This window comes from Cygnus olor, chromosome 11 (assembly GCF_009769625.2).
Source record: "Cygnus olor isolate bCygOlo1 chromosome 11, bCygOlo1.pri.v2, whole genome shotgun sequence".
Lineage (NCBI taxonomy): Eukaryota > Metazoa > Chordata > Aves > Anseriformes > Anatidae > Cygnus > Cygnus olor.
This window is the reverse complement of record NC_049179.1, coordinates 15849081-15921169: the sequence shown is the minus strand read 5'-3', so window position 1 is coordinate 15921169 and position 72089 is coordinate 15849081. Positions and strand designations below refer to the sequence as shown.

Here is a 72089-nt window from a genome sequence, read left to right as displayed (position 1 = left end):
ATTAATCAACCTTTGCATCACCCCTGAATGGTGAGTCAGTACTGTTTCCCTGACTTGAGTCTGAAAAACAGAGCTACAATAGGTGACTACTAAACACCACGTGGTGTTTCAGTGTTGGGAAGACAATAAAACAAAGACAGGAGAGCTACTGCAGCGCTCCTGTCCAATAAATGCACATTAGAGATGTGCACGCTGGGGGACAGATTAGCCACAGCATTAAAGCAAACATATCCTGGTGCAGCTGAGGATTTTGGTGTAACACAGGGAGGAAGCGAGCGTGACTGATGCCCGTTGTTTCTTAACATCTAACCTTGTTCCTCAAAGGCACCAAGAAGGTACATTGCTGAGCCATCCTGAGAGATTTGCAAGCCCTGACTGCAGCAATCAGTCATGGTTCTGCCATGCAAAACCCTAAAACTCCTCTAAAGCATCAAACCAATATGGAGAGAACCACCTTGGGGATGGGAAAAGGATGAAGAAAAAAGAAAAAAGCAAAGCCAACCGCTAGCTTATCCATTCCCTTTACCACTCAAAATCCACCTGGGCTCAACAAAACTTTTTTTTCCAGTTTACTTTATAGACTGAAGTGACCTCCAAACTTCCCACTTCTCCCTGGATCAAGAGAGGATTTTTTGCTAATATTGAGATAACATCTCATGTACTAAATCAAGGCTCAGGCACCAAACACACTCAGCCAAGGGTTCAGGAGAGAGCTTGCAAGGTTAACAGCTGACAGCAGGCTGGAATGGCATGAAAAGTTAATTGCTATTTGCAAAGCACATTTGGGTCTCTTCAGATAAAAGGTTTTCTGTCTCCATTAAGAAACTTAGAAGCAAAGTACAACTGGTGAGTATTCGGTGTCCAGAGTGTCAAAATGCTTGAAACAACCTGTTCCTAAATGCTGTCAGATCAGAAATATTTTAGAAATAATAAGGCAACTGAGACTGTATCATGGCTAGCTGAGGGCAAAAATGAGACCAAGAAATCCTGCATGCTGATCCTTGATCAGAAAGCTTCGGTATAGTCCATAAAGTCTCTTTAGGCTTTACCCACGCAAAAGCTCTCCAAATAAGAAGGCGTGCACTTATCTAACTAGCACTGGGGTTTCCTTCCTTATTCATCAGTATAAAGGGCAATGCCAGGGAAAGCAAACAGCACAAGGGTGGGAAAAAAGTTCTGCAATTCTGACAGTTTCCTAAATCCCACTGCTTATCTCCTTTGTAGATTTACTATTACTAGTTAAGCAGAGAGGTGAATGTGGCTGATGATTTTATTCATTTAATTATTCAAAGGAGACCAGTAAATTATTTTAAAAGCATTTAGGGCCCCAGTCATTTTATCTCAGTGAGGGATTAATACTGAAGAGCCAGGTAGTATATTCAACACCTGCAAAGGTAGAACTTTTGTTTTCCCTTTGTACTTTGATTGCACTCCAAGACATCCTCCCATGCCCACTTCATGTAGGACATGTGGGACTTGCCATAAATTCAGCAACTCATATTTGCCACTTCTAGAGCTAAGGAGAAACAGCTCCAGAGGAAAGCACAAGAAATGGGCAATTACCTAAGAAAAGCTTCTAATTAACATCCCTCAGTTAGGTATTAGTTAGTGGCTGGTTTAACATACCTTTAGACAGTCTTGTCAACTCCCCACGTGCAGGGTTTTTGAACTCTGCTAAGCTTTGCTAAAGCTCTCGGGCAGCAAGTTCCTTGAACTGATTCACTATTGTGAAGGATAAGGTTTAGGACATGCACGTGCTGGGATTGCCCACCCCAAAACACATCCTACGAGATTCCTGATGAGATCGTGTCTGGCATTTTGAAAGACAAAATTAAGGCAGAAAACAGAGACGATCAAAGGTGATATCAGTTAATACTAGCAACAGAGCAAGAGAGCCCAGCTCTCCCCAGCCACAGTCACTGGAACATGCTACAACAAGAGGAGGAATCTTGTGCTACAAATTTCAAGCAGAGTGATGACACCAGAAACAAAATGCAAAGAAAATCAGATACCAGCCCTATTTAAACCTTTTAGGAAACCTAAATCTTTTAGGAAGGGATTTTTCATTTTATTTTAAAGTGAGCAGTTGTAAGTGCAAAAGGAAAAGGAAGTGAAACTTCTGCATCCACTTATTTAATCAGACCACAAAATCATCCAGAACGTTAATATAGATGTTCATATAGGGATAGTTTAACCATACCTAGACAAATGCAAAATTCTGGAGTGAAGTCCCCAGAATTTTGGCTTAGTATTCATTCACCTTGAAATACAATTTATTATACTGCTTTCTGGAGGAAACCTTGACAATTAGAACTGCTGTTCTTCAGCTACGGAACACACACACCTTTTTTAATATAAACATTATATAATGTAGTCATGAGAACTGAGAGGAATTGCAGCCCCCGCTTCTCCTGTACGCACAGTCAGGGATTCACCATCTCCAAACAGATGGAGCCTTGTGGCCCCCACATCCATATCCATATGGTTGCTCCAGGGTGACTTCCAGCTTATATGGTGGCTGGATGTGTCCTGCTTGGGCAGCAGGAACCAGGAATGTTAAGTAAAGCCATCTCTGTGTCTGACCTCCCTGTTAAATCTGCTGTCAGTTCAGCTGTGTTGCAAAGGGATAGTTTCAGAGAGCAGCAGAGAAACCAGCCTGGAGTCTGGACGGTGGAGGTGAACAGAGACGAGAGGAAGAGGAGAAATGAAAATTGTATGAAAGCCAAACCACCTCTTCCCAGGGCAGAACTGCTCCACAGCTAGGATTACACAGGAACGGGGAACACTGTTCAATCTAGACCAGAGTCAGTAATAAAATGGAAACCCCTTTAGCTGCAAAAGGTTATCATCTGTTCTGTTTGTGCATTCCAAGGAGAAGCAGCCACAGATCAAGACAATCTCCTTCCTCGCTTGTGCTTTCAGTCTGTTCATTTTCCCAGTGTCAGCAAGTTCTGTATTGTTTGTAAGCCAAAAAGCAACAGCAGTTTGATCTTGGTTCACCCAATATGTGCTTGCACTAGGACACGGGGCCTCCACACACTAATTCATCCCATCAAAGAGCAGAACCTGAATCTGAAACAGTCCTGTCACCACACCTCAAGAGGTTTGGGATTGTTAACAAGCATGAAAGGCATTAAAAAATAAATAAAAATGAAAAGGTACAAGCTGGTTTGGGGACCAGATAGTTATGGTAAAAACCACTGCTTTATAACATTTCTGCAAGTCTTTTCCTTGAATCAGAGCTTGGGAGAAAAGCTCTATTTATCGGTGCATGAGGGAAGCCAGATAAAATTAAATGCACACCCAGGGATGGGATTGTGAAAAGTCTGTATTCTCCCTAATATAATGAAAAGATGAGAAGTGTGACATGTTTGCAGATTATTTATTAACAGTAGGACAGAAGCTATTTTAGGCGCATGTCTTTAGACACCATTAACAGTAATTTACTCTCCAGAGTGCCCTTTCAGGAAACAGTAGGAACTAAGTAAACCCCATATATCATTCAGAGGCAGGAACAATTCTCATTGTTTCTTTCCTAAATCTATTTCCTTTCTCAGAACTTTGCCACCATATGGTCAACAAGGAAGCTGTGTAACAGGATCTGATAAGATTGAATTATATATTTTAGCAAGCTTCAGGAGCTGGGCCAAGGCATTTAAATACATCAGTTACTGAATTAGGACAAACCATTTGCCATCTTGTCAAATGGGAAAATGAAAAGGAAAGACTTCACATCTGATCTAATGTATGCAGGGCCTCACAGACATGACAGCAACAAAGGGGCAGAAGACAGGCATCCAGTTGTTCTCCATGCTTGTTTTTAAACAAATGATTCTTCTTGGTTATCCTTTAAAAATTATTTTATTACTAATTTTATGTTAATCTTTAGAAATCATTGTATTTTTTATTTTTATTAGGCTAACGCGATGTAATATACAAACAGGACTAAGAGAAGACAGATGCTTTACCGTAGTCCATTACTGCACATTTTCCCTTTCTACTGCCCAAACAGCTGTATTCTGTCTACACATCTTGCTTTAGATTAAAGAAAAATCAAAACAAGAAAGAACAAAAATAAAGTCTCCCCCCACACCCCCAAACATGGGTGTGCATGGCTGTGAGGAGGCACACATGTTCTGAGTGCCACAGATTTTGATCTGGAAGCAAAATGGCTTCCGTCTCCAATCAGGCAGACAACTTGGATGGTGAACGTGAAGCCCAGAGAAAAGCAGACTACTAGAACCTGCTAGAAAATGTTATGTTCAGCAGGGCTAATAATGAGCAAAGACAGAATTCACATTCTGGCCTCCTGTTCAGAGAGGACTCACTTGATTTCTCAAAATAGGACCTTAGTAGGATTTTGGTGGACTTCCTGGCCTCTAGGGGTGAATTTCACCCAAGGAAAATGGACACTAGTTCCTACATACAACAGGATATGAAATAGTTTCTTTCATTTCTTTCTATCCCAGATTCATATTCACACCATCCCTACTTCGACCGGAGCCATTTGTGTATTTTCCCAATATTATGGGCTAAAGACACATGAAAACACATAGCAGAAATTCAAGGTCATCTTAAAGCAGTAGAAAAGCATACAAGAATCCCATCCAACTGCTCCTTTGTATCACCTACAACTTAGCTGCAAAGCAGTTTCAGGAGATTAAGAAAACGCTACAGACACTGCTGAAGTTTTGTAATGGGGAACACTCCCACCCCTCACTGCAGCACTCCAAAAGCCACTGCAAGTTTTCTTGGAGTCAGCAGGAAAATCACTGGAGAGGCATGAAACCCCTAAACACCCAGGAGAGCATAGCAGTAAATTACAGGATAACTAGATTATGTCAAACTGATGGCATTTGCCCAGGAATAGCAGCCCACACTGTTAGAAATTAAAACTGAAACCCTGTAAGCTACCTAACCGCTGCTAATTGGTCTTGTCCTCACTTTGTCTCTGCTGGTCTCCCAAACTGTGTTTTCCCATTTCCATTTATCTGATGTTGATCTTTCCAGCCTCTTGTATCTTTTTTGCATAACCTGCAAAGCCAAACCATTTTGTTCCTGCTCTCAGCTCATTGGAAGAAGCTAAATTATAACGGAAAATAACAGCTTTTCTAGCTGCAGCACTGCATATCTGCACAAACAATCTCCCATAAAACCAGAACCTGCAAGGGTGGTGCAGAAGCTGCTGGAACTTCTTGCAGCTCCAGGTCCAGGGCTGCTTTACACTTGCAGCCCATTTATTTTCCCCTGAAGAAGGACTTGTTTGGATACCCCACGTAACAGGAAAACAGTGGCAAAGCCAACATGTAAGAAACATCCTGCGCAGCTAGCCTTCAGCGAGCTGCTCCTGTAAGCAAACCCCAGTAACTTTACAAGGCGCTGCACATCTTGAAGACGTTCTCCTAATGTTGATGAACTTTATATAAGCAACAAGTATTCATTTAGACAAGGGCTGTCCAGGAGCCACACTCCTACTACCAATAAACTCAGGAGGTTAATTTACTTTTGCGGTGATTTTTAAGAAATTCAACTTCCTTTATTTAAAGTAAAAGGGAGAAAATAAATAAAACCGCAGTCCAGATGGAAACAAAGTCTGTTCCTTCTTCATTAGCCAAGCCACAGACAAGTTATAATTCACGTCTCCCTTGAGTCTCATCATTATCTTCATTTGGGAAGCAAGCATAAGGGTTAGGGAGTAATGGTGGGATGGAGGGTGCAGCTGGCCAACAAATTATGTGCTTAATTTTTTGTGTGTCTTAAATTGAATCTGAAATAAATGAAAAACTTCTTGTGGTCCAAGTCATGGGATTCCTTAATCAACAGGGTAGAGCTGGGCTTGCGAAACTGAAGTCCCTGGGGAAATGGCTTCACTACTGAAGGAAACAAGTGACTCAGAGCCCCATCCGCAGGCACAGATCTTTTCTTAAACACTTTCATTGAAAGCAGTGACTGCCTATGCCCAGGAGCAGTAGCCCAGCCCACTGGTCTCAAAATCTCTTCTTATGCCATTCCAATAGCACATGTTGGGGTCATCAGCCATAGGCTTCTAGATGACATTTGTGAAGCCTTGCATTTCTTCCTGGTCATATTAATGACTCTAGTCCACACATTTCTGGTAGAGAAAGCACCAGAGCTTAAAGATAGATTTATATTCTGCTCTTATGAATTGAGCTGCGCTCTAAAGTGCGATCAAAGGATGGGTCCCTTTAACAATTGAGCCAACCTTCTTAACAATTAGAACTGTTAAGGGTAGAATTGCATCTGATTTGCCTGATGAGTCTCATTTTTAATGCAATTAGGCAGCCAAGGTTTGACAGACTAGACTATCAGAGAGCCAAAGAGCCAAAGGGAATTTGCATATATTATAAGATAATTGGAATGGCAGGGTAAGGTAAGAACCAACCTGACCTAAGCCTTCACTCAAATAGAATTGTGTGAATAATTGATTTTCCACATTCCTGGCTGAACAGAAGAGGTAAAAATAAAAATAATCAGCAAGAATAGGTTTTCTTTTACTAATCTGTAGGGAAAAAAAAAAGTATACAGACAATTCTAAATAAAAGGTCCATTTGAAACATCACACTTAAGCATTTCATTTAGACTCTACAAAAGCAAAGCATTTGCAGACAAAATAAGCCCACAAAATGAACATTATTAAGAGGGAAAATTCTGTGCTGAAAAATTTTACACATCTTTATTTTCAAGGAAAAAATAAAATCTTAAATGCTGTCAGTTTTTCATCAGCAGAAAAAGAACATCTGTTAAGACTACTGTTTTTCAGCATGTAGCAGTTTTAATGACACTCCTGTCAAGGAAGCATTATCAAGTGCAAGATTTCTAATTAATTCCAGAGAATTAGGAAACAGTTGGAAATGCATCCTGTATATCCAACAGCAGATATTAAAACCTCTATCTCCCACATTAGATGAAAAAATCTACCAGCTCTTGGCCACGCCTCCTGTGGAACTCCCTCTTTCATTCAGAAATTTTGGAATTTGGAAATTCCTTCTGGACGGATAAACGTTGCAATTTTCAAACGTTACTAGTTCCAGGGAATAAAATTAGTTTCCTCCTTGCATTCATGAACATCTTTCTGCTTTTCAAACTACAGCTTTCCTACTTAGATCTACAACACAGGTCACAAAAATATAAGCGTAGATTCTGGCAATATTCCAACTCTAGTGAGAGCAAAAAAAAACTACCAGAAGGGTTGTTTTTGCCTTTTTCCCCCCTTCCTACAGAAAACCTGTCCTTCACCTTTTTCAGAGACAATGTCATCCAAATGTACAGAAAAGAAGCACCTGATCTTATGTGCAACACTTTGCTGGACTTGAGATTTTATATTTCACCTGCTCACTATTCCAGGACATAAATAGTAGGTAAACCCAGCTTTGCCAGGCCATTTCTACCTTAACCCTTGACTGACTGTTGAAGCTAAGCTGAAGCATATTTTATTTTGCCTGTGCAATTTAACTCTTCACAGAGGTCAGAGTGGCTCGTACTATTAAATAATGCAGGCTAGACAATGCTGACTTAATAAAACTCACATGTCATTTTGTGTTGGAATTTATTTTCTTACTTGAGGGCCACTTTAGCTTGCAAATCAAGTGTCTTGCGTTGGTTCTTTCAAAAGGATGCTGCCATTGCCTGGGCTTCCTTCAGAAACGGAGATTGATGGGACCAGGCTTGAGTTGGGTCAGTGTCTAATGGCCTCCTCTCAGTGGCCTGAATTATTCATAAATGCTAGAGCACCTCATGTTTTTTTATTAATGTGTACAATTGATACTACAGCTATGACATAACCTCTAAGTACTACTTTCTTGCATTTTGCAAACTGTTTCTCTTTTCCTACATCTTTCCCATCCCAATTCCAAGATCGTAACTTACCTTGACGGTAGATACGGCCTTTCTTAACATTAAGTCATCCCTAGGACAAGGAGAACCATCTAACTCATGTCACTTGGACTACATTAACATTTATGTCTTCCCATTTTCTAACATATTTCATCCCAGGCTTCTTAAATAATGTCTCGCATGCATCTACCTGAACTATAATCTTGCTAAGATCACCAGAATCTTTAAATAGCAGTTATGCAAACAAGGTGAAGAAGCCTTCCTCAGAGCAAAGATCCGTAGGGTAGAGCTCCTCGTCTTTCTGCCCAGCTTTGCTACAGACTTCAGCACTGTAAGTTTGGAAGAACTCTGAATTTCTGCATAAATGGGCTTCTGGGCTACAGTACATCCCATCAGAGCCACTCTGCAGTCAGTGAGAGTCGGGTCTGCTACATCTGATGCTTAAACGCCATGTCCTGTTCCACCCAGGTCTTTCTCACTGCTGTACTAACTGCAAACCTCATTTAAAAAATAATAATAATAAAGAAAGGCAGGGAGAATGGTAATGACTAAAACAAAATCAATATTTAAAGCTATTAATTATATCAATGACATTCTTTAATTGGAAAAGGCAAATTACAGTACACAGAAGGAGGATTTATGATGCGTTTTGATGATTCACACTGAACTCTTAGTTGATGGATTAATTAGGTATATAACTGCAGCCACTTAAATAGGTTTCTGCAGGGCCGATTCTTCTCAGCTACAGCCTAAATTACCTAAGAAAATTTGACCAATTAAAAGGAATATACAATATACTATGCTCCAATAACAATGAAATACACACTTGAGGGCTTTGCAGCTGTAAGACCATTAGCAATCTCTGAGCATTATAGAAGACTAACAATTTAACAAAACCCAGAAGGTTTGGATCAGGGCTTTGTTCACTAGCCACTAGTACTGATATGGAAAATACTGTTTTGGTCACTGCAGCCATCTTAGAAATTAATGAGCTAAAAGCTAACCTAATGAAAAGGAACTAGGATTTTAGTGTTAGACAACCTTGTAATTATACATACTAGCTATAAATTGTTTTTATTTTACAAATCGGATCCAGGCTTTTAAATTAAAAAAGAAAAAAACACAGTGGGTAATTCTTTTCTAAAATTACAATTTATCTTCAGAGACAAAGTTCAACTTCTTAATAAAGTGCCCAGCTCAGTTAATAAAGTAGTAGTAAGATGCTTTTGGACAAAAACAGAGAAAGAAAAGAATAGAATACTGAGATTAGACCTAAAATTAGTGCTTTTTCCCAACCTCTCCATCCTGTATGATCATTGAATGAAAACTTTTCCTTAACTCTAGCCACTAATATACTTCAGTTTTTCCCTAGCAGAACTACAGGAAAAAATATCTTCATATCCATTTACTTAACTGCCTCCATCATATATCTTTTGGCATATATTTGGATGCAAAGCTGGAAACACAAGTTGTATCTTAAAGATATTTCTCCCTTCCCCACTGTGTTAAGACAACCATCCTGAGCTGAGCTGTGATGTCCTAATCCCTCTCTCTGAGAGAGGAACATTTCAGTTTCCTTTCAGGCTGTATCTACATAACATTCACAAATCCAAAAAGATGATCAACTGCCCAGGGCTGGGGCTGCCCCAGGGCCTGTCAACGGAAAAGCCAGGAACATTTGTAAGCAGAGCCTCTGGTTCCAAAGTCCTTTGGAAAGATGCAGAGTGGCTCAGTCAGCAGGAAAACATGGACAAAGATTGGGGTATAGTTAGAAAGAGTAAAATAATCATTCAGAGAGGATGCTGAGAGCAGGCAGATTAAACTTTTCTGTGGGCTGAAGTAGAACACCACTTTGAATGGCTGCAAACAAACCTCAAGCCCATTTTTATCTCTGCCAAGAGAAATCCTTTGAAATGTCTTCACCTACCCACCAGCCAGGTAAGCAAGGAGACTCCTTCACAAGCCCCAGGTTGAAGAACTTCATTAGCAATTCATATTTCAGCATTTCTAAGTTTCTGTTTACCATCCCCAGAGTTCACTCTCGATGCACTACGTTAGCCCCATGAATTCATGAATAGATACAAAAGACTTATGGCCGTCATTAGGATGCATTTCCCTCCACACAGACACTTCTTAAATGTCACTAATCTGTCTCTCACAGGTTTGCTGCACAGAGCATCTAATTTCCTTTGGAAGTTTGGGAGCACAAAGTCCAATCAGAAATAGCATATTAAGTGTACCGGCTTAAATTTCATGACATCCAAACATTTCTAGCGTCATTTATATTCCATTCCATCCTTGCAACCTTCTGGACTAACAAGGAAGAAGCCTGCCCTAACCAAGAGGGATAGAAAATACTGATTTCATTGACATGTTCCTTTTCTTCCATTGCCTTCAAATACTGAAGAGAGGGAGAGGACAGAAGAAAGCTTTTTTTAAAAAAATAATGTATTAGTAAATTTATTTTACAGGTTGACCTATCTGGTATTTTAGTTGTGGAGTTACCTTCTTATTTTTATGTTAAATTTTCTTTAGCAATTTCACCTAAATTCAATTTTCTGCTTAGGGTTTTATATGTGATGGGCTCAAGATATCAACAAGCTAAGTACATTAAAGTTGATTTAAAACATAAAGTGATGGATATATATTTTTGGAATTAGAAATGGTGGAATAAATTTAGAAAAAGTAGATCTATAAGGAAAAGATAAAAGCATGAAAGAGATATTCACAGAGTGAACACGAATAGTTTGCATAATTTAGCAAAGATGCCAAAGGAGGAAAAGACACAAAATAAAATGAAAATGCAGAAAGATAGATGGTTAGGTCACAGAACACCCTGAGGGAAAGCAAAGCATTAAAAAATAAATAAATAAATAAATAAATGTCAGTGTGAAAAGAATAAGACAGAAAGAAAAAAAAATCTTGAGGAAGATCAGAAGAAATTCTCATAGATTAACAGGAAGGGTTCTCCCACCAGGCAAGGATGAGCTCATCATTATATTAAAGGCTAAAAAAGAATATTCAGAAAGGCTCTGAAATTACCAGACATGCCATAATAGTTAATGCAATGAAATCTGGGAAATAGCAGGGGAAGATCATCACAAACGTGCAAAGGCGAGGGCAGATCAGGCTCTGCTCAACAGAGACCGCGTGGGGTGGAGGAGCAATGGGCTGAGGCTGGGAACAGCCATAAAAACCTGAACTGTGTCCTTGGAGATCAAGCTGTGCACTGCAAACAGGTTTTTTTTGGTGCTCGAGGGGAATGGGAAAGGTGTGGATGTAAAATTGAGGCTTTTGTTTTCTCTGCGATACAGGGTGGGGGGAAAGGAAGTCATCTTAAAGTTTATTGTCAGAACCGAAAGATCGCATGCAACTGTCTCCAGCTAGAGGACAGTGAGGTACAGGAGCTTTTATTTCTTCTCATCAGGCTCTTTTATGAATTGCAGACCACTGCTTGTATGCTTTCAGCACACAGCCAGCATCTCGGTGCAAGAGGAAATCTGCACCACGCTGCACTCTCCCTTCGCTGGACAGGGATTTCCATGTCATCTATTATTCACATCACAGCTTGCTGCAGCTATTCCAGGAAGATCTCAAAAGAAACAAACATCCTACCGTCATGAAAAGGAAGGCAATATGATTTCCCCATATGAGGGGCCAGAGAGAGCCTCCTCCTTGTGCACAAACCCTGTGTCTATCAGCAGCATAATCCAAGGGCCCATGATACTCATATAAGTGACCCAGACTACAATAAGCATTTTAAAAGCTCAGTATGGCATCAGGCAGGAAGAATCACATAATTTCAAAGTATTAATCAAGTAGGAAAAGAGACAAGAAAGTTTCTTTCCTTTTAGACAGGCGTTTAGGTACGAGAAGACTCCTGTAGACATCTCTCCATAGAGATGACACATTAGCAATAAAACCACTGCCAGCCTTGTTCGGAAGGAAAAGCAAGTGCTGATGGCACTCATCAATCGGTGCTGACAGCAGTTTGCTTTAATTGATGTGGCGATGCAGTGATGTGATCATGGCTGCCCCCTCACCTCCCACTGCTGGTTGCTTCTGACCCTTTCTCCCCACTTATGGCATATATCACGTGAACTTAAAAAAAAAAAAAAAAGAAAACACACAGGCTGCATTTGTGTTTTGGATACACTTGAAAGCTCCCAAGGAATCCAGGCTCTGTGCTGCGAGGCAGAGGCAAATTTAAAGAAGAAAAAAAAAATGCACACACTTGTGGCTTACTTAGCTATGTGCTTTGTAAACTGCTAACAGGGCTATGTTCAGGTTCAGTAATTTGCCTGGCTTGAAAAAGTAAATGGAGCAGGGGCAGAAACTAAATCCAGGCGAGTCCTTGAGTTCTAATTTCATTTTACCTTCCAAAGGTGATTTCACACTTCGCTCTCCCTAGCACTGCCTGCACTCACCTTTCTCTGCGTTCCCATTCTGCACTTGGATCGACTCCATTTCTACTGAAGCAAAATTCCCTTTGGCTTTGACTTGAAGCAGGCATGAGCCTCTGCTTCTGACTTCAGAAAGAGAAGGATTGCTTTAAATGCTGCTTTTGCATTTAAAAAGGCAAACGTACAAGTACAGGGAGAAGAGACAAGAGCATCACAGCACCACTGTTCAAAAGTAGTGCTGTCCCTGGGTTAGGGCTCAGAAGCCCTACACTGATCACACTTTAAATAGAAAAGAGGTGAAAGAGCACTGGGGGGAGGGAAGGAAAGAAAAAAAAAAAAGGCAGCACAGGGAAATAACAGCTCACAACAGCTCAACTCCAGTGCAGGGCTTCCCACACCTGAGCTGCCACCAGCTGGGAAGCTCAGCCCTGGGCCATGCAGCTTCCCAGGTGCGAGCTAAATATGATGCCTTAATTGCCACTGCCAGAATCTCCCTCCTGCCATTGATTTGCAAGGCACGATTGACTGGTTCAGCAAAATAGCACCAACCTGCCACAGCTCCCGCATGCTCCGCTTCAGATTTAAGGAAGTAAATACTAAGCAGGTTCCTGGGGCTCTCCCCTTTTCTCTAATAAAACTTTTATGAAGGCAGAAATTGCCTGAGCTCTCATCCGTGGGATCCAGGCGGAGTGACACGGGGGTGTCAGCAGGATGGGGAGAGCAAAGTCCTCCCAGAGTCAGCCATAGCCTGGCCTGAAGGTGGAAGCAAGCTTTGCCCCAGGCACCAAAAATGAGCCCCTTTCTGAAAAGTGGGATGGGGGCTCCTGAGACGTACTGTGAGGTTCCTGCAGGTTCCATTACAGAAATAAAAATAAAAATCCAAGGCATCTACAAAACCTGATAGAGGACAGAATACTTAGTCCCCCACAAAATAAATGCTTCCCCACACACACAATATTTTCATTATCTCAGCAATCACTCACAGTACAGGATCTGATATTTGAAATCATGAACACGACACAAGTTCACTGACGCATTCACACAATTACTACTCATTCAATCTGGACGGCTATAGCGGAGACTTCTGATTAAGCCAGCCTGCCCTGCAATTTCCATGGACTTTCTTCCGTGCTTTGAATATCATAGGGCAAATATCCCAAACTCAGCACTGCCACTTTTCTCAGTCCAGTTCCTTTGCTCCATGTGCAGCAGCCTCAACAATCCCAATTAGCCCATTACTGGAAGCGGCTTCATTTCATTCCCTATAAACTGCACGTTTATTAACATCCACCAGATTAACTAGGTAAATCACATCTCTGGTCAGTCCATAACCTACTGTATGCTTTCATTGTCTTTCTCCATGCATCTCGTGGCACACATGCATTCAGTTTAATTAACAGGGAAGAATTGCAGGTTTCAGTTTTTCACTTTTCTTGCCTGTTTCACCCCCTTCCAACCTCCCAAGAAAGTGACTTAAGGAAGAGGTAAAAGGAAAGCCTTCCCTTTGAATACCACCAAATAGTTTGTAGACCACACTATGCAAATTTCCACAGAATTAGGATAGAAAGAAAATAATCAATACTTATATGGCAGGCACCACACAGCTAATAATGAATCACCCCTATTTCATATACTTCACACGCAGCTACTTCAGACCCAAGGCTTTACAGCGGAGTTCCCAATGCCTTCTGCTCCCTGAAAATTTAATACGGATCTGTGCTCAACAATGCAGAAAACACACAGAGCTGAAAAAGCTTAATGCTGAAATCCCAGACAAATGGGGATGTGATGCTTCGAGAGAAAGAGAAACTTGTGTCTTGTGTTTTTCTCGGCTCTTTACTAGTTTTCCCCCCTCCCTACACCCATGTTCTGGGTGCAGTGGCATCCTGCAGCCTCTGCACTTTGAACCAGAGCAGTTCAAGACAAGGACAGAGGAAACATCTCCTGACAGTACCCTGAAGCATCTCTAATGAGAAGAGCAGCATTAGCATGGGTAGGCTGTGCTGAGCAGGACACGGGGCATTTGCTGATGTCCTTGAACAGCTGATCTCGGCTGTGCTCAATCAAAAGGCTCCACAGGATTGTTACGTGGTGCTTTAATGACATTTATTATGACAGCTGAGCAAAAGCTATATTTTTATGAAGTAATTACTCATTGCCAGAGGAGTCAGCTTATTGAGCCCATCCGCAATTAAGTTCAGATGCATGTGACAAATGCTGTAGTTTCTTATCCCCAGCCTCTTCCCAGCTGGGCCCTTGCTACCACCAAAGCTGTGCTTCAGCTGAAAGCCCAGAAAGCTTCAACAGGATGATAATCTCTTTAAAAGTACAAAGCAAACACATTATGAAATAACTAAATGAACTGAAAATTATCTTCCTGGCCACACGTATTTGGTGCTTTAACCAGTCATAACTTTACTGCAGCAAATCCTGTACTTATTGTTTTATTGTGACCCAGAGAAAAATTAGGCTTGAGTTTTACAACTGGAGATGTTCCCTCTTCACTATGTACGAGGTAGCTGTTCAGTTGGCCTTTTCACTTCCCTTCTCTGTATTATGTCAGGTCAAACCCCATGGCTGGCCTCCCACCACTGTCCCTAAAAATGACACCTGCGTTTGATTCCAAGGTCTTCACAGGCCAGTTGTTTCATTTAGCACTAGTTTGAAAGAACACAATGCCCTCAGGTGGACCAGCTCCTATCACCAGCCATGGCACCAGGGCCATCTATGCCATTTCTATTTCAAAGAAAAAGCTTGCAGGATTATTTTCCCTATCAGCTTTTCCTTCTACCAGGTAAATCGTGTAGCCTATCAAAGCCATTTCTGTGATCTCTCTTAACAAAGCATTTGAAGGCGATATCAAAGAATTGCTGCTGGTGTTACACATATTACAGTAAGCCCCTGATAGCAGATGTTAATGCATTTTATGATTGGGAATGTTGTCTCAAGATAAAAACAGGCAGTCTGCAGGAATCAGCAAAAACCCACTTAATTTCACACATGTATAGCCACTGACGTGTGTGCAATGAGATTAGGCGATGCCCTTGTCGGCAAACTTATCATAACTTTCTCCAAATAGCAAATCCCTAATTAGTTTATACTGTGGCTTTGCAGAGGGTAAGCATGGCTGGGGAAGAGCAAACAGTAGCTGATTTCACAGGAACATGCTTGCTTAGCACGGGCTTAGCCATTATAAGAAAATAAATACTGCGTAAAAAAGCACTCGGATGGAAAGCCTTGTATGTTCTGTTTCAGCAAAGTTTGCAGATTTATCCAGAAACTTCTCAAAGCCACAGCATCTTAATGAACTGGGGACAGACTACAACGACATAGGGGCCTTCCCTTAATCTAGATGCTATTCTGTTCATAAATCTGTTGAATTTACCGCTTGTTGCTCAGTTTACAACTCCAGTGGCGTGTTTCCTCAAGCAAGCTCACATTGCTCACAGATGGAAGAAGAACAGAAGGATAGGTACAGCATCCTACATCTGAGGAAGCTATGTCAAGGGGCAAAGGAATAGTGCAGAAAAGAAAGGCTGAACCTATTTCTGGAGACAGTAAAGTGTCCAAATTAAAGGGAAAAAAGCATCTCCTGGTGCCTTCCAGACGCCAACAAACGTGGGGAGTGAACTGGAAGATGGATGGATACTTATGATGCAAGCTTTGATTGTGTTTTCCTCAAAGAAAACTCCGTGGAGAGAAGAGATGAAGGGGACAGGGCTCTTCTGAGCCAGCGAGGTCAGGGAGCTCTGCTGGCCATCGTGGGACTGAGGGATCAGAGCAGGGCCAAGACCCCCAGTAACTAGGAGGCAAACGAGGAGAGAGGGGAGATCGTACGTTTGTTTATACCGGTTAAGTTCTACATAATGCTCACACCACTAGCTGTATTAGGAGTAAAATATGTTTTGCCTTCGATGCAGAAAGAAAGGGATGAAACTTCAGTTATGCATATTCATTTAAATAGTGAATATCATCATGAGTAATTTGCCACACATTCAAGTGTGGCAAATTTGTCCTTCAACATCAAAAAAAAAAATCAGTTCAAAAAAGCCAGTCACCTTCATTCCTCCACTTTCAGTAGCTTTGGTTAATATACATCAGATAAGTAGCTTATAAATTCCTTATCGATTCCCTGGATTTTCATCTTGAATCTCATTCCCTTTTGTCTTCCCCTGTTTAAAGGCACACAGGGCACTATTAATATCAGACAGAAAAGGGAATGCATGACCTGTAGCTGGGCTGTTTACAGTTTTACACAGAGTAGCTCCCCTCAAGGAGAAGGTACATCAGGAGGGTTTGAAAAATAAAAATAAAAATCTAATGTTAAGTGTCCCCTTCCAACTCTTTTTTTCTTTTTTTTTTCTCCATAATATGCTTGAAGAGGTTGAGAAAGTGTACTAGTAATACAGTACCCAGGATGAAGAATTAGGCCTAGATGGCAGCAAGCAGCAGTTTTTGTAAAGAATGATAAATTTTGAAAGCATACTCCTATGGATGTAGCCAGAAACAAACCGAAGGTTACTATACACAAACAGTGGGAAGGTACAGGATAATGCTGCCACAAACTCAATGGATAAATCCCAGAGTTATCCACCCAGGAGTTTATAGTAAATTTGGTTATCAAAAAAAAAAAAAATCGTTTTTTCATTTATTTTTTTGGTTGTTAAAAAAGTGCACTATATCTTTGCATAAAGGCTTTCTATCTCTTTTAGAACCAAACACTATTTGGGCCAAAACTGCTGCTCAAGATCATGAGCAAAGCCTTCAGCTGATTCCAATGAGAAGTTTGTTTAAAAACCAGTCAGACTGGGATTCACAACATGTTTTTAGTAGTTCTGGAGATTACTTATGTGACAGTTTTAGCATAGGGTTTGAGAGGACTTTACATCTGTCATTTTCATCCTCTAAAAAATAACATTTTTTAAGAACAATAACATGTTCCTGCACACCCACAGAATTTAAAAGACAGCAAGGCTAGTGAAAGAAAAAAAGTGGCATTCACGCTTACACTTTTGATCACATTTTAAGTACTATGGTAATAAACAGAGTTCAACTGCAAGATACTGACTAGGATAATCTTAACATATTGTCTATACACACATCTCTCAAGTAATGAATCTCTGGAGTAATTTAACTTTTTTATTATTACTATTGCAAGCTATACTGCTAAGCACCATGGGAAAAAATTATGTAAATCAGAAGCAAATGTGCCAGTTAAAAGCTGCTAGGCTGAACTAATGAGTGTGATACAGCAACTGTACAGCTAAGTCTTGAGTTTTTCAAAGAGCTAATTAAGACTACCTAATTATCCCAATGAGTAAGAGTATTACCCCCTTGGATGGCTAGGGGTAATTAAGTTAAGGCAATTTTCAAAAGAAATATAAGCTTTGAATGGGGCATTTCAAGATATATTGAAGATTGTTTTGCCATTCAGGTTTCAAGAGAGGTTAAAAAAAAAAAAAAAAAAAGCAACTAGTGACAGAAAAAGTCCCAAAGCATTTCTTTGAAAATACCTGAGGCACAAAGAAGATGCTCCAGCTGGGGGAATTTCAGGAGAAAAAGGACACACAGAGAGATGGTGATGGAGGTTTCATAAATACCACCTCAACAGATATCCAAACACTGCAACTGAAGCGTTCAAAACAGTCATGAAGGAGCAGGAAATGCCACGGGGTGTTTGAATAAAGGTGTAGTCTAAAGGAACATCTCTACTGCAGGAATTAAGGTCTGCGTTTTTATGGACCTCACTTAAAGCAACCAGGTCCCACCTCTATCATGGGCAGGGAGGGAATCATCACAAATTCACACTCAAAGCATATTATCATAGGTTAAACACTCATAATTATAATCCAGAGCCCATTCTCTCTCCTATGAAATGTGCAGAGGGATTTTAATGTCCTTTAGGAGGAGTAAAAGATTTGAAATATGTGGAGAATATCCTAAAATAACAAGTTCTTACAAAACCTGTAAAACCCACAAAAAGACTCACCCTAGCACTGTAGCACAGAGCTGAGCAGGGAATCCAGCATGCCAGGCTGCCACTGCCACCAAGAAATCATCCTTCCTCACTGCCTTACAAACTCCTCTTCCTCACTCAGAGGAAGCTCTTTTATTTCATTCCTCACCCTGCTGCTAGCCCAGTCCGTTACCATTTGTATGGCAGAGAGTAACTCAAGCCAAAAAGTCTCATCAAGCCATATGAGGCCCTTAAGAGCGGGTGCTTCCTTCCCTAAAGCAGAGAACTTCAAAGATGAGCATGGCAGAGGTAAATGGCAGCTCCTCCCCTTGACCCCAGAAATAACCTCTCAGTCTGTAACACTTGCCCCTGCCCTGATCCCAGCTCTCCTGAGCCATCCGGCTGATTCGCCAGGTGCTTTGAGCTGCTCTAAGGGGAGGTTTTGCTTAGCCTTGGACACCACTTTGAATGCTTCAGAGAACCTTTTCCATGCAGCTTGCTTGCTAGCTTCCTCCATGCCCGACCCAAGGGCTGGTGTAAGAGGTTGCCATGTTGCCATAACACAGATTGCGCTTTTTCTACGGGTGATTAGATCAATGCTGGGGCCAGTAACTAATTATTAGGTATTTTAGGCTTATTTAGCATAGGGCAAAGCTATAGTAGGGCAATTCTCACAGGAGGAAAAGGGTTAAACTAGAAGATAGAGCTTTAGAGACACTCTGAATAAAACATAAAATAAAATTAAAATAACCACACACACGGACCCTTCCCCTGATTTTAGGAAAAGCCACAGTTTGGGGGGGAGCCCAGCACAGCTGCTGATGGCAGCATGAACACTTGGACCTCCCCAACCAACTTCTATTTGATCTGCTTACAGGCCGTACACATTCCATCCCAGGACCTTCTCGTTTTGGCGTGTTACCCCACACCTCTGTTGAAATCTGTCAGCAAGGGAAGTTCCACGCCACCGATCCAGCTCTGTTGCAAGCACCAGGTGCACACCCGTCCTTCGTGCCGAAACCCAGAGCTGGCTGGGGCACGCCAGCTCTGTACCCCAGTGCTAGGGCAGAGATTGTCACAGCAACCAACAGCATGAAAATCCTAGGTCCTGCCATGGAAAGGAAAAATGCACACGTGCTTGCTGTGTAAGCTGGCTGAAGATCCACAGCCAGCAATTGCTTTTATTTTCGCATGCTGCAGCAGACTCCAGAAGGTCTGTTTTTAGGGCAAGCCCAGGATATTAAAAATAAAAGAATCAGCTGGCCAGAAGGAATGAAATCCAATGATATCCCCTTCTTATCACTCGCCTTTATCCACAACAAACAAATGAGTCTGTCTGAGAGGAAAGAAACTCAATCAGCAGCCCCGCACCAACAAGCATGGCTTGCATATTTTATTCTTCCAGTCATCTTATCAGCAAAGCCTGGGTGTCCAGCCAGTGCAATGCTCATAATTGTTTTCATCCCCTTGAAAACAAGCTAGAAGCAGAATTAAATTGATTTGTGAGCCATGTTTACCCTCTTTCTCTCCACCAAGCAGACAACCAATTAATGACATTAAAGATTAATTAACGTGGAGGCCTGCACGCTACCTGCCGGGCTGATGATTACATTTGGTGTTGTACGTTCTTTGTTCCAAAGGGCAAGTACCTGCAGTGTCACCTCAAGCTCCTGCTGTGAACATCTACAGTGCAGCAGAACCACGGAACACAGTTAAAAAAAGAGAAAAAGCAGAGTTACAGGATTTTTACAGCTATTTGTTAGCGCCTCATTTGCAGGGAACAGTGCAGGATGCTCCATTTGGCCTAAAATGGAGTGGAAACGTAGCCAGAAGAGTTGGGTATGTTTGTGTAAGTTGGAAGGAGGGAGAAAGTATATATTAGGCATTTCTCACGCACACATACCCCACACCTGCTCTTGACAGCTTGTTCCATGTTTTGTATCAAATGTATAAATAACATATATACATTTTACATATAAACGGAGCAACGCACGTCCTGCCAACTCTCCCTTCTCTCTATTTAGACACAGACACAAAAGCACAGAGCTGCAGATCCATGTGCACACAGACATATAGGCACCTACTTAGCATTTAAATCCTTCCCATCCTACAAAACCTTCTTCTCCCCTGAGGTAATAAGTCTGTTAATTATATTTTTTGCCCTGGTTTTTCTTTTTTTTTATACTAACCTCTTTTTGTCTTTTTTTTTTTTTCCTTTTCCAATGCTCACAGAGAGCTTTCTTCTTATTGCCACTTTTTGCAATTGAGAGATGTTAAGGACATCTTGCTCAATTTCTTGTAAAGTATCAAAGGGACTGCAAACAAAATAGGATCATGTCTCGTGCTCCAGATTTTGTATGCTGGCCTTATTCATTCTAATAGGTTGCAATGGGAATCTTCTTTCTCGCTTCCTCTCTGCTGTAACCCAGTCCACACTTGCCCAGAACTGTTCCCCTGTGCAAAGTAATCTCAAAATACTTCTTTTTAAGAGGGTGACCAGTCTTTGGCTCGCAGTTGGGCCCACTGCAGCTGTTTGGCAGAGCCACCACAGAGACGGTGCAGAGTGGGGAGCAGAAGCAATTAGGAAACAACAAGGAGGGGCACAGGAATTTGGGACAGGATATGAAAGAGCTGAGCAGCACAGCCAAGGGCCTGGTGACTCACTGCGAGTCAGCAGCAGGTGATTTGGAGGCTGGGAACCAAGGAAGCCAGCTCAATCCGCTGCTGCAGATGATCCTATTGCAGGGACTCACCATCCCCACAGCACAACTCATCCTACACAGCTCTGACTCTGGCCCCACATCTTCATTCCTGCTTTCTCTTTCCCCCCCCCTCTTGCTCCTCTTTTGCTTCCCCCTGAAGCCTGCCTTACCCCAGATTCTGCCCGGAGATGTGCCACCCTTACAATTTCAGGCTCCCCTGCTGCAGGGCACATCCCATTTGCTTCCCCTCTCTCCTTCAGCAAAGCCTTGAGACTGCAGCAAACCCCAAAGCATGCTTTGTATGCCCCAAAAGTGAGGGTGAGGAATTAGCAATATATTGCTCGTCTGGAGCAGAAGCAGCTCTGGGAGGTGCTCATTCAGAGGGTTATGACCCACATACCCAGAGAAGCACCCCCATCCCAAAAACCCTCCAGTTCCTTCCCTTGTGCTTCCCTCGCTCCCACGGGACACGGGCACTGGCACAGCTGCATGCCATCACCACCACCTCCCCCTGCCTTGGTTCCCTGGCTGTAACACAGAGGAGCCATGCAAGCTTCCTATCCTCTCCTTGCATTCGTGAGACAGAGAATGATTGCTATTAATTATCACCAACTTTGTGTTCGTTTCTGAGGCCTCTCTCAGTTTTGATAAGAATCTCCCGCTGCAGAGCTGAATAGTGAGGGTCACCCGGGCCAGAGGAACCTTTATTGCTTTCTCTCTCTTCTCCAGGAAGATAATAACAGCCAGGATTCTAGTTTAAGCTTATTAAAGTGCCCAGTTATCTGTTTCAGCATGGATAATTTAATCAGATGAGTTAAATATTTATGAGGCTGCATTTTATTGTCGACAAAAGATAAAAATGTGCTTTAAGTGCTATTCAGAATAAGAATTATAATGATGATTAAAAAAGCCATTGGTAATGACATTCGATATTATTATTGTTAGCTCCTAGGATTACCGAACCATCACAGAGGGCTGCAAATAGGAGACCAGAAACTGGAATTGAACTGTGCTTTCTACCTCTGTCCGTGCAGATCTGGTGAAGATCCAAGGCTCAGCAGATCATCTAAGCTGCATCCAGCCCAAAATTATCTCATACGCACACAGAGGATGGAGTCAGACCAACAGAGGGAGATTCATTTCAGTCCCTCTTACCATCTTTTAAAGACAAAAAAAAAAAAAAAAAAGAGCATGTGGCTCTGTAAATAAAAAAAGAGCTGCACACAGGTAACCAGCACGCTTGCGGTTTGCAAGTCCCTGGTGCTGAAGTGCAAATCTGAAAGGAGGATTCAGCCGCGCTTGTGACACCCCATGCACCTTGCAAAGTGGCCAGCCAGCAAAAGGCCAGTTATGCATACTTCTGAACAAGGAATCGGTTCATTTTCCCCCTGGATCAGCACGAAGGTATATTTAGCACAAGGTTCTCTGTTACAGATGAAGCCTGTGCCTTTCCTAACACGAACAGCTTTGCTCCTGGAGGTGTGGGGACTTGGGATTTTCTGCCAGAAGAGGCCTTGATTCAGCAAGGTGTTTACATACACGGCTAACATTTAGCACATGGAGTATAATCCTGGATTTAAAGTTGGGACAGTGCTAAAATACATTATTTATCCAAGGTCAGAAATTCTAAACTCAACATTCTTCTTAGAGCAGAGAAAAAAAAAGTATGTATGTGTGGGAGGGGAAACCCTGCTTTATACTTCACCAGATTTTAATTTTTCCTAATCTTTATGAGCATTAAAGCTCAAACAAAGGCATATAAACCATGCATGCAGCAACAGTAAGGCTGTAAGACTTACTGTAAGTAATAGAGCATATCAATTACATTTGTTCTGCCTCAGGTAACTTAAACATTTTAAAAATATATTAATTTCCCTTCCACATGCTCAACTTCTACTGCGTCAGTATTTTATTTATGAGTGCCAGCTATATAGGTAGGCAGCAAAATACATATTTTATTTATTATATACAAATAGGCAGCAAATCTAAATTAACTGGTGGCAAAGCTTTCACTTTAGGAATTTTTGATATTTGAGCTCTTATTAATGTTACATTGATGCCATTTATCTTCTTAGCAGATACTTCATGTGTTTGGAAGTGAGACATAAGAGGAAAATGGATATTAATACTGCTACCATTATTTCTACCCTCCCTACGAAAACTGACAGCTACTGCTTCCACTGGAATAGAAAAGGCAATAAAAACATTTGAAAAAATCCTCATGTTTACCCTCTTTTCATTGTTTTTTCATGAGAAGGAACAATACATATTTTCAAAAATTTTTGGTCAGTCTTCCAGCTGTTTTTTTGGCTTTGGTTAGGATTTGGGAGGGTGGGGATGTCTGGCGTTAATTTGACAAAAGACTTTCACTAAACACTTAGCACAAAAGGCATTACACCTTCTCGATCTCCACTCTCCCCTCTCCAAAACAACCCAGATACCTCATCCCGCCTGTCACACACAGCACCAGGTGTCCCATGAATAATTACACAGCGTGTCTCAGGCTGAGCCTGGAGGAACTTTTAATTCTTCAGAGGTGGAAAGGAAAATTCTGCTGTCTTAGTGATCAGGTGAGGAATCCACTTTCAAGAAGGAAAAATATATATATATATCATTTTTAAAGATTTAAAAGCTTCGACTCATTTTCTAATCAATCATCTTCATTAACAAGTGTCTTTAAAATGCTGCCACCACAGAAAAAATTTCAATCTGTCAAGGGCTTTCTTTCCTTCCTCTCTCCTGCACCCAATTAGGGCTTCTCCTGCGGTTATTCCACTATCTGCAGCAGGCTGAGCCTTTCTCAGAGATATCCTTCCCTGCAGAGAACTGCCATTTACCTGCAGCTCTAAGTCGCTAACCCACAACAGCTCCTGTTGAGAGCTAGGAAAGCCCTTCTGGAGGCAGAACCAGGGAAAACACAGCTCATCGACCCCATTCTGCTCTCGCGTTTTACGGGGATAAAGTGGTATAAAAAATATTGTCCGAAGAGCTTACTTGAAATGAACCAAACTGCACGTGACTGATTGATCCAACCACCAATAAATAAAGAATGAGTTAATGAATTGTATGCAGCAGGAATCAAGTCCCAACAAGTACTTTCAAAAGTATGTGCTAAGGCAAATCAGAGGAGCATTTTCAGTGTAAATTCATTTAAAGCTGTGTTCTGAGACTCCTGCTTTGCTTGCTTATTTGCACTGTGGTTCCCGATCCCTTCGCAGATGCCACTGATGTGCTGGAAAAACAAGATAACTGGTAAAGCATTTCTGAGTAGTGAAAACTCACGGAAGTTTGTGAAACTCTGTTCCACCAGCTGTCACATCTCCCTCTCAGTCAGATTATTTGGTCAAAGCGTTGAATTAATTAAGAAGAATTCATCATCATTTCCATTTCAATATTCTCAATGAGTCTCCCAAACCTGGCAAAACAACAATATTTGCTCCAAAGCCTCATGAGCATTCCCTTGAGCCCAACAAGGCTCATGCATCCTTTCCTCCAGCTCCTTACCAAACTTTAGCCCCAGCCTGATTGTTTGGGATCACCATCTCCATTTCACAAATAAGGAAAGATATGCTGAGGGACAAATCATTATTATTTTTTTCTAGCTATTCCCAAGACCAATGCAAAGCCAGCCCTTCCCAGCTACATCAGAGTCACTGTCCATCCCAAGTCAGGACACCTCATGTGTTCTCCTTGCACAACCAGTATGATTTCCCCCACTAAGTGAGGCTCTGCATGAAGTGATGCTGATGCAATGCCACTGGAAGATCTGACCTAATATTTCCTCTACCATCACTGAGATGCTTGCTTCTGGGTACGGAAAGGAAAAGGAGAAGGCAAAGCTAAGGTTGACAGGTTGTCTCTGTGACTGCTTTGTAGGCAAGTTCCAAAACTATATATAATGTGCGTGTGTTATAAGCAACAAATGAACCCTTCTTCTCCTAGCTATCATCATTTATGATGTACAGAGCACTGAGACCGCTGCCCTTACGCATAATGCAGATGAGGCATAAATAGGAAAGAGCTGGTTTTGTCATCTTTGTTAACAATCTCCCTCTTCCCCGCCCTCCCCCCCCCCCAAGACAAGATGTCAGTTAAATAATTTATTAGAAAATATCACTGTAGTGCAATATGGTATGTACTGTCCTTTGGGGGTAGAAAATCAAATATTCACTTGTCACTGGAAGGGCTGATTTAATTGGTACATACAGCATTTCACCTTATTGCTTTAAAATAACTATGTAGGCTCAGATTTCCATTGTAAGAAGAGGTAGGTTTTAATTCAGATAACTGGGAACAAGCACTGGCCTGGCACACGACAGTTCACATGTTCCAGAGCCCAACCACCCCAAATACAGGCACTACAAACACTCACACAGTCAATGAAGCACCAGGAGCAGCTCTCATGACCACCAGCACCTGTTTTTTGGGATCCCTCCCAAAATCAGTGGTTCCAACCAGCTGGCAAATGTAAAGCACCGAGAAATTCCTCCTTGGCCAGGGAAAGGGCAGCAGCAGGCCACACTCCTGAAACCCGAGCTGTGGGTTAAATCCAAGGAGAAATTTTGAGACCTAGCAGGACCTCCCACAAGCACCATTTGCTCTAGCCCGGCAGGGAATTTTGGTCTTGGTGGGCAGAAGGGTGGCTTTTTTATTTTTGAGGGGTTATTTATTAATTTCCCAGAGGGTTATATCATCCAGCAATACATACAGAAGGCAGAGAAATGCGACCTAAAGCAAAGATTGTGGTTTAAGAAGCGACTGGACTCTCCCCATAACTCAGCGGTACCCAGTCATAGGAAGAAACAAGAGGCAACAGGTTCAGCATTTATTCCTGCAAAGGTTTCCTTACCCCCCTTGCCCAGGGGAAAGAGTGTTGGATGGAGGAAACTGCAGAAAGGATTTTTATGAGCAGGTGTCTCCCTACCATATGGATGGGACTGAAATGGAAAACGTCGTTCCCTTATCCAGCCCTTGTACAGGCACACAGTAACTTGGGGCTTCACCTGCACTCGTTGGGATGGAGGGAGTGCAGGAGCCAGAGCTCTGATTTGGCTTCCGAAATTCAGGGATTTGTTTCCTTACAGCCAGGCAGCAGGAGAACTGCTAGCCAAAGTGATGTCTGTAACTCTCTTGCAAACGAGCATTTCAGTAATTGAAACTAATTTGCAAGCTTCTGTCAAAATCAGTAAGTTGTTATGATTGTGAAAACACAAGTATTAAAAAAAGAAAAGACAAGTAGAAACTTTTTTTCAGGTGGAAGTGACATTCATTTTGTACTTTGTGCTTAAAAAACATGAAGACCCCAAATATTTCATTTCCCATTTGCAAAATTTTAACATTTAGTTAAAAACATTGTAAGGAGTTTTGACTTGAGGGAGAAAAACAAAAACAAATGCATCCCCTAGCAACCCACAATTAAACGTGCTGCCAGTTTGCAATTTAGCCAGCGACCTTGAAAATCATAACTCTGGTCTAGGGTCTGTCCGTCTGTCTCTCCTCTAAGTGACAGCCAATGAATGTGATATGCATCCTGGCAGAGAGTTAGAACTGCGTCCTTCTGATACTATGACTTTTACAGGCATTTGTTATGCAAACTCCCATTCTTAGGCTTCTCTGGGTTGTAATTTTTCTGACAATGTTGTTCCAACCTCATTCTGTAACAAAACTCCAGTATCTCACCATTGCAGTGTGTTTGAGAGGGAAACACAGCTGCATTTTTTTTTTAGCAGTCACTTTCCAGGCCACATCTGTCCTGCTAATGAATAGTGACATCAAACACACATAAATTAAACTGTAGGCTGAGGATAATTAAATCGAGCAGGTTGAAAAAAAATAAACTATATCAACTAAATCCCAATTTGCAAACTATTATGCGCAGTCTTCGAGGTTTCTGCAGAACAATGGATACGGGGAGGATTATAGCAAGGTTTAAATTTCGTAGGGATGATTTGATATTCTATCTGTGCTCTGAGCAAGTCATGTTGCATCAGATCAAATCCTGATTTCATTCTATTGTGTAAAAAAAATCTATTGTTGCCACTCTTTCCTCTACTTCTTCATTATGGGGATGTAATTTATCGAAGTGCCCCGGAGAGTTTGCAAAACAGAATGTCTGTAGCATTATATATTTCCAATAGCCTCTTTGTTGCAGAGCACTAGTGGTTAATAGGAAGATAATGAAAATATGGAAATTAAATTAGGTTGGTGCCGGGACTGAAAGAATACTTTCTTTAACTTGCAATACTGCAAGGTTATGAGCAAAATAATAAATTAAAAAAAATAAGAGAAATATGATTGTTACATTCTTGAAGGGAAGCTAGTAGGGTGGGGATTTCTCCATTTTCCTGGGCTTGGAAAGAAATCAAGTGTTTTTCATGTCACTTTCTGGTGGTAGGGATCTAGATTTTGGAGAGCATGTGAAAAAAGGTTTAGTTAAACTGTATGATGGGAAAAGGAGAGATATTTATCAGTGACACCCAGGGAAGGAAACCAAAGTTGGAGTGATTAAGAAAAAAATGTGTGGACAATTCTAAAATCCCAGCAAGATTTATTACTGCTATAAAATAAAATTTCTAAATTAGGGCAAAGTCCTTTTTGGCTTTTTCAGACTGTCTAATTATCCCAGGGAATTCAAATCTCACCATCAGTGCAAGAAACTAAGAGAGCAGGATTGAGAAGAAACTTTGCAACAGCATATGGAGCCTTATTTCTGGGTATGAGCAGCAGTGAAGGAGAGGGCAGATGCCATGTGAGGAACCAGGTCACCAGCGATCCCTACTGCTCAAGTCCATCACTAACCACTGAAAATAGAAGACAGCATGAGTCAAGGCAATTTGGATACTGCATTGACGCCTTGTGATGCAGATTAAAACAAGCAAATGAAAAAAAAAGGAGAAAAAGCACACACCACTGTGGGTATCTGCAGTTGCTGTCACTGGCTACCTGCAGACACCTTGCAGACCATGTCTGGAATAGCATTGCCCAGTGCTGTATTTATAGTAATCACACATAGTCATAAATTTAATATGGCCAGATATTATAAATACGCCAAGGTTTCTAAAGCTGGAACAGAGACTGTTCAAACAACCGCCTTGCAAACAGTTCTTTCCGTAGAGTTTCAAAAAAATAAGAAATGTACAATATTACACTTGACAGCTCTTTCTTTCAGTACAATTTCTCTGTCTTGTCTTCCCTGCACTCCTCCAAGAGCTAAACCAAACATGAATAATCAAGAAATCTCTAAATTATGCCAATAGGATAAAAGAAACATGAAGATTATAAACCATCGTGCTTCAGAAGGAAAGCCAACAACTGCTGGCCAAGTGTTCAACAGGGCAAGGAGCGGAGCAATTTGTTTCAGAGCTTCAAAGAGGACTTGAGCTTGTCTGAAAAAGCTGGCCCTCAGGTGAGAAACCCCCTCTTAAGGGTGCTTGATATCTTCTACTGGTGTACCTGGTACTTCCCAGGGCCACAGCAGGATGAAGATGGATCAGATGACCAGATCCACTTGACTGGCAGCATGGTTCTGCCTGGGAACACAGTGCAAAGCCAGGACAGAGCAGCATGTAGCAGAGCTGACTGCTCTCATAATAGGACACACACCAGCCCCCAGCCAGCAGGGATCTGTCACCACCTTCAGGCACTGTCTCAGCCAGCACTCGGTGGAGCGAGAAGCCGAAAAGTGAAATCAAAGCAATTTGCAATTAGTTACTTTGCTAAACTTGACCAGGATTACAGAGCCTGTTACTTCCTGAGATAAGCCACAGAAACAGCAGGACCTGCTGTGGTGAGAATCACTTTGTGGAAAGAGCACAAATAGCTATGAAAAAGTTGCAGCAGTCTTTTTTTTTTTTTTCCTAGAGTTTTAAGCCCCCCCCCCCCCCCGCATTTCTGACAATCTTCTTCAGAATAGTTTCAATATGAAACGAGCATTGGCAGGAGCTCCTCTGTACTTTTTCATTCTCTTCATGTGGAAGAGCTGCTTGTACAAACTTCATTTCATGTTGGAGGAACAATTCTGGTGTTTTTTGTTTTGTGGAATAGAGAAAACTTGGCTCCATCAAACCCAATTGCAAAACTGTTGTTGCCTAAATAGGTCCAAGATCTATCCCAAAAGTCAAAAAGAAAAAAAATTATGGCAGGAAACCTCAGGGCAGAAATCTAGTATCTGAGAATATCCCATACCAGGAGAAGACTGATGCAGGGATATTAACATTAATGCTACCATCGCAATCATTACAGTGGGAGAGCAACTCTCTGATATACTTAAATTAAGCAAAGATATGTAACTGTTTAGCATATTTGTGACTGCAGTACAATATATTTCATCACTGTGGTTGCAAAATAATCTTTATTTTTTTCCATGGGAGATTACTCAAACCGCAATAATGTGTTTTCCCAAATTAAATAGATAACTTTACAGACTGCTGGGTAATAAAATACGAATAAACACAGAAGACATACCTTATTAAAAAAATTAGCTTGTCATTTTTCAGACTCTTCCTTTGATTTGCAAGTTAATAAAAACCACAGCCAGTTGCCATAGGGAGGATAATTAATTAGCCATCTATAAAATTAATGTTGGAGGTGGGAGGAGGCTTTCACTTGAAATATTCATTGCGCATAGCAGAAACATATTCCAGCACTATAGTTAGAAGTCTGCCACATGCTCTGATGTCCTTAAAAAACAGTAATGGTTTGTTGGTTTTGTTCCTGAAGGACAGCTCTGGTGGTGATAAAACCTGGTCAAGGGAATGACTCAATCTACCAACCCTCTGGTTGAACGAAGTCGCCTGTCTTCCTCCAGAGGGACGCAAAGAATTGCACTGCTGGAGTCAGACAAAGAGCTGTGCGAGCTGAGTTTCCTTTCCTCCAGACCCTTTTAAAGGGAGCTAGAGCCAGCCCCAAGCCCCCCTGCAGAAACCATAGAGCACACTGAAAACCATCGGAGCTCCCTCCTGCCACTCATGTGGGTGCGCCTGTCCCCAGAGCCTGCAAGTTCAGCTGCACCCGCTGAGCCCCCAGGAGCTGACTCCAAGCATGATCAGGCAAGCACAAGACTCCAGGAGATGCATCTGGGCATGAATTCAAGCAAATATCTCAGGCATGTCCCAAGGAGCAGCTTGAGAGAGGTCAGTGAGAGAATTCAGTCCCCAGCCCGATATTAAGTTTCCTAACCAGGCAAACCAAGAAGCCAGAAAAAAATTAATAAAGGGAGATAGCTATGTCCCCAAGAGCTGTGTGAATATTTTAAAGTTAAATATCTATTCCAAAGTCAATTAAGGCAATTTTAACTCTGCATGAAAGGTTCCACCCAGAAGGTTTGAATAATCCCCTAATTAAGAACTTCAATTAATTCATAGCATTTTGCATCCTTTTGCAGAGGCATCACCAGTCTTTAAATTTGTACTGATGCTGCTAGTGAGAAACCAGGTAGTTGTGAGATAGTTGTTGTAACTGAACGCATACCCATCTACTAAAATGAAAAAGACACATAACTAACCCTGTTTCCCACAGGACAACAGAAATCTGCTAAATAAGTACCTAATTTGTGAAGTCTCATTTGGACCAGATTTATTCTGAGTTAAAAGGATGAATGCAGACCTTCCAAGTTATTTGGCTATTACTGCTGCTAATTTGCATCACACTTACGCAACGTACAGAGACCAACCTGGCCCCAAAGAGGTTGCCACCCAAAGACAAGAGGTGACAGGAATGTTCAGGCAGGAAAAATGACAGGGAAACCTGATCAAAATGATCACACCATTACACAAAGCCTCCGTACACCTAATTACTGTCATTAGGCAACAGGGCAGGATATGGACTTCAAGGATGATAACAGCAGGCTGGTGGTGGGTTTCCTCCAAGGGAGAAGAGCTGCCTGGGAGAAAGGAACAAATGTGCGATTGAAAGTGTAATAAGCAGATGACGAAGGCCAGTGTTATGAGCCAACTGGAGGCAGGAGCTTTGATCTCACTTGATACAGACCATAAGATGAGTCAAGTGGGGAGGAGTCTGTAAAAAGTCCTGGAAAGAAAAAAAAATGATTTGATGAAATTGAGAAGTCACAGTTTTTTCAGTTCCTATAAGCAAGCCACATGGCATCTGTCAAAGCCAAGGGAAAATGATGTTGCAGAAATTAAGTAAAAACTAGCACCTGGACATGAGTTATTTATACCGGGAGATAGAGAAGGCCATTGTCTCAAACATTATGCTTATACAACAAGACCTAGACAAATGTGGATACAAGGCTTGCAGAGCTACTAGAGTTTAAACATTGCCTGGATGAGAGACATCTGTGATAAGCAAAAGCATGATGTTGTTTCAAAGTGAAGGCAGTTGGGATTCTAAATTAAGAACAATTCAACAATCTTGAGCTGATGTCTAGACGTTCACAAGAAGCTGTCAGGGCCCTTATTATTATTTGGCAGGAAGGAGGTCTGCAGAAGGTATTAGAATGAGCTGTCACGCAAAGAAGATAGCATCATTCTGTCCACTTTTTCACTTACGCAATTGCATTTTCCTGCTATAGAATTGGCCATGCCCGGGCAGCATCAGCCAGAGATATTCTTCTCATCACATTTTAAGTTGTCAGGGCTCCACAGTGACATATATTCCAGTGGGAACAGCATCATTGTGCCTCACAGCAAGAGCACCTGCAATCGTCTATGAAGTGCCTTAAAGAAAACATACAAAGCTCTGCTCTCCTAATTATTATCTTTCTGGAGAAGACATTTACTTTGGTAAGAGTATTGTTAACTAACTTCTTCATTAATGGGGGAACACTACACTGGATAATATGACTTTCTTTTCCTGGAGCCTAATAATTTCACATTATTTTAAGATATTAATAAATGAGGTTGCCATTCCAAGAAACAGACCACAGTTCATTACCATATGCAAGTCTTCATTTATCACAAAATTTTTCATTCACTATCCCTTCCCACTAAAATTGTTATAAATAAGAAGCTGAAGTAAAGGTCCAGATCCCTAACATCAGCTAACTATCAGTGATTCTTTTTTGTTAAAATATTTTTAGCTAAGGGTAAATTTATTTTAACACACACAAATAATTTCTTGGTCTTCTTTTCTTGATCTTCACTGGAATTTTCTTAACTTACAGGTTTCTGCAGTTGGAAGCAAAACATAGGGGTTGAGATTTGCTAACCAGCAGAGATGGTAGCAGCCCACAACAGCTTTCACACAAGCCATCCTCTTACAGGAGGACTCCCCATCTCACTGACCTGCCCAAGCAGCTTCTGAATAACAGAAAGCAGGGGAGAGAAACCATGTGTGTCCTGTTATTGATCCCATGGTTGACAGCATCAAAACTAGAGCACCTGTTGCTGTGAGGAAATGTACTGTGATATTCTCCATTTTTGCCTCTTAGAGGACCTCCATTTATTTCCTAAAAATCCTTCAAGGGGTTACCTCTTCCCTGACTGTTAACGTGGCAATTACAAAATACTCAGTCCTGTAGGAAATGTTTCAGGATGACAGTTTCACAGGCAAAAATCTGCTTTTCCTACCCTTAGGATCCATATAATCTAGACAACAAGGATACTAAAATGACTAGGATTTTGAAGTTTAAGCACCTGATTTGCAAGCACAATTAGGTATTTACATTCCAGAATATCGCTGCAATTTGAGCCTGCAGGCAGAGATCATTGCAGAAAGAAAAGCCTTGTGAAGGCAGATAACAGGACCCCAAAATTTGTTCCACTATCTGGCAGCACTGTCACAATTTTCTGCCCATTGCTTTATGCTCAGATTACCCTTCACTTCTGCCACCCCAAAAATCCATGCTCATCTGCTTTTCTCAATGTTGTTTTGACCTGATAGTTGTTCAGGCCAGCTCAGGAAGAAATTCATCCTTAACACACAGAACTCCCCACTGCTTGCAGCTAAGTCTGTCCTGTGCAATAACTCTCCCCAGTGATGCGATTGGAGCTGTCCTGCCTGCAGGGGCCAGGTGCAATATGGACCTGCTCCCCTGAGAAACAAAAAGGGTAAAAACAATTGAGTTCATGGTCAAATTGGTCTGTCAGGAGGCAAGAGTTTCAGCAACCTGACATTCCCCTTGGCATCTTCACTTTCCATAGTGCAAACCTGTTCTGTATTCCTGCACAAGAACCTTCAAGGAAGTAACACCAGTGCATCCCCATTTCAAGTAAGCAGAATTTAAAAAAAATGAATAAATAAAATTAAACCACAACACCATGGACAGCATCATAAACCAGATTACTCAGATGCATCTGCTGTTTCTCTCACCACTATAAAGGACTCTTCAAAGACACAGTGAAGGTTCATTAGCAGACACTGCATGATTGGGGAAAAAAACAGAAGCATACAGATCATCAGCTTATAATATATCTACATTGGGGGCAAATAGAGGTCTTCAGATATCTGCCTCAACTACTCAACACAGAATTTACTTAGAGGAAAAAAAATAAGACTCATATTCTCCAGCAAGTAAATGTTCTGTTATATTGGATTATAGGGTGCTGTCCTTGCTCAGTTACCCCTCTCTCATCGCATTAGTCTTCAGCACAGCAGCAGCACGTTTACATGCTTTCTTGGCAGTAACACAGTGAGACAGGCCCATATTGAACACTAGTTAGGGAAGACATGAAGAAATGGGAACATTACGTTGTGTTTTCTAGATAAATTAAGATTTCACTACCGGATCTTCTAAAAGCCAGAGCACCACTTACTCCATTCATTCTGCTCTACAGCGTGGTTAATGGATATAGATAGCTGAACTGGTGCCTGAGTAGCAAACCACAGTCCCCCTCAGATTGGATAAACGCTCAGCATTGCAGAGCTGGAGCAATTAATTTGTCACTGATAGGCAAGCGGTGTTAGAGAGTAGTGCTGCTTCTCCACCTTCACCTTCTGCTGAACTTGAACGGCTTGCTTTCGTGACTGGAGAAACTTGGAGTGAACTGTGGCTCTGACTTCTAACAAATCCTCACATGCATATGCCAAAAAAAAAAAAGAAAAGATGCCTTCTGTCAGTTATGCTCTTCACTAGGTATAAAGAAAAAAACAGCCATCACCAGCTAGCTCTAGCTACAAGTTCCTTTTAGTGGTTGAGTTCTTAATTCAAATGAAATGATGCTTGCTCTATTCCCTTGCTTTCTCTGTCTCAACCGTCAGGACTGCAGGGTCTGCCAGAACAGGGCCATATGAAATATTTATTAACTCGTCTTCAGGAGAATATGATGAAAGATATGAGAGAAGTTGGAGCCAGAAGTTCCTCGAGCTACCTAATTGAGAGAAGACCTGACATTTACCTATCAGAAATCAAGCCAGGTAGGCAACAACCCAAAGCTGTCAGATTTATAACAGCAGATGTTGTAAAAGGGAACGAGACCAGCTGAGGACAATAATGATTTGGTTGGGGTGTACCTGCAAGCTAAGTCCATAATTCAACATTTAACCTGGCCAAGCAGCAGCTCAAAACTATTCCTTTTGTAATGCCCAGAAATGTAAATGCAGTTAAATCTAAAAAAAATGCACCTGTGTATCTTGTTTCATGCTTGTCAGATGCAGTTCATCCTTTAAATTCAAGAATACAGTCCCTCTTTTTATAATCTTTTCTAAAAGAAGGAAACAAAAATTTGCAGAATAAGATCTGTAGAGAGGTACAAGTTTGTCTTGTATGGGTGAGACATTACTGAGTTCCTATAAATCCTGTTTTCATCTTTGATATTTCTGAACAACTGTTATTTAAAAACACCAAAGAGTAAGTTTTGAACCTTTTGCTTCCCTGTCATTAAAACAAAACGAAGATTGAAAGTCCCACTAAGTTATTCCTCCACTCTTCAGTCAGATTTTAAGTTCTGTAATTGGACAAATGACTAAACGATATATGTGTTTCAGCTTTGCACTCTGGGCCAATATTTCATCCAGTTTAAGTAGAAGCTAATGAAGTTCTATATAGTCAGAAATGCATAATACACATGTATATGTTAAAATAGATTATGGAGATAAACAAGATCTCTTCACAAGCATTGTTCTCCACCTCCCTCCCTCCCCCCCCCCCCATACACACACAAAGCACCATAACACACAAAGAAAAATTGCAGGAAGTATCTTGGATAAGCAGATTTAAAAAACGAGAATCCCCAAAGGCCCTCAAGATTTGCAAAAGTCTCTAGATTTTCAGTGAAAAAATAAAAGCCAGTTTCATTGCATGAAGGGCACTGACAAGCTTGATTTCCTCCTTCATGAGTGTGATAAAACCCAGAGATATAAACTTCCAGTTCGGCTAATGGATGTCAATGTGCAGAGACAACCAGAGTTGTGTTTTCATGTAAAATTCATAATATAAATCCTTGAAGCCTTCTAATTAAGAACTGTATATATCTGCCTACTAATAAGTCAAATTACTTATCTCCCTCCTCACAGAGAAAAATAAATGTTGACTAAACACAACAGCTCTTAGCAATCAAATGCAAATACTCTTCTCAATATAAAGATTGTTTCTGATAGGAAGTTGTATACAAATCAGGCTCTTCCATGCTAGCATATTTCTACTCCAATTCAACGCGAAGAGTTATGCTCGTGTCAACTGTGGCATGGTATACTCAAACTAATTACACAGCCAGTAACTTGACCACTGGGTCTGAAGTCATCCTTACTTTGAGGTCTACATCCACAAGTACAAGTCAGATAGTCTCAGAGCTTTAGTTCAGATCCAAGTTATCACACAATGAAGAGCTAACATCATCCAAAAAGATGCATCAAGTCAGGTTTAAGTAACAACGAATATGACAGATACACCTCTGCAGCAGCTGAAGGGTGGAGACAAAAAAAAGGACTAAAACCAACGGAATTAATCCCCACTGAAAAGTCGGGAGACTGAGGAGTTTTAAAATGAAAGTTCTATTTGTGTAACTCCTGCTAATTGCTCTAACGAGAGTTAAACAAGTTGCTGGCCAAACTCTGACAATCCAGAACAGATGTTATATTCCACTAACAAGACTTAAGCGGAGGCTACAAACCAGCCATTCTTATAGCAAACACATCTTGTGTATTCATGAGTAGCCAACTTAAACCCTGAAGCTAAATCCACTTGTTTTCATGGAGTTAAATCAAAGGACTCACCTCCAGCTCGCTTACCACCTAGATGGCATGACTTCAGGCAAAATTTAAAAATGTGAAAAGAAAAATACACCTTCCAAAGAGGAAATAGAAACACCATCCTGGTCCAGGAAAACAGACTCCAAGAGATAGATACCTTGAATGCAAACACACCAAGTCATTGCTTCTCCTTGAGTTTTCTGCTTAGCTTTATAGGACATACTCAGCTCTTAAATACAAAGAAGTTAATTCAGGTGAAGAACACGCTCATTGCCTTGATGCACAAGAACCAACTCAAGATTTTGCTTTAGGTTCTCTGACAGGTTCTTTACTCAATATCCATTTATACTACAAACCAGCATTGCTCATGAGCATCTACCAGAGCCAGTTAGAGTGCCAGGCCTTACTTTCCACATAGCTCAGTTCTTCAAATTTCTAGTGCTTTTGGCGGGGATTTTAACAAGCTTGTTATCTAGGCTTTTTTAAAAATCATTATGCATTTTTAAGACGTGTGCTGTGTAAGATTCCCTTCTACCATTAGTATGAATTAGAAAATAAAAATGAAAACAGATCTACATTACAGAGGTTTGAGCTAAAGCTCAGGGAATCAGGAAGCTAGATTTTCAGAGCAATTGGGGAAGCAGAAAATGGAGAGGGCATTACTTAAGTCTCTCTGGGGACTTTGACCTTCCACTATAAAGAAGTTACAAATATTTGACAGACATTTATGAAGAATTTCAAGATAATACAGATGAAAATTACAGCACAGGTGCTATGTTATTATTTCTCATAAGTAGAACAAAGGACTTCAAGTAATAATTCCTAGGATCTAAACACAGATGCTAATGACCTTGGGCAAACCACTAATATTTCTTGGCTTCCACAGATCCACCTAACATGATCTAGAATTTAAAGAGAGGTACAAAGGAGAACAAGTAACAAACAGATCAGTAAAATCTTCCTTAAGGTAGACAAGACATAAGAAGAACTAAATGGTTTGAGACCATGAAACATCTGTTTAAAATGTGAGATGATTCAAAAAGCAGATGCATAGGCTAGATATAATTCCTGCCTGATACATAGTGTTTCATCACTGGAAAATTCCACAAGGAAAGAAAAGCCAGCACACATGAAGGAATGGGTACACCCTAGTTTGCTTCAGAATGCTAATGTGAAATAGTTCAGAGATACATTAATAGAAACAAGTTTACATCAAGACATCTCAACGTATGATCTCACTAGCTAAAAAAGCACATTGCAATAGCAAGAGGAATAGAGAACAGAGAAAGAACAACTGCAGATTCTGTCATGAGGATGCTCAGAAATACTAATAAGGCTCAACTAAATCACCTACAACCCTTGTTTGCTCAAGAGCATTTCCTCAGCACACTAGAGAAACATAGACCAGACGGGGAATCAAATCAAGAGAAATTTGATTACATCTACAACAAAGAGAGATAAATGACCTGTAAGACAGTGTCCAGCCACAAGTTAGTCTATAAGACACAACAAAGGAGACATTTTGCAGTAGAAAAGAGGCAAGTGGAGGGCTTCAAGATAGCTGGAGATAGGATCATGAAACCATCAGCAACTGTGTGCAGCTGCAGGATTATGAAACCATCAGCAATTGCGCATAGCTGCAGGGGGAGGCTCTTTGTTTGTTAAATTACCTATGGTACCCATTATCTTTGGGATGAATCTGGCTAGAGGCCTAGGGAATTTAGAAGATGCCATCTCTGCTTTCATCAGCTAAACGAAGAGGTCCTGTCTGTTTTCCAGTAGCTTGTATATAAACCAATATATAACTATACCATGGACAAGTTCCTCTCAAGACTTGGATCAACCCCTAAAGCATTTCTGGAAAGGAAAGACAAAAATGCAAAAAACCATAGATAGAGCCAATAAAACTATGCCATCACAACATTTACTTGCTAGGTGCCTGTACAGCTCATTACCTATCTGGTAGGCTGAAGCACTACTAAGCAGTTAAGTTTGGCTGACTGAAACACCCATGAGTACCTGGATGAGCATAAAGTGACTATTAAGACAAAGGGATTAGAGGGATCTTAAATAGAGCTTTGCCCAAGTAGAAACTTGGATTTATCTTGCAATATCTCCCTTAAAGTGTTGCTTCTAGTCTATTAAATGACTCAAAAGGCCAATGGTGAAATTGGTATTGCGAGCTCAGAGCATGAATAAATTTTGCTTCCATTTTTTGTTTGCCACAAACTGAACTTAAAACACTGTGACAGAAGCACCACAGCCATATTAACAGGTTAATATGACTATTAGCACATACATAACCTCATTACAGCTTGACTCAATCTCAGCCCAATCAGATATTGCATAGTTTACAAGCAACATTGAATCTTCTGTGGAGTCTTAGCAGAGTTGGCTATACGACAAGCTTACAGGACAATTTTCAAAGCAATAACCCTAAAAGCTAGAGAGATTACTTCACACCCAAAACCCAGTGTGGAAAGCCACAAACTCCCTCCCTGATCCTCCCTCAGCTCCACTTGTAATCTGAGCTGCAACCAATTCTCACTTGACTTCTAATCAAGCCCAGATAACCATAAGTGCCAGTACCATGAAATCTCTCATTTTCTCCCCATCATTTCAGGGTCTCATCATGAGTTCTGCCACCCCCCAGTAATATATTTGATATTAATGTTTCATTGTTTTCTTGATTTTGTATCTGGAACACGTTGTCCTAAGTGGCAGCTTCACTTTTGCCTGAAAGAAGGACCATCTGACTATGCAGTTCCCAAAGCTAACTCACTGTGGGTCATTCAGCCAAGTCTTGCCTACAGGAAGCCCAAGTCCCTATGTGGTTATTTTCTCTTTTTCCACTCCTCTCTCAAAGCGTTTCTCAGATGAGAAGAGCAGCTTATCTAGAAGATCTTTCCATGAGGTTTCTCCACCCAGCTCTTCCCTCCAGCTAGCTAGGGCGTACTTAGGGCGTACTGCAGTCTGATGCCAAATTTAGCAAGATGGAGCATGTTAAGAAGCACTGTTTATTTTCTAGAGAAATAGCTGCAATTTCTTTTCATTTCCACTCTTAAGAGTACAAATATCCTAAGCGCACACATGATTTTGAGTGTCAACTCAGTTACAATGAGCTCTGTTGATGGAGTCCACAAGTGTGTTATGGGAATGGACACAGAAGAAGAGCTGTGGTAAACAGGCATATCTGCAGACCTCTAAAAAATCAATTGTTTTATTGATTTAAGAAGTAATAATCAGGCATTCACCCCTGGCTACCTCAAAAGGCATTTGACCCACCCAAAAAGCTGTAGAACATCCACTCCATGAACATTTTTACCATAAAGCCTTGACTGTTCATTGTAGAGGTTAATGAAGCTGTGAAGAGAACGTGGTTTTGCCGAGATTGTTGCTTTTGGGCAATACCAATCTTAATACAAATGAATAGCATGATAGACAGACCAATTACTAATGTTTCCAAACAAGCTTTGAGACACAGGGCAGCTGTAATATAACTTTTTTTTTGGTATACTATTTTCTCTATTTTTTGATCAATATCTAATTGCAGTCCCCAGTTTCTGAATCCAGCACTCTAGGAAAGACTGAGTGCATTGCTCAAGACACTTTCTTGAGCAAAGCTTTCTTGAGCAAAGCTCCTAACATAACCCAGCCCAGTCACATTGCCTAGGCTCATGCAGAAGCCAAAAAAATCCCCACCAGAGAAATTTTGTTGGATTTTTATTTATTTCTTGCCTCAGCAGTGAAAGGTTATTTCTGAATGCTGTCTGGGAAAAGCACAGCTGTTCAAAAAATGCTGCTATCCGGTCCCTTTGGTAGCTCAATTTTCTTAAGCAGTCACAAACGCTTTTTATTCTGCGGATAGAGTTCACACAGCATGCATGGCTATGCACATATGTACATATATTGCTTGGTTACCTCTCCCATAAATATTTTCTCTGCTTTGGTATAATATCATACAAGGATGTACCAAAGTTTGAGAGAAGTTTTTTTCCCCCTCAGATGTGATTGCTTTGATGTGTCAGAATGCACGGAGAATGCAAAAATGGGAGGGGCCAGATGCAACCTACACAACAACATTAGGGGTTTTTAACAGTCTTGGTTTTGTTACTAAATATGCAGAGAAAAAAAGGGCTTTATATTTAGTTTTGTTTCCCCATAATTCTTCAGTTTATGTTGCAACTACGTCTTATCTAGCAAAGTAGGACAGGTATCTATAGGCCTCAAGAGATTAGAGACGTCTACTAAATATACAAGAGCCATGTCTGAAGCTTCCCAATCATCCCAAAATCACAAGCTAAACTTACTAAGCAGGTGTCAGTGAACTGCAGGAACCTACATACTTAGTGTAACAGTAGATTCTACCTACTACTGAGGGACCATTAAGGATACAACAAATTTAAAAGTACAGAGAAATGATATCACTGTAAAAAAAATTTAGTTCTTCCCATCTAAGTCTTCACTAACCTAAAGAGTGTTCTTTTTCCCATGTATTTTACAAGTTTGGCTGCTTCAGATCTTACTAATAAAAATATAACAGAGTTGAATGTTCCTACTTTCAAACAGAAGTCCTGATGAGTGTCAACAAATATAAAAAGTGAAGTACAAAGGAGGAACAGACCAACTTCTTAATGATTTTCTGATCCTGTATTATCAGATTTGAAAATCTTCAGGGAGGACTTGAGTCCAGTGGAAACAGTCTTCAAGGAACAAGAAGCCTGTGCCTTGGAACTTGCCTCAGGCTCAGCCAGTGCCTTTGAATCCAACAGTGCAAATCTTGGGACTGCTCCACTGATGTGGTTCAGGATGTCACAGAGCCTCACAGTGGAACATGCTTGTGTTCATCACAGCTCCCCTATTACACTACTACATTAATCTTTGCTGCTATCAGTCTGTTAGATGTGATTTTTCAGAATAGGGAATTCTGATATTTGTGGTAATCCATTTTCTTAAAAGATACTTTGGCTATTCTTATCTTTAAGATTATCTCAGAGGTGGCCTCAAGTAAGTGTTTCTCCCTAGAGACTGGGAGACACTTAGAGGAACAAGAGGTCCAGGTTCATCCATGCAGTTCTACTTTTGGCCCCTCCGCTCTTCAGAGATTGTCATCTGATTTTCATGCAGAATTCTGATATCAAAAAAATGAACTTGCTAGACCAGTGCCAGCTCTTGCCTCCAAGAGGCAAGAGCCTGTCCTGAACCATACAGCTTGTATGGTTCACTGGTGCCTCTATATGACGGATACTAAAAGGATAATGTACACCTGAAGCAGTACCAAGAATCTTGAGTGAAATAATTTGTGATCCTCAAAAAAGTCTGGCCATAAAATTTGACCTAGAAGATTCCTTCAGTGTCCAAAATCTTTCACAGCTGACTCTCAGAAACATCCAGTTTGGAGTGACACAGTGAATGACAAGAAAATCCAGACCATATCTTCTTGTATGTACTGGAACCAAGCTAAGAAGAAATAAGAAAGTCTCCCCTTCCCATCCCATCCATCAGAGCATACTCCCAAATGCTCACTGTTCCACAGCACAAACTGAGAAGGAAAGGTCACCTGCATTACACTAGAGCCTTCAGGTTAATTTTCTTTCATATTTAAAATATTTATCTTGGAAAAGACAGTCCTTCTCCCTACTGCTTACTACATTTTTGATAGCTTCAAGTAGCAATGATGTAGCAAAGAGACCTGCTTTGGGTATGGATTCCTTTAGCATCCTTTATGGGGAGATCTACTCCATAAGGGACCCAATCACTCAGACAAGTGGACACCTGTTTCCTTATCAAGTATGTGACTTCTAAACACCTGGCCTCCTCAATTCATGGATTAACCAGTAACACAAAAACATCTGAGATCTGGGCTGAACATTGTTGTTGCTCTATGCTGTATTTAACCCAAACTCCCTAATCTAATATTCCATTAATAGAATAACCAAGCACATTATTTGAGAGCTCCGGAGACTTTATTGGCACTAAATGTTTTCTCAACAGCTGGAGTATCCTTTCAGTGAGGAAAACTGAATAAATATGTAAAACATTGCATTGGTTTTACATGCAGATTTCTCAAGAAAAGAAAAAGCTATTGCTGGACAGCGTAGGACTTTTAGAGGTAGATTTTTCCATGAACATCTCTTCCCTCCCTTCTTCCTGGCTCTTCTCCTTAGATTTTGTTGTTTTCTTTGCCCAAAGGTGTTGGCTTCTTTTCTCTGGCTTGGCCCTGCATGGATTTCAAGATTATTCCAAGTTATTTTTGCACAGCCTCCTGGATCATCTGTTAGAAAGTGGTTCTTTAAAAACACGTTTAAATGTTTTAAATGCAATTCAGGACTGATGAAAGGCACTAGTTTGACTGAAACATCCAATTTGTTTCCATTAGGAATACATTTCAGGTTAGCCAAAAAACATATAGAAAATATTTATTGACTTTCCCATGCAAATTTTGTTATTAGCTTTTTCTTAGTATGCACATACTCCAAAGCCTTTGCACCTCTTATTTCCATTCACTCAGTCATTTATTCTTCATCATGTATGTGCTTGGAGGAGCACAAAGGCAATAGTTGGGTAGGAGAGGTCTTGCAAAACAGGCAGGAGACACAAGACCAGACAAGGTGTTTGTCCTTCCTGCACCAGGGCTGGAAGCCAACTCTGGAGCCAAAGGCCCCAAGCACAGAAACACCTGCACACATTTATCTAGACTTCAGCCGAACTCATTAGGTAAAGTCTTACTAGAGGAGTTTAATCAACTCAGCAGGTAACATATAGGACAAACTTCAGCCCTGCCATATCATCCTCAGGGGACACTTTCCTTCTTGTTTATCTCCCATAGTAAAGTCATAGTTGAGTCTTAACATGACATTCCCATACATCACTGTAAAGACCAGGAAGAAATCCATACATAAGGAGTGCAAATGCAAACAACCAACCTCCATCCCCAAAGCAATACCACAATGTTGATAAGATGACACCTAGACCATCCTTGCGCCCTCCTAAAAGGGAACCTGATTGCTTTGCACCCTGCTGCACCGTGCCACAGGATGGGGTCACTTTGGTACTCAGGACTGGAATGTTTTATCAACTGCAACTTTGGTGTCCTGCCTGGCCTTCACAGATGGAAAAGACCCAATATTCCCCGAAGGCCAGAGGCTCACAAGAACCAGGACACATACACACAATACCTGCTGCAAGGCATTGCTCTTAGCCATCAACCCACTCCCGCAGGATGGAAAGAGAAGAAATCCCCTTCACACAAGTTGGTTTTGCAAGGGTGTGTTGGTTTTTCCCTCCTCCCTCATCACATTATATAAACTTGAAGTTTTCTCCACAGCTGTTTATTCAGCAAGTTTGTTTGATGAACTGCATCGTGCCTTTATTGCTATGAATCTTGTTTGCTAATTTTCTGGGAAGAGACTGCACTTTTCCCACCACCAGGATTACATAAAGGGGACAGAGCTTTGCAGTATTTGATCATTCACTTCTCAGCAGGGAGCTCATTGATTTAATTGCAAATATTTGCACTGTGCTGAGAGTTCTGCATTTCCCCATATTACAACTTCAAAGCATTAAAAAGTTGACTATCACTCTTACAATTAAAACATTCTCCTCTCAGAAAAAAAAAGGAAAAGCCTGCCTCAGCAGAACAAGCTTCAGATTGTTTTGAAAACTTGAGTCAGGAGGCAGAGCATTGCTAGCCCCTGGATAAAACTTGGAGTCAAGTCTTTGCATTTCACGTGCCACATACTACTAAAACAAGTATGTTTTGAAATAGAACTGGTTCTTTTCTTAGGGAAACAGCTTACAAACACACTACCACAAAGTATCAATTAAAAGCCACATTCCAAAATATTGACTTATTGGTGCTTCCTGAAGTTTCTTCCCAAACTCCACCCCAGGCTGCAGTAACAGAAGACAATCTCCCTCAATCAGAAGCCATTGCCCAGGCCTAGCTCTAAAATTGAGCCTATACAATGTGATGGCAAAAAAAAGATTCTAACTCCATATGGAGTACATTCAGAAATAGCATTTAAATCTGATTAAAAGAAATATAACCACTTTCAGTAAACTCTACAAAAAGTGTTACTAAAAAATTCTTTACGTTATTTCAACAATTTAAGAGTCAGTAAAAAAATAATAATGCTCTTATAAAAACACCTTCCAAATCAAAACATCTTAGGTCAATTTTAACTGAAGCATTTTTTGTTTGTCCAGTGAACTGAAAAACACCTATAGCTTTGGAAACAAATATGAAACAAACCCTACAGCAAACACCATAAGAGCTCAGGTTATTTCAGTGTTGATTCCTGTTTGCATCTACCCCAAGCAATATAAAAACTGACGTGCAGTTCTCAACTCCACAGCTGCACTGAGCTCCTCTTCTTGTCTATGCAATACACAAGACCATGCTGTACACCCAATCCTTAGCCAGATAACAATCCCTTTTGGGCTCAAATACAGCTGTTTTGCCAGAATCTCACACAATGCTTCACAAGAAAATTTATTCCAGATAATCAGTGCATCTGACAAACAGGAAAAAGGTCACAGCCCTGAGAAATGGGTTCCCACTGAATTCCCTTCACACACACAACCTTGTTCTCCCTAAACGAACAGCTGGGAGCCAGCTGAAACATAAGAATCTCTCTCCTCCAGACTTTGCTCTCTATTCAGGGTTTAAGACAATTACACAGTTATTTTGTGTAAGAAAAGTCAGTCAAGGGGGGAGAGACAAATGGTTTTATTTCTCACCCAGCTACATAACAGATTACCACGAGCACTAACTCATCTGTCTTTCCACTATTTTACTTTCATTATAGGTTGGAAATGGGAAGTCATTTTTCACAGGACAGATCTTTAACTATGTAGAAATTAAACTCTTCAAACTGGTGCATCCTGCAAAAGGGAACATCCATTATCCAGGGCCCATGGCTTTGGTTGCACCTTATTTATCATCGTAGCAGGTCCTTCTTCAAACCTAACCTCACCAACTTCCCCTAATTAGAGTCAAGACAGAGAGACAAGCAAAAATTGTGTCATGCTGAGCCAGAAATGGCTGAACCCAAAGCCTAACTATAAAAAGGGAGTAGAGTATCAAGCTGTTGTGATACAGACAGCACCGTCCATCTCACCACAACTTTCTCCTCCCCTGATAAGAAGCAGATCTTGCTTTCAGCTTTCCCAGCCTCTCCTCCTCAAAACGTCCTCTGTTCAATTGCTGCCACCAACCTCTTGTCTGAAGTAGTAAACAACACAGGCATCCCATGTGGTTGGTCCCGAGCAATTATCACTCCAGTATCTGGCCTGCTGCTCCAGTGCGATGAGACGTTTTGGTGTGTGGACTGTCCCCACCTCTGGTCAATGCCCCAGGTCCTTGGAGGACTTGAGCTGAAGCAGCTCTCCATGGAGCACAGGACAGAGCTGATGTAAGAGGACAGCTCAGCCTGTATTCCCTGCTTCTCTTTGTGAGGCTGCTGGCAAGGGGCAGCATAACATTACACTTTTACTCCTGGTACATGGGGAGGATTTCACTTTGTCTTTTGAAGTTATCTTTATTCACCTTTTTTTCAACCTCTCGCTACATCATGTGGCTGAGCTCCACTTCATCCTCTCAGATTTTAAAAGCATGAGGTGGCTATAAGGGGTGTTTTGCTGACTTCACATCTAACACATGCTACATAACATTATTCAGATCTCTGCACTCAGCTCCTGGTTGAAACAGAAAATTAAACTCCTGGAAACATTGCTTATATCAAATGAGTTTTTCTATATACATTCATTTCTATACTCACAGGTAAATCATTCAAATGAGCTTCCACCACTAGTGATCAACTGCAAAAATAAGAATACTTCAAGCTGTTGTATGTTAATATTCTCTCCTTTGTGAGATTATAGGGTCAGTCATTTGCTATGTTCCTAAACATGTCTATGGATTACTGATCTGGTTTGAAAAGTTGATATTTATAATCTCAAATTTCTTGCCAAAACCTGAATGTGTAAGTCCATTTCTATCACTTCCCTTTTCTTCCCCCCCCCCCCCCCCACAACTTCCTTTTAAGAAGGGGACAACACCCAGACTTCATATTGCAGAGGCCAAAAAAAATATTCCCAGTACCTCTTTGCTTTTGCATCGTGCAAGCAACAATCCCCTTACCCACAAAATTTTTTTTGGTCTCAGCTGAACACCTGGAAAGCATCCAGAGATCTGGGACTGCTTCACTCCCTGCTTAGCTGAGCCACTGGTACAGTAACTGCCATTTACAATTTATGAGACCAAAGCACTAAATTAATTGCTTTGAAACACTATCATTGTGATCACCAAGAACCTCTAGAAGTAATTACATGGATTTTATGACCAAATGCAAGAAAAAGAAAAGGTCAGACCTGCACTGAGAGTTTTGTTTCTGTTTTCATAGCCAAAAGGATTTCTAATAGAAACACGCTGAATTACAGTGACCTTTCTTTCTCCCAACTTTTTAGTTAGCAGAATTGCACAGCTACACCCTACGACACTGTCATACCAAGAATGAGGTGATTAGCTTTGAATTTACTGAATGTGATAGCTGTATTTATGGCATAAATTGCAGGGCTGTGCGCTTCCACACTACACTTGCGTTCAGCTGAGCATCATACACCAGACTGCTTTACAAACATTATTTAAGACTCACAGTATGCCATCAAGCACACACAGATGTTAGAAGTTGAAAACCTACTCCGCCGCAATTGTCTCAATTGCTCTTTTCACCCTTTATTTTATACCAGCAAAACCTGGAAATAACTCAGGAACAGAGCACAGGACTGTGAGAACAAAAAACATACCTAAACAAAAATCAAGATGATAAAAACCAGAGTGTTTATTGCCAGGAAAAGCTATCTTAGAATAACAAGGCGAATTGTTTTCTCAGCCCAAAGGCTTGCTTTGTGAGATCAAATCTCAAATCAAATGAATTCACTGGTTTATATAAAGGTTCACGCCTTACACTCCTGCACACACCACAGCAGCTCCCCTTTCAAAAGATGCCTTAACTGGGAGTCAAAGGTGTCATTCAGTAAAAACAAGAGGGAAGTCTTGGTTGTACTGCATCACAATCCCTTAAAAAGCCTTTCCACATGTTAGTGCTGTTCACATTTTTGGTTCCACCGAATATAGAGAAAGAAATGCCCCAAGCATGGAGCTGAATACAATCAAGTTTCTTCTCCCATTTTTTGTCACCTCTTGGCCATTAACATTAGGGTATACACACAAACCAATCTGAACAGAACCCAGAGGTGGAAAAAGAAAATGTTATTTGTCTTAAAGAAGTCTCTTCCTGTGTTCTGCTGCATGTTGGTGTGAAGCAAAGGCAGGTTGTATTTATGGCTATAGCAAGACAGATTTCTTAGAGGTGCTGCCACTGCTGAGCAGTTGCTGAACAGCACTGTTTGTGTGCCACCAGCTAGCAAGGAAAAGGGTTTTGGACTGCAAGTTGACAGCCTGCCTGGGATCCATCCCATGCTGTACCTGTAGCCACGATCCATGCATTAAGCCCAAATAGATGCTGAAAACAATGAAACAAAGGTCCTGAATTGTTCTGCTTTAGGACACGCTCCCTAGGAAAGGCCAAACTCCCTCCATGCCCTACACTGCTTGAATCAAGCAAGTGAATCACTGCAGGCTGAGTGCTCCTATCACAAACATTACTACTGATAGCCCTGAAGACATTTTTGTTTGAAATCCTGCACTATCATTCAACTGCCCCTTTAATTCCTCTTTTATAAAAAACTCCCTTGCCTTCCCATAGCACACTATTCTCCTGCTGAGTCTCCATACAATGGATCTGAGCTCCTGGACATTATTTTTAATTATATAACAGCCTTGAACAGGCGTACAGTTCTTTTAGAGCCTCCTGGCACAATGCACTACAGGTCAATGTTGAGTGCTACAAGTGTCTAGGTAGTAAAATAAATAAGTTAGAATAGTTCAGTTGGAAAGGATCCACAAAGACTGAGTCCAACTGCCTGACCTCTTCAGGTCTAACTAAAAGTTCAAGACATTATCCAAATGCCTTAAACATGACAGGCTTGGAGCACGAGCCACCTCACTAGAAGCCTGTTCTACTGCTTAAACACCCTCAGAGTAAAGAATTTTTTCCTAATGTCCAGTTTAAAATGAATATTCTTGACTGTTCTTGATTGAACGTTCTTCAGTCAACTCTACCAGGTCGATTCTACCAGGTCCATTGAGACACTAAATTAACAGTTATTTCAGAATGACACTAGACAAATCCTTGAGAGATCATTTTGCTAGACTTACTGAATTAAAAAAAACAAAACTCTTAGGGTTACCAGAATTTCTGATACTCAAACTAGCTTTCTTTGAGCTAGTTCCCACTTCTGCCAATACACAGGTATTGCCTTGGCTAGGGTAACTTGTAAAATCCATGCACAAGACCAGAACCTCAATGTTTTATTAGAATTGCTTTTGTTAAGTCAACTCAGAAGTCTGTACGAGTTCCCACCAGTTCAGAAGTGCTGGGGGTGTCTGGGACACTTGGCTGTACACTATCATAACAGAAACCCAGTATCTGATCTTCCTAAAGGAACTGAGTCATGGTTTCAAAAACCCCATCCAAGCTTTATTGCACACACCTGCGCTAAACACTCAGAGGTGTGTTCTGCATATATACACCTTTGTCATCTTCTCAGCATCTTACCCAACACACACTTCCCGAAAATACCCAGCTGGCACAAGCACACACTTTTGGAAGCCAGACCCTGGTGCAGGGTGGCATCACTCCAGGGAAGTCAATTTACACTGGCTGAGAACCTGACCTATATTTACCTGCTTAACTTAGGGCACCCTATAAACTCTGTGCTCACTTGCAAAAGCCTGAACTCCTGTCTGCTGTGCTAGGAAAACTCATTTTTACTTCATCCCCATTGAGTGCATAATCAAGTCTCTGCCTCTACTGTGCATGGAGGGGGTGGGGATCATGGAAGAAGGAAAGAGGGGATGTATTTTTTTATATGTACTTTTTTTTTAAAGAGGTGTGATGTGATTTTTATTGTATGACTATTCACCTGCTTGCTGTGACCTCCTAAGCATATTTAAGAGGGAATCTGACACTAGAACCAAACACAAGGCTGGAGGAGAAGTCAGCTAACAAAAAACATGTGTGTTCAAGCATTTTGCTTTGCCTTGCTAATATAGAAGAGATTTGTTTTGCTCAGTAAAGCACATGCATTTCAGCTCATTCCTGCAGGGAAAAGCTAATCCTCAAGTTATGGCAATAGAGCCTGCTGATATGGTGAAGGAAGGCGGGGGCCAGAGAACCAAGGGAAGGGGGAGAAAGAAAAGATTCAACATTTTAGCCTGACCTGACTCCAGGTTCACACGAGAAGAGGTGAAGCTGCAGCTGTCATGCTGAAGGGAAATGCAGTCTTTTATAAACCCAGGGAAACCTCCTGGGAAAGAGAAGAAAAAAGCATTCCTTAAGACTGGAGTTAAGGGCAGGTTTTTCCCACCACATGAGAGAGCCAGTGCATCCAGACCAAACCAGTGCTATTCGCACTGCAGCTCCATCCAGATTTGCTTCCTGCCCCTGCAGAGGCAGAAGCCACCAGCATTTTCCACATATTCTCTCCACTGTCCCAGGCCTCTGGGAGTATCAGTTCAACCACCAAAGCACACAAATTCATCCACTTGCAGTACCTCTCACTTCCAAAAGATCTCATGGAAACAACTACTGTCCAAGGTGGCTGAGCCCCAAGAAAACAATTACAGCTTGTGCTTCCTGCTCTCCCCCAGGTCTGAGCATCAGTTTCATTAAAGTTTTGACTCATCTTTGTTATTGGCAAGCATGTAAAAAGAATTCTGTGCAGCTATACTGGGAATAATTGCTGTGAATACATGATTTTTGGGGGGTTAGACCTGATGATCTTTTGAGGTCCCTTCCAACCCCTTCGATTCTGTGATTTGGTACTGAGATCTTTCAACACATCTCAGAGGCAAGGGAGCGAAACAACACTGATTGCTCAGGGGGCTATCAACCATGGCAAACAGCAAATCACCTAGGGAAGCATTTGATCAACACAGAGACAGAAAAACTAAGTACCAAACTGGTCTGCGACCCACAAGGCAGAAGAACTCAAATTGCAAGAGGGCTCACAGGGAAGGAAAAAAACACAGCAATATTCCCAGACTAAAATAAAAGCTACAGCTACCAACTAATTTGTTCATGTTGAATAACTGAAACAGGCTTTTTGATAGCCTCCTCAATCTCATTTTATGAGGAAAAATAAAATTGGGAGAAAAATGCAGTTACTTTCTTGCAGCAGCTGCTTGGATTCATTGTTTCTGTGACTTGCCAGTGAAGGAAGGTGATGGGAACACTCCTCCTCTGCTAAGAGCCCTGGCAGTATGTGCTTAGCCTGGCAGGGGAGCCCAGGGTTTCACCAAAGGGCATATTATATCCTGCTAATTGAACCAGCATCATTTTAGCATCTCCCCATGAGCCTGTCAGGTTTGTGCACGGGCAACCGAGAAGATCTTAATGGACCTGGGAGGCTGAAGCAGCCAGAAGGACCAGGCAAGAGCCGAGAAAATGGGCCACAGTGGGAGGGTATCAAATCCTTTTGGGTTAGTAATGCACCTTCCTGGACACGAGGCAGAAGTCTAGGACTGTGTTAGATAATTACCGTATAAGAGAAACCCAGCAAGGCTCCCCCCAGCACACAAGGCTTTTACAGAAAGGAGGGAAAAAAGAGTGCAATTAATACATTTGCTGCAGCTTTCCATCACATTCCACCACCACCACTCAGCTCCAGTTGTCAGCATGTGTCTGAAACGAACCGCCCTGCAAAGGCAGCAGCCCCGCTCGCACAGAGAAGCGAAGGATAAGATTTCAGGCAAGGCTGGAGCCCACTGTTAAGGGATTCAGCCCAGATAGATTGCCTGTCAGCTACAGCTGAAGTGCAACTTTGGCTGCCCTTCCCTTGATGAGTAATAGCCAGACTTCACCAAGTGCGAGGTACCTGGCTCCCATAGAAACCAAAGTTTGGTTCTCCAGTGATGGGTAAAATCCAGCTCACTTGTGAGGAAACATATGAAACAGAAAAGGGGATTCAAAGGAATAACGCCGATTTTGCTTCTATATACACTCTGCTCTGCAAGGGCACGGCAGCGATACCTAGGTTACATATTATTTGTAAAAGTCCCTACAAAATCATGCCCGAGTATGTGCACAGAGGGGCAACTCCTGTTTCAGAGTATGAGGAATCAGAGTATACAGATAAAAAGGTGTGGTTTATTTTTTTTTAATCACCCCAGATGTAGTCAGTAGAATATCTGAGACCCAGAGAAGCTACATGATTTGTCCAAGACGAAACAAGGGGTTGGAGGTGGATATAGCATTTATATACATGTTATTTGAGCCTATTCAGTACTCTGACCCTGTCTTCTCTCTCATATGGTAACTCGAATAGCTTCGGGTGTGTACCTCATAATACCATTTATTACATACATACATCTTCTAGCATACGCAGCCAAGCTCCTTGTGGGATTTGACTTCTGTGTTTAATTGGCAGGCTTGCTTATGGAGCTAACAGGTGCGCTAGAAGGGAACAGAGAGCACATTCTCAGTTCACAAAATGTGCACTGCAAGCCATGCTATGAGACCTAATCCAAGGAAAAAAAAAAGCCATCCAGCACCATCCAGTCCCTCTGCATCCCAGAGAGCCCGGTAACCAGTACCTTGCCCACCCACCCAACACCCCACGATGCCCTCAGGCTGCCCTTACATGCACTCAAGGAGAGTTTAAGTCATTTGCACTGTTTTTCCCTACTTCTCACACCTTTCGTTTAGTGCTTGATCCCAGTGAATAAGCACAAACACTTTGATACTGGATTCACTGTGATTGCAAGAAGCACCAGTTTTGGAAAGTTCCCCTGATGGTCTTCAGGATTCTTTCCCACATAGTGATGGGAAGATTTAACATGTTATGTTCTTCTCTTCACTGCACCACCCAACTACAATTCAGGGAGACTGACATGGAAGCCTTTTCCATCCTTAATGATTCTGTGATTCTATGTAAGAGAAATCATGCCACAAAGACATACCGCAAATGAAATCTGTTCATAAAGGTCCCGGACTCATCACATCACTAAGACCATCTCCAACCATGTAATATGGTTGCCAAATCCTACAGCTAATCCCAACTAGATTGCAAACTCTGAGGCTTGAATCAACATCTACATTTGCGCAGATTGCAGGAGGTTTTCACATCCAAACTGTCCCCTTGGGTAGAAGCCTCGACATCACTCTTTACCCAAAACTGCAGCCTCCAACATTGTTTCTTTTGGGGTGGGCACCATCATCTGTCTCCCATGGTCTTTCACATCAGTAGATACTTCCCCTGGGGCAAGGACTTGCAGGATCCAGTCTACCAGGCCTGTCTTTTCTGACACAGATTTTCACAATATGGCACTAATACAAGGGTAACATATAGCTGGGCTTGCAAAAAGAACTACATCCAGCTATTGCCAGTCTCCCAGGCATTCAAACCTTTATTCAAGAAAAGCATTTCTCAACCTTGTATTATTTTTTTCCCCCTTGCCTCAATTAGAAAACTGCAATCATTTTTTCCCTGCCTTTAGCAACTCACTCCGACTTCTCCTTCCAAGGTAAGTTGCAGCATAAGTTGGCAAACCCTGTTAACAGGAACAAAAGCATACGCTGATCCAAGAGGGGTTGGGGCTTGTGGTTTACTCTGAACACTGCTGTCAAGAAGGTCTCTCCAGGTGGGTTATGCAAGACCAATGCTATCTACATAAAGAGAGAAGAAGGTATTTAAAAGTGCTTAAAGTCAAAAGATGGCACCAACCCATGGGTCAAACAGCCCCTGGGTAAGCAAGGAGGGGTTTGTCAGAGGTGGAAGTCTCCTTTCTGAGTTTCAGGAACTCAGCTGCATGAATAGAGTTCCTCAAATGCCTCCCTCAGCACACAGAAGTCATTATTTGCTCTCTGGCTTTCGAAGAGGAATGCAGTTGGTTTTGGCTCCTCTGGCCCGTCTGCTGGGCGAGGAACCTGACAAGGAGCACAACCCAGCCAGCCTGGAGCAGCAGCTGCCCCGCAGCCAGGTGGGCCAGCCCCAGAGCTGCCTGCTAGCGAGGTGGGCTACGTGGTCGATGGAAAGAGGTCCTGCCAGGCTGCCCCAAAAACAGCTTCCAAAGTCCATGTACACAGGGACTCATGGAAGGTACGCCGGTGTAGCCAGGCTGTTCTCCTCCATACTTTTATGTTCTCTACGAAGCTGAAAGCAGCTCTCTGCAAATACACATGCTTTCCCCTCCCTCAGGGCATTGGTAGCCCAAGGATTTCTGCAGCAAATGGGACCCTTTTATGGGAAAGTCTAGACTTCCTAATGATCTTGGAAAAGCAGCCAAGTCCTCCTCCAGCCAGCACCGCCTCCAGGCCGCTGTCTCTGTCCCATTGCCTGGGGAGCCCTTCTCCTCCCACTGCTTCCACCTTCTGCAGCTGCCTTTAGTCCTCAGTGCATCAAGCCACTTGTTTCATAGCCCCTTCCTCCCTTGCTACTCCTTACCAGCATGGCTAACATACCCCTTCTCCATCTTCATCACCAAACTTGCACCCTTAAAAACATAGTACTCCCCTCTGTTGACCAGATACCTTCATCTTGGTTTTAAAAAAAAACTTTATTACTTTGTGACTGGTTTCTGGAACTACCATTTAACCTATTCCTTTCTCCAGCATTGGCTAATCAGCCAGCCTGGCTTTCACTACTGCTTTCCTCTCCACTGGGGCTCAGCCTGCAGCTCCCACCACTCCCTCCGTATACCCAAACACTCCAAATACCCAAGCAGGTTTCACTGCCAGTTCCCAAAACACCACACAGCAGACAAGGTGTAGTGTATGGTTGCTTTGCACACACACATGACAAATCCCTGTGCACAATGTGGTCTCAACACTGACATTTATGGAAGGAGCAAGCCCTGCTCCCCCACATCTGGCTGCGAGACTGATCCTCTCCATCCCTACACCTGCTAAACAGCTCAGTCCAAGCGTTTGACTTTGGCATTATATATGCCAAAAGTGGCACAACATATGCTCAAATATATGCTCAAAGAGGCACAATTTGCTTTGGCTCCTTGGGTACTGACGCACAGCACACCCATATTATGTTCCCTAATGAAGGTCACCTGAAGCACAAAGCCATGTCTAACACAAATGCTCTCTTTTCATGGTGGGCTAACAAAACAAAATAATCTGAGTATTTCTTGCTCACAGATAAACTTGGCCATCATGCTAAGGAAACTGAAGCAAATAGAGCCAGTCTGTCAACTGGAACACTCAGCCCGTTGCCTGCTCTGGCTGTTACTTTACATAGGTCTTAAATTAAATGTCAAACAGTGTTTGGCACAAGAGCTTCGTGGCTGCCCTCAGAGAAAATCTGACACCTTCACTGTTTCCCACTGCTCTCTATGGCTTGGCTATGGGCAGGGGAAGTACAGGCTATCTCATAGCTCCCTGTTTTTTCCTTTGTCCCCCCCACCCTCACAGGAATGCATGAAAGAGGAATTAGTGGTGTTTATTTAAAAGGGACTGCAAGGGGTGCAACACTTGGTAGCATCAGGCAAGATTTGGTGCAATCTGTTGGTTTTAGCTTAAGGAAGATGGAAATGCCAGGAAACTGATGCGATAGACATTTAGCAATGGTCTCAGCTGTCATACTCCAGAGCTTTTGATTCTGGGCTTTAGCACCTTTTAGCAGAAAAAAATTATAATGGCACTACTACCCAAACTCATCCCACCACCCTGCAGTGCCAGTACACCTGTGCCAAAGCTGGTGAAGACGCTGTCACACCTTTACCATCACCTGGCTGCTCCTTTTTCACTGCTTCTCCATAAGACACACCACCATGCACAACACACGAAAGCCCTCCCCAGGAGCTGGAATTCCCTGCTGACACCAGGATGGGAACAGGAATGCCAGGCACATCCCCACAAACTGGGCTTTAAGACTACGATCGGGTTACTGTAGCTAAACAGCAATGACAACTGAGCCACAGCAACTCTGTGAGCATACACTGAGCCAAGGGGAATGGAAATAGGATTCGTCTCAGCCAAGACCACCCAGGCTGCCTGGACCACGCGGGTCTTCCTGCAGGGATGCTTCTGTGCCCATCTCCATCCTCAGCTCTTCCTGCTCTCCAGCGTCAATCCAAGCCAAGCTGATCGATCTGCAAAGATGCAATACTTGCTTTCTCTCATCAGAAATCAATGAGGAACAGACAGCATTTGGCAGGACTAAATATAAATACATCCAGGGAAGTCTTTAGGTACAAGCAGTTATCTAAGCACATAGTCTGCAGGGGCATTAAATGGCCCTCATGAAAGAGGTGCTTTACACCAGAAATGCATTTGCTCTTGCAGGTCTAAAAAGTCATCAGGCAGACAGAATAGAAACAACTAATTCCTCATGGCCAGAACTATTTATGCTTGTGAGTTTAAAAAATTGTTTAAAAAAACTCAGCTGAGGACCCAAGACACTGTTCTTCCTAAACACCTTGAGTCCCACTTGGGTTCCCTCATGCACCATCTCCACCCCATCGCTATATTCCCTGCAAGAAGCTCCCACCAGCCTCAGTGAGGGGGCTCTGGGAAGCCCACAGCGAGCTCTGAGTGCTGTGAGAAGATGAGCCTTTCCCATGGACTTGTTGCTATTCTGTGTCTGCACCCAGCTGGAGCCCAGAGCTGCAGAGGAAAAACAGGAACCAATCTATTGTTTTAACCCTTCATCTCCTGGGGAAAAAAAATACTGCCTGTGGTCTGAGGTGAAATTTTGGCAAAGGCTAAAGGGATGTAAGGGGGGGAGGGGGAGGGAAATGAGTGAAAAAGAGGGAACAAAAAATATATTTCCAGAGTATTACAATACTACTGTACTTTAATAACAGCAATACTTCAATTCAGTTCTATATTGATCACACTGCTGACAGGTCTCCTACACTGACGGTGTTACTGGATCCGTCCTGAATTTGTCCCTGTTACCGTGGAAGTAGAAAAGGTTGTTGGAGATGAGGACAAGGGGCTGCTCCTTATTCAGAGAAGCTCATTCATCAATGCTCTGATGTGCTCTGCCGATAGGCCTAGAGCAGAGGAGGAAAGACTCAAATTTTTATGCAAAAAGGAGACCTAGTGGGATAAAAGATGCTCAATTTCTCTCATTTACCTCTCCTACACCATTTTCCAACATATAACTACTTGTTCTGAACGAACTCCTGGACTGCTGCAAGCCTCTCTAATTAATTTCCTACAAGCCCCTGAGACCTCTCAAGGCTTAAAAGAAAAACGCCTTTCTAAAATGATCAAAAATAGTGAAGGGGTACTTCTCCCATATGCAGGGCACTTATTTACAAACCGCTGTGCAATTAAAGTTCTGCCTGAGCACAGCAGGATACAAGGCAAGCATGCCATGAGCTGCATGAACTGTAAGGTCTCAGTCAGGACTCAGATTGCAGGACTGCACCTCTGATGTGCCCACTTGCCTTGTTGGCCGACAGAGGGTCAAGGAGGTGGCCACCTTAATTGTACATCTTTGGGAGACAGCAGGATCATCAAAAATGGGGTTAGAGAAACAGAGCGACAGGTGTGCTACATAGGGGTGGGATACATAACCTGTCCCTCTCCACTTTCTTAATGGTAGTTTTTACCAGGATAAAAAAAGTCTTAAATGTTAGCATTTTGCTGAACAATAACAGATTGACATATTTGGTGTTTTCCCCCTTAAAATCAGCTACCACCAGAAATGCAACTCATAAAATAATGCTCCAGCAGCCTCCCCATGCAACCCTGCCACTGCAGGGACCTGCTGAACAATGCAATGATTTCAGTATTGAGTGAGTGGTGTTACGCAGAGAGGGCTGTCATTGAAGTGACAGTGTGGGTAGAAAGTTTCAGAAGGGAAAAAAAAACTGTCTCTCCAGCTACCAACTCTATCTGATAGAAAAGAAAAACAGGAAGAAGGATGCCAGCTGTTTGGATAGCTGTTCTCAGTTTAGTGTTTCTTCCAAGGTAAATATACTCTCCCAAAGGAAAAAGATTATAATATGGTCTGTGAAAATTTGCCTCTCAAAGCACTACATCCTGCAGCCAGGAGAGGAAGGCAAAGACAGAAAACGCTGCTTGAGGGCTACAATATATTAGGACCTGACAGGAGCAGAGACATACCACACAGCCAGGGAAGAGTCACTGCAAAAAGAGCCAACAACAATTACTGAGGTGATGTCTCAGTCTGTAAGATAGAGGCCCATAGAAAAGCTTGGAGAGCAAGATCACTCATTCTGTGAGAGCACTCACCCCTGATTGTGTTTTAGTGCACCCCACAGGACAGCTGGCAACCCACAGCTGGGCCAGGCTGGTGAAAGTCTACCAGCATTTGTGCAGCCATGCCCATTGGCACCAGGCAGCCAGGACCAAAGGCATTTATTGCTGTACAAGGTCAGCCCCTTTATACCACTGCAACAGACAGAATCCAAATTCTCTCCTGGCATCTATGGGCAGCAAAGGATTTAACAGGAAAATAATCCTTTTTAATAAGATGACCTTTTTGGTCCATACTTTACTAGTTTTAATGAGCCCACCTGCAAGGGTTGATTGATTTACTTGCCTGGTGCTGTTAGACTCAAATTTATTATAATAAGTTGTTAGTTAGAGAAGCCTGCCTTGCTCACCATCGTTAAGACCACAGCTCATTATTATTAGCCTCTCACACGCCTTTATCCCCATCGTTTCACATCTAGGAATTAACGAAGGATTGGCAACACCGCTCCTCTCCTCTCTCCCCCTGCATGCCGTGGTTACTTTGGCAGGGCAGGGGCATGAGCGAATGGAACAGCAGGACAGAGCAGGGTTCTGGACGAAAAGAGAAGGCTCCGGGTGTGAGTCACCAAACAAACCGCTTGGACCGCGGCGAGCAGAGCAAGGGCAGCCTTCCAGAGCAGCACTGCCCGCTCCTGCTCAGGGGCAGGGAGCCGAGGGGACGGTGACGATGCACAGAGCCCAGGCAGATGACTGCATGCTGGAGGAGGGAGGGAGAGACATGATTTTATTTACTCAATTAGTAAAACAGCTGTTTCCCACCAGCCTCATCCTTAGAATAATGAGGCATTGTGCTCTCAGTGCAATAAAGGGACCGCTCTCACTATTACATCATGTCAGCGTGCAGCCAGGGGTGAGGAATCATCTCAGGAAGAGCCAACAACAATTGCTGAGGTGATGTCTGTAAGGCACAGACCTGGAGAAGACATTGGACGGAGTTTGCCCAAGTTTTGCAAGCTTGACCAGAGAATGAAGGACGGTGAATTCAAACCTGCTTTTGCTTCATTGTGCTCCAGGGATGCAGTCCCAGAGCTGCTATCTTCTAGGAAGCACCTGGTGCAGGTCTCAGCCACAGCCCCACAAACAGTCATGGCTCAATTACCCACAAAACTACAGAACCTCTGTTTCCCCCACAGGTACTGCATATCTTTTGAAGCCAGCAGGTGCATGAGCTTATTGCTGTGCTCAGCCTGGAGATACCTTGCTCTGAAGGATATGACATCCAGATTATAACTCCCTTAGGCATAACACTGTATTTTTGCTGGTATGTTTGAGCTATTCCTACCTTCGTGCAATCTTCATCTATGATTCGATTTCTTGGGCATTACAGCAACCAAATAGTAAGATTGTTATTACTGTAACAATAAAATCTTATCTGCACAGATTTAGGCACTTGCTCAACAGCTCTCAATGTGACCATGCACTTATTTTCTTTTTCTCTTCCCTCATCCCTTGGAGATAGGGACAAAGTATAGAATCTGGTCCAGACAGAAATAGAGCCAACCCCTGACACGCATACACGCTTTTCAATCCCATGATTAGATGTTCAGTAAGGCCTAACTACCACCAAAAACAAAGCTTTTTTTTTTCCCCTGAAAGAAACATATTAAGGGTATATAGGCTTTCTTCGAGGACATGTGCCCATCATCCAACCTCACCAGATGCAAGCCAGCTTCAAAACAGAAGCTGTGTAACTGGATTTCGCAGTGCCCTCTACAAGCTAATAAACTCTTCTGAACTGCAAACGTGGCATTTGGTCAGGCCAGCTTGGAGGATGTGTCAAGCAAGCACTTGCTGGGAGGAACTGGCTGGATAAGCCCTCTGAGCACACTTCGGAAGTGAATTAAGCTAAGCCACAAAGGGGCTTGCACAGTTCATCTTATGAGAGTCTACTGGGGAAAAAGGACAGAATACACTTAAAGTATTTACCAAGTCACCACAATGGATCCAGATCATACTGTACGATACCTGAAGGAATCATACCTGGTGAACTGCCTGCAGAGGTGAGGAGTTAAAGAAAATGAGCCCAGACTGAAGTCCATCTGCCAGACTCCACAGGTTTTTTGTTTGGACATCCTCCTCCGAATGAATATCTTGATCCCCCCCTCTCCTACAATCTAGCCAGGGGGCTATACAATCATTTTTATGACCCTAATCAAGGTAGTGTTTTAATGAGACGCTCCTGTCCCTGATTAAGTCCGCAGACATGTTTATGCACCCTTCATGAAGAGACAGAAATGATGGGAATGAGTCATGACAAGTGATGGAATGATTCAGCTATCCATGTACTTGCTTTCCACGAACTGCATCACTTCTGACTGCAATAAATCGCCCATACAAAAATAATGGGCTGTTAAATTCCAGGGCATCTCCCAAAGTCAGGGGGGCATATTTCTAAGAGTTTTTTAATCTGCTTATTGAAACTATTTAAAAATCAGAAAGAGAAAAACTCTTGCACATTTAAACCCAATGCAGGGACTAGTACTGCTATTTAATTAGATTTTAGCTTTATGGACTCCTAAGTCAGTTCCACTCAGAGCAGGCAAAGAAATAGAGAGACCCACAGGAAAGAGTTGCCAGTGAATGCGGACAGGCAGAGTTCATAATCAGACTTAACTATCACATGTGTTAATGGCTGGAAAAGCTATAATTATGAGTTCATTTCTGTGCTTTATGAGATGTATTTACTTGTTAATGACTATGACAAGTACGGGAATAAGTCTGGAAATGAAAACGTTTCTGCAGAGAGGTAATGAGGTTGACACCTCACTAGGTGACTAGAGACTGACTAGGCTGACAAAGTGGTAAGGACAAAGTCAGTCAGGAGGAAGAAACATTTTACAGTCAATTATATGATGAATATTCTGGATTTCAGTGGCTTTAATGTTTTTCTGGTTCAAGAGAAGATTTTGTGAGCATGCTATGAAATTAATGGGTATAAGTAATTAAAGTTACCCTGACTGGTGGTAGACTCAATAGTCTAGGGAGTGTACTGGCCAAACCCCTCTCAGAGGGAAGGGGTCATGCATTTGCCATGGAGCAGTAAAACCTCACTCGTATTTATGAGCAGGAAAAGAAAACCCAGAAAGTAATCCCACGACAATTGTGATGGGTGGTGGTTCTAAGGCCTCATACACCACACCTGATATTTTTGCAAGATCTTTACAGTAACATCCTGGCCAAATCATAACTTCACTGCGATAGACTGCTTACAGGCATTAACTTGGCTCCCCACATTCTTTCCCCTGTCAGAAGCCATCAAATAGAGACACTATTTCTTTTGACAGCACATTCTACCCAAGAAAAAGCAGCAGAAAAGATCATGGTGCACCTCTGTGTCTCCTTCAACTGACTTCAATATGTCTCACTTATCAAGTTCAAAGTTTCACCTGGGATGCATCTGACCAATACTTCTCAAAGTCCCTTAAAAACCCTCCAGCTTATCTCAAAGGGCTTAGCCTTCGCTATTATTTCTTTGGCAAAGACTTCCAGCTCCAGTGGTGGCTCCCACTTGAAGACAGCACATACTCCTCCATATCTTCTAAAGCTAGTGATTGGCAATGAGTCTGATTTGCAGCAGAGATTGTTGATTTCACTAGAAGCAGAGGCAAACATTATCTGCAGCAATGCTTTATTTCTGTTCTGTAGCACAGGACCTGCTTCAAGCCCACGTTATTCTCCCTTATATTTTCAAGGCACGCTTGAAATCCCTTTAATCTTACCCTGTTCAGAAATGAAGTCCACAATGTCTTTCCGTGTCTGAAAAGCAGCCTCACCGAGAGAGCTCGCGTTATTCCCCCTCAGCATGTTATTGAATTATGCTTTCAGAAACTTGATGTATTGATCTCTCCACTGATAAAAGAAGGCATTTTTAAAGACATTTTTTACTGCTGACGTGACTGCACAATAAGCAGAAAAGGATAAAAAACACATTCTTCCTCACTAGCAGACAAAGGGAATCCCTTGACTACTCCCACAATGGAGAAAAGCAGATACTAATGTAAAACCAATGTATTAATCACATTTGATTAAGTAAACAGTGATTTTGCTACTGTGGTGGCCACATGCCATTTATAATAGACTATTTGGGCTAGTTAAATGAAAGCTAAGTTGTGTTGTGCTAAAAAAGCAGCTCTAGCACCTAAATCAAATCCAAACCTTATCCACACCCAGGGGGTTTCTCTGCCCACAGACACGCTCATCCCTTCCTTCCTCCAGTCTTTCCACTCTCACCTCCACACCTGTGGCCCCAAGACACCCAACAGAAAAGCAGCTTCCAGTTCACACTCAGCACCATGACTCAGAGCCACAAGACATCCCATCTGTCTGTCCAGCTTCCCACACCGGTGTCCAGGCTGCTACATGCAGCCTCCTTCCACATGTTTCAGACCCAGAGCAATGCCAAGGACTCCAATCCACTGAGGTCAATGCAGATTCTCTTGACTTGAAGGAGTCTCACAGCCCCAAGCAGTGGAGCTGGGAAAAGAAGCCAAGTTGGAAGGACGCTGACCAACACAGAACCTTCTCTTCTCCCTGAGTCAGCTGTCAGTCTTTCAAATCTTTCAAAGACTCACCGACATCTAGTTTCTTCCACCATTACCCCGTCTTCTCCCTAGGTGGACAGTTGGACCGGATGGTCTTGAACGTCTTTTCCAACCTTAACAATTCTATGATTCTATTCTACTCCACATCTATACTATCACTTCTATACTATCACTTGAAAGGTGGTAATATTATTAAAGCCTAAAGATTTGCAGCTAAAGATGCTTGCACTTCCCTATAAAAATATGGGACCTGCAGAAGTGGCTTCTCTTACAGCAAGAAATGAAGTTATTAGTGCTCCAATGACAGATTCACTTCCTCTTGATATTACCTTTCTCTGAATACCTAACACTCTAGTTTCATCTTCAGCAAAAGAGGTAAAGTACTACTGTTCTAAATCAGGAAGCAATTTGTGGTCACCGCACTCACGTAGGTCATTACAGAGTAAAGAATGATGAATCAGGAACCCAACTTTAATAGACAGATAGAAATCACAGAAAAGCTTACTTTCAGAACCTGGAGGACTTTGTGTTCACATATGTTGGTCTTGATGACTTCCACAACAGAGAAGGGAAGCCACACTGCCAAAGCAGCATGGTACCTTAGAGCTAATAAAACACTTGGACTTCAAAAAAGGTTGAGGAAAACAATCATTACATAAATAACCCTACTGGGGGAAAAAAAAGCTAACCCAGTTTTGACATCTTTGATAGAAAATTTCAGCTTCCCTGATTTTCCACCCTGAATCACGGTTTTCAAGCAATTTTTCCATGTACGTTCACAGTTAAAGAAGCTTTAAGATAAATGGCAAGACTTCTGTCAAGCTTTTCTTTGGCTCCCCCCACAACTCTCCCCCTCCTGGTTTTTACCCTGCTAGCATAGCCCTGGGAAAGCAGCTCTGATATCAGACAGAGAAAGTCAATAGCTGACAGCAATGAAATAATCTGAGCCATTGATCATCACTTCAGGCTTCAGATTCAATACAAACCAAAGGGGAGATGCACACTTATACATACACAAAGGAAGTGAATATATTAACTCCTGGTGTGCTATAAGGAATAGGAATTGCTAATGTGGTTAATAAGCACAAGAAACACTGAAAAAGATGCACCCAGAGAATGAAGAACTTGCATGTTAAGTCACTGAAAATATATTTTAAAAGGTAGTCATAGAACAAGATATTCATCTATGAGGATGAGATTTTCAAAGGCATTTTAGCTCTTAATTTCTATTTAAGTATCTAAATTCCCATGGCAATGAACAAGATAAGAATCGTGTCTAAATACTCAGAATTGGTCTATTTTGTGCCTACCTAAGGGTAAAAGGGGCATTCATTTTTCACTGGTGCTTGTCTGCTGAGTTGAAGTTTCTCAAGTTCCTTACCAATAAATATTTAAGATAAATAAAAGTTCCATAAAAAAGTTCCACTGTGTAAAAAGATGTTTGTTGCACATTTAAGCTCATTAAGGAAGCCCTGACCCTTAGCAACAGCTTTTTCCTGGAAAACAAGACAACGTGACTTGTTTAAAGATATTCTCCATTCTATCAGTCATCTTTTACAGCTCTATTTTGTATTTTTGTATCTAAATCCACAAATGAGGCCTTTATTTTACATGAATTATATTTTTTTTCTGTTGATATTTATATAAAATATTAAGAGGCCATCAGAATCCACTGAGAATTTTCAGTGCACGAAGTCCTCAGACAATACCCTCCAACAGTGAAGTAGTTTGTTTTTTGACAAGAGTAAACCGATGCTGATAACATAACACTCTGCAAGTGCACTCATGTTTACTGAGCAATAATATATAATTACTAAAATACAAAACAGAAATGACATCATCCTAATACGTACCAACCAGTTATCAGACATTAACCCATAAACTGATATGTAAAGGACACATTCTGTCCATTCTTTAAAAGTTTTTATTATATACATATATACAAAAATGTCAGTCCAAGCATTTTTAACAGCATACACAAGTGCAGATAACTTCGGCATCAGCTGAAGTATTAATTACTACTTGCATTTAATACAATAAAAAAGTCATGTTTTAATTGGCACATAGAATGGGTAATGACTCTTATCAACAATTAATACTAATGACTTAATTTATAAAACACACTATGAAGATACTCCTGAAGCTAAATCTCCTACTAATTTGGACCATGACCACAAAGTGCACACCAAGTTAATCACTGAGGGGCGTACCTGGAAACACCTAGGGATTTAGGTAAACAGTTATGATATACTTTAAGTCTTTGTCAGAGAAAAAAGCCTCTCCTGCAGGACTCCCTAATTCTTCTCCCCTTTCAGACTGCAGAAAAAAACTCTAAGAACAAGCATGCCCTATTTCTGCAACAGTATTTACATAAGTAATCATCCACATTCTGACTGAAGTCAAAGGAGAACTGCATGTCGGGTAAATGTTTTGCCCTTGAAAGGGAGGCTGCTGGCAGTGTTGAAGGAATTGTCCAGAGCAAGCAGTGAGCAACGCGAAATCCTTCAGAGCCCTTCCAAAGGCTCCAAGGATGCAGATGTGCAAAACACACGCAGTAAAGTGAGGCTCTCACATTTACTCAGCACCAGGTCAAAGCCACAGCAGGCCCCTTCCCAGGGAGGAAGCCTGCAGAACTTGGGATCAAGTCCTTCACGGAGGTTGAGCACACAGATGTGCTGCTCTCTTCCTCCTCAGCCCCAGATTCCCCCCTCCAGGACAGGCTCCAGAGCCTACATGTTTCCAAATAAGTCTGGACGCAGGCCTAGCCCTTTCTCTTGGAACAGACATTCAATTAAATCCCACTTTCCAAAATGATCTGTGCATGTGTCTGTGTAACTGCCTCACCTGTGCTGCAAATAACACCTGAAATTGAAAAAGATCATGAGTGATATTCTTGGCAGCATTAATCATACCACTTTATTGACATCAACTTGTATTATACTGATCTACACCATCTGGTCCCAAATCTAATTTGCTTTTCACTGTCTACTTGCCAGCAGTTTACTTTCAATATCTTTCTGAGCTGGTGGAATGAGAAAAGGCTGCTCTGCTTCATTTTTAATTTGTAGTCCGGCCGCCTCCTGTCAGCTTCACTTCTGCAAATCCTGCCTAGCATGAAGTTGCATTTCTGATGCAATCAAGACTTATTCCTCTCAGTTAAAAGAAACAACATTAAAAAGAAGTAACTCTATGTTTCCACAGACCAGACCTACTGTTTCAGAGAAAGGGATAATGTAGGGATAATGTCCCAAAGGTCCAGCATGAGACGTAATTTCCATCCCCCTGATCTTGGCAGCCATAGGTTGTGTTTAACTTTGACCCAGCGCGCTGGCTTCTGTGTGAGAGACAGATGTTATCTGATGCAACCCCTGACACTACTAACATTATCTGTCTGTCAAACCTTACAGAACAATTTGGGTATCCAGGCACCAGGAATTCACTGAGTGTCCTGTAAGTCCACCTCTGAAATGGTCCCCAGCCTCAGGAGTCCATGCACACAAGTCCCTTTCAGATCATCTGGACATTTCCCATTTCAAGTTTGAGTCCAGCATTAGTTACTGGAGTCCCAAATTAATACCTATGTCAGTTGACCAGCCTGCCTGAAATTGTTCATTTTCTGTTGAATGCAACAGTTTAATATTTCAGAAAAACAGTTTCATAATGTTCCTTACATCTAAAGTACTGGGGTTAGGTCCTTTTATGCATACTTGAAGAGACTGCAGGGCAGCTAAAAACATTCAGAAACTGAATTTGTCAACATTTCTTTATGTGAAAAAAATGTAACATTTCTAGACTTAGCAATTCTAAAATCCATAAATAGAAATAAACCTGTTTTTCAAGGCTAATTCAGCCACCTCCTTATGAATCCCCATCTTTTTGCTACAGTTGTGTGAGCTGAAAAATTTATGATCCTCTGTGCGTTCCAGCTCTACTTCTGCAGGACATTATTAGCTCCTTTGTCAGCTGAGTCCTTCCTGTCAAAAGTAGCTCATATTTTAAGCGTTTAAGCAAACTGGACCATCCCGACTAAAACAAGTTAAGGAACAAGCACGGGAGCAACCTGCAAGGGGCTCTGCAGCAAGTAGCTGGGGACAGCAACCTCTAGCTCAGACTCCAAAAGAACAAATGTAGAAAATAGGTATTTTGGTGGGGTTATTTAAAGTATGATTCACCTCCAGGTTACATGAATCATCTCCCAGTTCCAGTCTTCTGCTTGCCTGGGACCATTTCCAGTTCACCACCTCCAACCAAGCCAAACTCTGACCCTATCACCTCATCCTCCCCACAAGAGCCCACTTATACAAGGAGCCAGCCTCATGACCCCAGATATGTTGTACAGTGATTTGTCTCTGCAATAGTTTAACGATACAAGGGCTTAACTGAGCACATAAATGCTTTCCAAGGATAAAGATGTCAGGATCAGTACTGTGGGTCGCCCATTCAGCTCTAAGCACCCCTGTACGCTTTACTATAGCCTGGACATTGTTGCATGCAGAGACTGAAAGCATGGCTTACACTTTTCCCAACACAGCAAACAGGTAGGGCTGACTGGGTAGGAGAGGGCATGCCCACACTACCCTTAAGACATCCATTTTCAGGACCAGGAAGGTATGATGTTAAACCTAGTCCAACAATAATCACAAGTCTCCCACCCACTGAGGTGCTTTTGTGCATGGAGGACAAGCATGAAGCAGCCTCCTTTAAAAGCAAATCAAAACAGGAGGCGAAGTTGGTGGCTATGAAATCCTGTCTACAGGAGATCCTCTCCCTCCAAAGAAGCACTTGCAGACTAAGTTCAGGCATCCGGTCATAACAACACAAAGAGGCTCTTTGGCCTGTATCTCAACTGCTTAGCTACACCTTTTACTTTACCCCAGTTCTGCAGAAATTAAAAAAATGAATAAGCATATCCTACAGTGGTAGGACCTGATAAGTAGAATCATTGCCTTTAGTTTCCTTTCAACTCAATTATTCATGTGCAAGCTAAATTAATTCCTAATCTTTGGACCATCCACTGAAAGAGCATTACCAAATAAACTCTGACCTTATTACACAGCCCACCCCGCCCCCCCACCCCCCCGGGAGATTTCTGACAACTTTTTTTAGAACCATTTATGTATTGCTTGTAACCTAAGTTTAGAGACCAAAACGAAGCCCTTCCAAGAATATGTGATATATGCTGCTGTGCTTTGGGGTGAAAACGAGCTTTTGAACTGCTTTTCTCCACAAAACTTATGTCAGAAAGAGAAAGGAAAACAAAACACTCCCAGGGAAATCAAAAACCAACACTGAGCAGCAATGAAGTGAAACTGCCCTATCAATTTTTATTGGCCAAGTGGAATCAAGGGTGCTTTGAACAAGTATATAGCTACTATTGCATAAAGCAAACTTAAGTTAAAATTCAGTTCACCTGAATAATTACAGCCTGATTAATTCTGACCTCCATCCAGCAAGGTACTCAAACAGCTGAGCAATCTCATTAGCCTCCCCAGCAGTACACAGAAAAATTGACTTTAGGTGAGCATGTGTTACCAGACCTTGCTGAAAAGTGAGGGCTTTACAAACAAAAAAAGCTTGTAGGTCATCCATCCATCTTCCCAGGCTCTCAGTCTTGTGAATATATGGGCACCCATGTATCTCTGTGCTTGACTATTGCCTTTGTCAAGTAGAATAGACACCCCTATGCTTGCACAAGGAGGAAAAAAGAATGAATAAAGAACATATGGCTGAAAAGGTCTCAGCTACTCAAGGGGTTTCTCCAGCAGCAAGGAAGATCTATGGTCTTTATATTCCTCTCCTAGAGGCAAGATTTCATTTTTAGATTAAAAACTTCAACACCCACTTGCTCTATGTGAACAGCAAGTTTTCTCCTGTGGCTAGAATTGATAGGATGCCATATGCTATAAAAGGTTAACACCAGTACTATTGTAATCCTTGGCCACAACTTTCATTTCCTTAATTTGCTGACACCGAGTAATGTAGGGCTGTGCTATATGAGAAAATACTAAGCAATCTGAGTTACAAATTTTCTCTGAATGTCCAAGCTGACCTTTGAAGCATTCAATAAAAACACCATTTAAAGAGGGGGAAAATTGCTAACATGGAAATGGAATTACAGGAACAGGACCAAATTCATTCCTTTGACTTGGTATCTGCTCATGTTTGATGTCAGCTATATAATCATACATCACAGTTGACTGAAAAATATTTTGCTCTATGTTAAAAGCAGGCCCCATAAATGGTTTATTAACTGGAAAGGAGTTGACAGCGCTCGAGTGTTTGGGGTAGGCACAACCACAGCACTTAATTGTGATCTGAGCATCTTCCCTCTCAGAGGGCTGATTTCTCATTTAAGGCTGCTTTACATTACTCTGAGAACTGTGAGGGCCATTTTTATTTACATCTACTCCAGGATGCCATTTGTTGCTAGGAGTGAAATGTGGCTTTCACGTACATGACAATCTGACCTGTGCCATCTCAGAGGAAAATCTTCAAGAGGAGCTGCTAGCACAAATGAGAATTGCTCCCGTCAGCCTCACAGCTTGTCTGCACGAGAACAGAGCAGCAGAGGCTTCCAAACTATGGATTAAATATAACACATAAGAGGTAGGCATGGCTATTAATATTCTACTGAGGTCCCGGAGCAGACAGCGTTTGACATGGGTACATTTCCTCTGAATCCCTGTCGATTAGTGGTGCTGCTTCAAGCACAAGGCATCCGTGAAAAAGAGAAAATAGAAAAGAAAAAACAAAGTCAGTTTGGTGGCCCTTTCAACAGTTGTAAAAGCAAAATGGGGCTTCCTTTGTCACATCAGGCAAGAAGGAGCAGGTGTAGTCCCACTATGGAAAGGTGGGACTTTCCAGGGTGGGAAAGGTGGGACACAGAAAGGCAAGTGATGTTAATTCTGGGGTGAAAAGTTGAGATCACGCCAGTTTCTGTGCAAGGAAAACAGGTTATGGGCTTCCCCAGAATGAGCAGAAAGGATGCTGCAGGATGAACCACGTGGTAGGGAAAGGCACCCACTGCCCTCAACAGGGAACAAACATGTTGAGAGCTCATACCCCTGTCTCTCCAGTTGAGAGGGGAAAGGCTGAATTTAATCTGATTTTGCTGACAAACTGGTTCTCTAACAAAAACAAAACTAGAAATGTAAAGCAACACATGGGACACCAATAAGAAATAGGACAGTGGAATCCCTGATCCAATGCAGCAGTTTATAGCTGTGCTCAGCCTCCTGTGCAGAGAGGCTCAACTGCACAGCCAAAAGTATCTGTATTGGCAAAACCTGCTCTCTTGGCTAGTCAATCCTAGTGCTTGTCAATCAGACATCCCTATTGGATCAGGGGTTATAACATACATCTCTTCTTTTGTTTAGAGATTTTCCCCCACATCCAGCCTGCAGAAAATAGAGAAAACATTTGAGATGCTCACAGATACACTTAGTACAACACAAACCCCACACACTCAGATGGGATTCTGTGTACAGACAGCTCCCCCAAATCCTCCCAACTCCAGTGACATACAGCAAGACTGTTCTTAAAAACACTGCCATAATACTCAACTGCACCACAACTTGCCGTAGCAAGTCCAGATTTTTATGGTCCAATGGTAGTTAATTTTCTAAAGGTCAAATTTTACATGTTTATTTTGACTGGTGTCCTGCCCAACACAAAGACACAGCTATATTAATAGCTTACAAATTAAATGCTCGTTCTAGGAAATCATACACAGTTTTGCTCTACTTCACCCAAAGAGTGACATTTCATCCCAGAAAAGGCCAGGGCAGCATCCCAGCCAGCACAGAACATCTGGTTGGCAGCACAATGGAGCACAGCACCTGCGAACACGCTCAATGTTTGCTTTGCAACTATTTGTCCCCCATCCACGTAAAAATATGTTTTTAGGCTGTTAAAGTTCATTCCTTGCCAGGGGAGTGTGGTGTGATAATGCAGCCTGTTTGTCTTGGAAAGCCCCTGTTTCTGGACCATGCGCACTTAAGCCAAAATTTCTGGAAGGTGAAAGTGGGAAGAGAAGGTTTTCTTCCCTCTTTTTATTTTTCTTTTCCTACTCTTTACAGCTTTTTAGACATTCTGCAGAGAGTCTAATGGGATAAGACTGAGCCAAACAGCACAGTTAAAAAAAGAGCAGAGATGGATTGCAGCAGGGGCTGTGGTTTAAAATCTATCATCCAGGGGCTAAGGAAGTACAAACAAACTAATAAAACCAGAAAATTATGAAATCCTGGCCTAAACACCAAGCAAAACTTCTTAATTTAGGACTCTCCTAATGGCTGAAGCCACCACCAAGTTGGCTGCCAGGGACAATCCCCTCTCCTGCCAGATCCTTCCTTTGGAAGAGAGAAACCTCAGGATCCCAGCCAGCCTAAGGTGTTAGTGGGGGAAGGAGGTTTCAGGAGGAATAAGGCTGGGGGAATGCAAAAGTCTTATAAAAAGTCCTGCCAGAAGGGAGGTGCAGGATTATAGCTGAAAGTTCAAGATATATTGGGTAGGCTTCAGCCTCTGCTGGCCAAGTTCTCCACCAGCACATACAGACTGCAAAAATATAACAGAACTGACCAGGGCAAAGTCTGCCCAGGGGTCTGAAAGGGGCTTCCAGAGGTGCAGACCTGGCTAGCACCAATGCGTCGCAGGTTGGAAGACGGGGACAGACTGGCCAGCCTCTGTCCCTGCTCCACTGCTGGCAGCTCCTGGCCACATCAGGCAAAGGCAAGTCTCAAACAGCTCTTCCTTGGCTTTATTTTCCAAGTAGCATTTATTTAAATGAAGAAATAAAACTGCTCCACACACTTTTTAAAAATGTATTTTGATTTCACCTGAGAAAAGATGGTATCATCTTTATCCTCCTCATGGTGAGGACACCTGTATCTGACATCTTCCCAACTTGTCATTCTCAGACTGGCACACTGTCTGAGAGGCCATTTCTCCTCTTACACTCCTCTTTTGATTAACTCCGGGAGCAGCACAATTTCCTTTCTGACAGCCCATTATAAAGTCATTCTCCCTTTCAGCAGTAAGGTTTTTTCTCCCAATTTACAGTACAGGAAGGACATTTCCTTCCATAGCTTTCATTTCTTGTAACCTGCCTCCAACCCAGTCACACATCCACTCTCTTTACCTCCTCTAAAAGAAAAAAATTAAATCCCAAAGCGTATTATCAAGGAAATTAAAACTGATCACTCTGAGCACACCAAACTGAGGTGACCTGCACAGTAGAGGGAAATTCAGGGATTCCATTACCTTCAGAAGATCTGTTCACACAGGCTAGATTCAATTCAGATTTTCACCTTCTGGATTCTCTCACTTGCCCTGATGATGTCTTTAACAAGAGTTGAGGATGATTGTTGCCATTTTCAGTCTGCACAGATAGTTTGGCAGCCTGCAGGTTGTATCAGGTGAAGTACTACATGAGAAATCACACCTTAGTAAAAAGTTACTCATATCTCCAGGCCTATCCCAGCCCAAAAGCTAACTAGTTTATGGAAGATAACCTTGCTTCTGAGACTACACCTGGCCTTCTCCTTTTCTCTTTATTTCATGCGTTCTCTTTTACCTCATCCCCTCGACCCAACAGAAATCCTACAGACATCTGAATGTTTCCTCACATACACGTGAGCATCAGCCAGTATGGAGGGTGCACAGAGCTCCCTGCTCCCAACTGTAATTGAAAGCCTCCATCCCATCATCCCAGCCTGTGGCAAGACATTGTCTCTGCTCTGTGTTGGGAGTGCAAGCCCCTCTATATGTATGGAGGATGAAATGGATTCCCAAGTGAACACTTACTTTGTTTGCCAAGTGTCACTTGAAGTTAGAATCATACTGCAATTTGCAAAGACCACACATCTCACAAGGCTGTCTCGAGCACTATTCTAAATAATTGTAGATAAAACAAGGCATGGTCAGCACAAAGTGCCAAATGAGTTGTGACATCCATTTTCTATTAAAAATAGCAGTCTTCGAAATGTGTTTAGCTCCACTGAAGTATTCTGGGTTGGCAGCCATCAGGAGAGAGGCAGCAGGGGCAACAAAAGCTCATAGTCATTTCCTACCTCCTTTCTAGCTTTAAGCCTGCCTTGACAGACTACATTATTAAAAAGACCTAGAAGATCCATTTGATACTAAGTCCTTGGACATCCCACACAGACTGTTGGCCACAGTGT

At 42.0% G+C, this 72089-nt stretch overlaps 2 long non-coding RNA genes across 4 annotated transcripts; both read right to left on the bottom strand.

Annotated features, from left to right (window-relative positions):
- Positions 1-41759: 41759 nt before the first annotated feature.
- Positions 41760-55226, bottom strand: LOC121076218. Of its 2 annotated transcripts, none has more exons than XR_005823396.1 (3): positions 55027-55226; positions 49350-49436; positions 41760-42222 (listed from the first exon to the last, which is right to left on the bottom strand). It is a non-coding gene; the product is annotated as an uncharacterized LOC121076218 (long non-coding RNA). The 2 variants fall into 2 exon arrangements; XR_005823395.1 differs by lacking the exon at positions 55027-55226 and adding an exon at positions 51498-51579.
- An 8602-nt stretch (positions 55227-63828) lies between these two features.
- LOC121076219 lies at positions 63829-71806 on the bottom strand. Of its 2 annotated transcripts, none has more exons than XR_005823397.1 (3): positions 71713-71806; positions 71170-71308; positions 63829-64773 (listed from the first exon to the last, which is right to left on the bottom strand). It is a non-coding gene; the product is annotated as an uncharacterized LOC121076219 (long non-coding RNA). The 2 variants fall into 2 exon arrangements; XR_005823398.1 differs by lacking the exon at positions 63829-64773 and adding an exon at positions 69239-69308.
- Positions 71807-72089: the final 283 nt, after the last annotated feature.